The 55669-nt window shown below is 38.6% G+C and overlaps 2 protein-coding genes across 3 annotated transcripts; one reads left to right on the top strand and one right to left on the bottom strand.

The window, feature by feature from the left end:
- Window positions 1–15240: 15240 nt before the first annotated feature.
- On the bottom strand, window positions 15241–41525 carry CUTC (cutC copper transporter). 2 transcript variants are annotated; one of them, XM_045438538.1, is made up of 9 exons: window positions 41414–41525; window positions 38520–38591; window positions 35121–35180; window positions 31155–31364; window positions 30406–30441; window positions 27354–27487; window positions 18464–18491; window positions 16740–16845; window positions 15241–15744 (listed from the first exon to the last, which is right to left on the bottom strand). In XM_045438538.1, the coding sequence occupies exons 1-9, from the start codon at window positions 41472–41474 to the stop codon at window positions 15630–15632; spliced, it is 822 nt and encodes a 273-aa protein (XP_045294494.1). In that variant the 5' UTR covers window positions 41475–41525; the 3' UTR covers window positions 15241–15629. The 2 variants fall into 2 exon arrangements, with proteins under 2 accessions (XP_045294494.1, XP_045294495.1); XM_045438539.1 differs by lacking the exon at window positions 38520–38591.
- Window positions 41526–41627: 102 nt separating this feature from the next.
- LOC123576937 (cytochrome c oxidase assembly protein COX15 homolog) lies at window positions 41628–53794 on the top strand. The gene is made up of 9 exons (XM_045438533.1): window positions 41628–41864; window positions 43123–43313; window positions 45018–45140; window positions 45431–45617; window positions 47414–47581; window positions 49088–49169; window positions 50499–50653; window positions 52392–52505; window positions 53474–53794. The coding sequence occupies exons 1-9, from the start codon at window positions 41775–41777 to the stop codon at window positions 53603–53605; spliced, it is 1242 nt and encodes a 413-aa protein (XP_045294489.1). The 5' UTR covers window positions 41628–41774; the 3' UTR covers window positions 53606–53794.
- The last annotated feature ends 1875 nt before the right edge of the window (window positions 53795–55669 follow it).

Raw genomic sequence — 55669 nt, 5'->3', positions numbered from 1 at the left:
TGTTCAAATACATTTGGACAGAAATTTTCTATGTTTACCATAAACATTTTCTAGTTTCTCAATATACACATACTAAACTATTCTTATGTAATTAGATGGTATTGCCATACTTGCCACATAAATGTATAAATGCATAAATAAAACCTGGATAAAAACATGGTGCCAAGTGTTTCTAATGGATTTGTTTTGGGGGGTTTTTTTAGACTTAAAAAAATGTTTTTTCTTATTTATTTATTTATTTATTTATTTATTTATTTATTTATGTGAGTAATCTCTATACTCAGTGTGGGGCTTGAACTCACAACTCCAAGATCAAGAGTCACATGCTCTACCAACTGAGTCAGCTAGCCTCTCCTTATTCCTTATGGATTTGTGATTGTCCTCAGATTTGTTGTCTGTTTCCACTGTTAAATATCAGAATGATTACATGACATGTGTCCATTATTCCCAGTCGACATCCAACTGAAAATATTGTGTCAAAAAAAGAATGAAATCCTCATGACTGAATCCATTCCTTTGGGAGCTACTTTGACCAAAGAGGTGAAATGAGAAATTCTGATGAGAGAAACAAATAACACGAACCTGGCTCACCTAAAGTGGTGATGCTAAGGACACACTGGCAGACACTAGACAACTTGTCACACATGCTCCACGGCCAAACTCTAAGGGCTTTTCAGAAAAGTCATCGATGCCTGCAGCTGTGTTCCCTGATGACTTAGCCTGCTCAACACTAGACTTCCCATACTGGCCTCTTTGATGCCCTCCAACTAATTAGTTTAATCAGGAATAAACTCTCGCTCTCCCTAAACTGTGTGTTTGCCTCTTTTCTTGTCTCTCTTTTTTATAAATCCTGGCTTTTGCCTTTGTTGACAATAGTGTAATGACAATCTCAAGTACGAAAAAACTAGCATACAGACATCCAATTAAATGTCTGAGTTAGTCTTTGACAATGATGTCAATCCTCTTTTTTCTAGCAGATGGATATTGACTGAACATGTCTAGCAAGAGTTATGAAAGCAAATTGGCTATGCTTGGAAATGTTCATTGAGACTGAAGAGAGGGCCTAATGAGAGGTATGGTGTGAGTGGAATTATTTTCTACTTATAAAATGTAAACTCCCTGTGGTGTCTACTGCAAATAAGAGGAACAAAAAGTGACTGATAAAAATTGTAATCATGTTTTAAAACAAGCAGAATTTGTACTCATTTGTGCTTAAAACATTTTGAGTAGCCAAAAAAAGGGAGGGTGGAGGATCTAAATATTCACCAAAACAAATGCTTAGGTTTTAGGATATTTACTGACACGGATAGGGTAAACATATGATGTATTATCAAATGAAAGAAGAAGTGGGTGGGTCTGGCATGTAAAGAGTTTGGCAGTTACCATTCCATCCTAACAAGTAAAATGTTGGACAGACTGAAAAATCAACAATTCTTCTTAGATCAGTCAGAGAAGTAAGGTCACAGAGCAAACTGCTGTCCCCCAAATTGAAGAGACAGACAGGCAGACAGGCAAATGCAGAGAATCACAATTTACTGGGGTGGGGAATGCTGAACTGTAATTTACCAATTGATAGAGAGTCTTAGTGTCTGAGTCACAGAGTCACTGAGTTTTTCTTTTCTTTCTTTCCTTTTTTTTTTTTTTTTGGTTTGTTTTTTAATTTAAATCCAAGTTAGTTAACATAGAGTGTAATAACAATTTTAGGAATAGAATTTAGTGATTCATCACTTACATATAACACCCAGTGCTCATCCCAACAAGTGCCCTCCTTAATACCCATCACCCATTTAGCTCATCCCCCCACCCAAAACCACACCAGCAACCCTCGGTTTGTTCTCTGTATCTAAGTCTCTTATGGTTTGTCTTCCTCTCTGTTTTTATCTTATTTTGAGAACTTTTCTAAGTAAGTAAACAATTTATTAAGGGCTTTGCCTACAAAAGCACAACATAGACAAAGTCTTTCTGAAATGTCATTACTATAGACATCACCCAGTTGATAACTTAGAGTAGAAAATGCAGGAAAGTGACCCAGGGCTGACTTCCCACATCTGCACTTGGGCAAGTGCATGGGGGGAAGACTGTTCTAGGAGTCACATCGTGAAACTGTTGTGAAACTGTTATTCTGCCATTGTCTCTGCAAAGTCTGTTAGCCACTGAATGACAGGATGGTTTGGGCATTAGCCGTTCCTGTAAATAGAATGTTGTCTCTCAATCATTCATGTCCATACCGCCAAGGTAGCACATTAGCAACTCCAGCTCATTTTTATCAAATATTTTAATCAAATCAATAGAAAGCAGTTCTGTGAATCCCTCCAGGAAGTTGTTCATTTACTTGTGGACCCTGTTCACAAATCTGACTGGATGACTCAGTTTCTGCCTGAAGTCCAACTGAAGTCTCCATCAAGTCTGAGAGGTTCAAAAAAAAAAAAAAAAATCCAGGGGGACTCTGTGATAGGGGAGCTCCCCCCATAAACATTTTTATGAGTTTTACCTTCAGGAGCTTGAGGAGGTTCTCACAGTGAATATTGGAGAAAAATCTCATCCTGCTTCTGGCAGGCAGAGAAGAAAAGTAGCCACTTGAAATACACCAGAGCATTCTGTTTTTAACAAGATCTGCTCTCAGAAGAACTGTTTAACCAGAACTTAACCCATTGGGGTTTTCTCAGAGCCTAACCAACCTGCAGAGAGAGAAATGCCCAAATCAGCCTACTCTAGCCTTCTTGCTCCACCTAAGAGAGGAGGCTGAGAGGTACTTGCAAAGTTCACAGTCTGGAGGTACCAGATCACTAAAAGACTGAGACCTAGTCACAGGACCAGAGAATACTTCCTCTCCTCCAACATGTCACCACCATATCATTAAAGGCCAATTTCAGCAGTTCCTTTTACCCAGTACATCAAGTCCAGCTACCAAGAAAAAATTGCAAGGCATACTCAAAGGCAAAAAACACAGTTTGGAGAGATAAAGCAAACATCAGAACCAGACTCAAATATGGCAGGGAGGTGGGAATGATCAGACTAGGAACTTAAAACCACTATGATTAATATGCTAAAGGCTCTAATGGATGAACTAGACAACATACAAGAACAGATGGGCAATGTAAGCAAAGAGAAATTCTAAGAAAGAATCAAAATGCTGGAGATAAAAAAACATTGTAATGGAAAGGAAGATGGCCTTTAATGGGGTTATTAGTAGACTGGACACAGCACAGGAAAGAATCTCTGAGCTTGAGGAGATCTCTGTAGAGAATGCTACAACTGCAAAGCAATGAGAAATTAATCTGAAAAACAACAAGAGTATCTAAGAACTGTGGGACAACCACAAAAGGTGTAGTTCAAACAAGAACAGAAGTATGTAACCCAAGGGTGATCTTTCCTGGCATGCCAGAGGGGTCTGCAATCATTCCAGCACCTTGAATATTTGTATCAATGACTTACAAGCATTGACATAACTCATGCTTAATGGATATCTATTATATGTCAACCTCATGAGGTTTCTTAAATAATGAATACATTTCTATGTTAAACACTAACAGTTTTGTCTCTTTTAGTCCTTATAATAATATTAAAAACATTCTTTTAATGTTTATTTTATTTTTTGAGAGAGAGAGAGAGAGAGAGAGAGAGCAAGAGCATGAGCGGGGGAGGGGCAGAGAACGAGGGAGACAGAATCCAAACAGGCTCCAGGCTATCAGACAGAGCCTGACACAGGGCTTGGACTCACGAACCGTGAGATCATGACCTGAGCCAAAGTCAGACACTCAACCAACTGAGCCACCCAGGTGCCCCTGTCCTTATAATAATCTTATGAAGTAGGTATTTTTTATTACAATTTCACCAACTGAGGTTCAGAAGGGTTAAGAAAATAATTCTACATCCCATAATTTATGAAGAACAATGTTTCATATCTGTATAGTAAGAATGTCAGATGTCCTTCTACCCTTTTATGAGGTAGTGAACACTGGAGAAAAGATACATGCTCTGGGGAGGTCTGACTAGAAGATTTCCAAGATTTTATGATGTAATGTATATGCAATGTAAATAAAAAAAAAAATACTGTGATGATTCCCTTTACCTGAGGATGCACTGTAGAATTTCTTTAAATCAAGCTGTCCTAGTGCCCTGAAGATGTAATGTGAATATGTCAAATACGTGCAAGTTTGCAGGATGTTCCTATTCTATCAGAAGAGGTGTTCTGCGAACTCTCTCCTTTAGTGTTATCATTGATATTTAAAGACTGTACTGAAGGGGCACCTGGGTGGCTCAGTCAGTTGAGTGTCTGACTCTTGATTTCAGCTCAGGTATTGATCTCACCGGGCTCTGTGCTGAAGGTATGAAGCCTGCTTAGGATTCTCTCTCTCCCTCTCTCAATGCCCTTCCTTCTATCTCCCTCTCACTGCCCCTCCCTCTCTCTTTCCTTCTCTCTCAAAATAAATAAATAAACATTAAAAAAACCACAAAGACTGTACTAAAAAAGACATCTTGCAAGATGTGAAGGAGTCAGGAAACCTGGATTCTGGCCTTGCCTCTGCTGGTCTTATGTAAAATGATCTCTCCCAAATCTCTTCCTAACGGTCTCCAAAAATCTCAATGTATGTATACTAAATTCATTGCATAGAGATAATTCGGTTGGAGAGAATGTTTGATCAGAATGACTTGGCAAAGAATATGCTGCATCATTTCTACTTAGTAAGCAAATGTTGACTAATAAATGTCTGCATTAAGTAACTGAAAACTCTATGAAAGTTCAATGTTCAAGATAACCAAAGAGTTGTATACTTTTAGTTAATGATTACAGATAAACTTAAGAAAAGTTTTCTTTCTGGTGTAATATCTTAATATAGATTTTGAGATTTAAGTGGTAACAGAAAAAAGACTGTTTTTCCCTTCATATTTCAAAATTTCGCCTATTAGTTCATGCTCCTATAGCAAAAACTAAAAACTATAAAGTAATAAGATAATTACTACCCAATTCTCCCACCAAAGATAATGTGTACATTTTTGTATTGCTAAAACCAAAAATATTTTTAGAATAACCAGAGACCAAACAGGATGTACAGATGAGTAAATTAACACCGATTTAAAAATATTTTTCATTTATTATAAACCTACACTCCTTTTAATTAAAACCTGAAATGTAGTGAAACTCTTCTGAAAGAATTAACAAATTGCAAAAAAATAATTTAAATAATTAATGAACTCTTTGAATTAGACTTAAAGCTTCCCCCAGAAAGAGTCAACTACTAAAAAGTTTCATATAGTTTTAAAAAAAAGTATATACTTTAAAAAATAGTAAAAGTTATTGGTGGTACAGAATAATGTTCCTAGTAAACCCAAAGGATAATCTTTAACTTTTGACAAACTAGAGGGAATAGGATGAATTGTATAATGTTTTTTGGACATCAGCATACTAATATAGAAAAGAAGTAATTAATTTAGGTCTTTAATTTATATCATCCCATAAAGTATATTCTTGATAGGTCATAAAACAACAGAACAAAATGGGCTAGAAGCAAAATGTATATAGTGGAGACAAAAATACTCTTCTGAGCCTCGAAAGCAAACAAACAAACAAAAAGAAAGTGATCAGAACACAGAGAAATGCGCACATTTTTCTTTAATTTTTAAGAGAATTTTATAAAACAAATATTAGTATGAAAGCAACCAAACGGGAAGTACATCTGACAAAAAAAGAACATGGGAGCAATATAATTGGTAATTATCACATAGAAAAGCACATAGTTTTACCAGCAATTAAATACAAGTAAATTATTAAAATTTCTGGAAGTATACACAAGAAATTGTTAATAGCATCCAACTCTTGATATTGGCTCAGGTCATGATCTCACTGTTCCTGAGATTGAGCCCTGCATCCGGCTCTGCACTGAGTGTGGATCCTGCTTGGGATTCTCTCTCTCCCTCTCTCCTTACCATTCCCTGCTTGAGTGCACTCTCTCTCTCTCTCTCTCAAAATAAGTAAATAAACTTTAAATACATACATACATACATACATACATACATACATACATACATACATTCATTCATTCTATGAGGGATCAGAGCAATGCAATCCAAAGATATAATTTTTGTGCTTTTATCCAAGGATGAAACTTAGCATCTATACAGGAGTAGATGGAATGTGTATTCCTTAGGTTTCTTAAACACAACTCTTTGGTGGCAGGGTACAGAAATCCATTCAAACTAGTGTAGCTAGTTTGTCGAAAGATGCAAACTAAACAGAAAACAAGAAACAATATTTTGCTTCTACCTATTGTCTTCAGCCATGCTATATATAGCCTTCCCTGCCCTTGACCACATGTCAGGTAGATCCTATAGCTTTTTGGTTTCTTTCAGGTACTAAAAGTTCAGGCTAATCTAATTTAAATCTCACATGCATTTTTTAAAAAAACAGCTTTATTGAGTTATAAATTTTTATATAATTCATCCACTTAAAGTGTACAGTTCAATTATTTTTGGCGTATTCACAGTTGTGCAACCATTACTACAATAAATTTTGGAACATTACTATCACCCACAAAACAATCTCACTTTCATTTTAAAGCCCCTCCCATTTTCTTAGCTCAGAGACCTCAGCCACTGCTAGAAAGAAGTGTCATTCCTTTTATCTTTTTTCCTTGTTATTCAATTCCTTGTCACCTAATTTCCAGGATGTGAGGGGCAGGGATGGGAGCACTGAAGAAAAGATGCAAAGGTAATTTCACTGAGCTGGTAAAATGCCTGGCACTGAGGAGTTTCCCAGGCTATGGGACCTTTCAAGGGAAAATTGGAAAAATTCCAAGCAAACTGGGATAATGGGCCACCCTATGAGTTACTGCTATTTGTAGTTCGCTCTTGCTTGATCAATGGCTAACTATTACACTTTGTTACAGTTGCCTTCCAGGTGGTCCAACTCTTAGCTCTTCCTTGAGGCACACTGGAGACCTCCAAACTGAGATTCCTAACACAAGTTGTGGACTCTGAATGACCTCTTCCCCTCTCAAATCCTGTCTTTCAGTATAGTACACTCTTGCACTTCTTGTGGTATTGTTTGTTCACTGGATTAAGTTGGGAACAACCAGATAGCTCCATTATAATGTTAACTTCCTACTTTTATCACTGGCAAATAATCTATGGAGTGATGCTTTGGCGATATGTGGATATTCAGCTCCTACTCAACCTTTTACTTAATGGTTTTAGTATTGGTGGTCTTTAACTGATTTATGTCATTAAGGGTTGCAAAAACAGTTATTCTCTAATTCTAGAAGATCAATGATGGTGCTAATGAACATTTGGATACAACTTTTTGTGTGAACGTGTTTTCAATTCTCTTGGGTATATACAGAGGAATTGCTGTGACATATGGCAACTCTATGTTTAACATTTCAAGAACCCCCAGACCATTTTACCAAGCAGCTTCACCATTTTACATTTCCACCAGCAGTAGATGAAACTTCTAGTTGCTCCACATACTTGCAAATGCTTGGTATGGTCAGTCTTATCAGTTATAGTCATTCTAGTGGGTGTAAAGTGGTATCTCATTGGGGTTTTGATTTGCATTTCCCTAATGACTAATAATGCTGAACATCTTGTCACGTTTTTGTTGGTCAACTACATACCTTCTTTGGTGAAATCTATATACAAATCCTTTGCCCATTTTAAAACTGGATTGTCTTATCAACTGATGAGTGGATAGAGAAGATGTGGTACATACACACACACACACACACACACACACACACACACACTGGAATATTACTCAGCCATCAAAAAGAACGAAATCCTGCCATTTGCAATGACATGGATGGAGTTAGAGTGTATTATGCTAAGCAAAATAAGTCAGAGAAAGACACGTACCATATGATTTCATTCATATGTGGAATTTAGGAAACAACAGATGAACATATAAAAAGCGGGAAAAAAGAGAGAGAAGGAAGCAAACCATGAGACTCTTTAAGTTTATGTATTTTGAGAGGGGGGGAGGGGCAGAGACAGAGGGAAAGAGAATCCCAAGCAGGCTCTGTGCTGTCAGTGTGTAGCCTGATGGGGGCTAGATCCCATGAACTGTGAGATCATGACCTGAGCCAAAACCAAGAGTTGGATGCCTAACTGACTAAGCCACCCAGGCACCCCAAGAGACTTTTTTTTTTTTAATTTTTTTTTTCAACGTTTATTTATTTTTGGGACAGAGAGAGACAGAGCATGAACGGGGGAGGGGCAGAGAGAGAGGGAGACACAGAATCAGAAACAGGCTCCAGGCTCTGAGCCATCAGTCCAGAGCCTGACGCGGGGCTCGAACTCACGGACCGCGAGATCATGACCTGGCTGAAGTCGGACGCTTAACCGACTGCGCCACCCAGGCGCCCCCCCAAGAGACTTTTAATGATAGAGAACAAACTGAGGGTTTATAGAGGGAGGTGGGTGGGGGGTGGGCTAAATGGATGATGGGTATTGAGGGCACATGTTATGATGAGTACTGGGTGTTATACGTAAGTGATAAAGCACCAAATTCTACTCCTGAAACCAATATTACACTATATGTTAACTACAATTTAAATAAAAATTTAGAAGAAAATAGGATTGTCTTTTTTTAATATTTATTATTTTTTAAAATATGAAATTATCAAATTGGTTTCCATACAACACCCAGTGCTCATCCCAACAGGTGCCCTCCTCAATACCCATCACCCACCCTTCCCTCCTTCCCACCCTGCATCAACCCTCAGTTTATTCTCAGTTTTTAAGAGTCTCTTATGGTTTGGCTCTCTCCCTTTCTAACTTTTTTTTTTTTTCCTTTCCCTCCCCCATGGTCTTCTGTTAAGTTTCTCAGGATCTACATAAGAGTGAAAACATATGGTATCTGTCTTTCCCTGTATGACTTATTTCACTTAGCATAACACTCTCCAGTTCCATCCACGTTGCTACAAAAGGCCATATTTCATTCTTTCTCATTGCCAAGTAGTATTCCATTGTGTATATAAACCACAATTTCATTTTTTTTATCCATTCATCAGTTGATGGACATTTAGGCTCTTTCCATAATTTGGCTATTGTTGAAAGTGCTGCTATAAACATTGGGGTACAAGTGCCCCTATGCATCAGCACTCCTGTATCCCTTGGGTAAATTCCTAGCAGTGCTGTTGTTAGGTCATAGGATAGATCTATTTTTAATTTTTTTTTTAATGTTTATTTATTTTTGAGAGAGAGAGAGAGAGAGACAGAGTGTGAGCCGGAGAAGGTCATAGAGAGAGAGAGAGAGGGAGACACAGAATCTGAAGTGGGTTCTAGGCTCTGAGCTATCAGCACAGAGCCCAATGTGGGGCTTGAACTCACGAACAGTGAGATCAGACCTGAGCTGAAGTCGAATGCTTAACCAACTGAGCCACCCAGGTGCCCCTATTTTTAATTTTTTGAGGAAACTCCACAGTTTTCCAGAGTGGCTGCACCAGTTTGCATTCCCACCAACAGTGCAAGAGGGTTCCCATTTCTCCACATCCTCGTCAGCATCTATAGTCTCCGGATTTGCTCATTTTAGCCACTCTGACTGGTGTGAGATGGTATCTGAGTGTTGTTTTGATTTGTATTTCCCTGATGAGGAGTGACGTCGAGCATCTTTTCATGTGCCTGTTGACCATCTGGATGTCTTCTTTAGAGAAGTGTCTATTCATGTTTTCTGCTCATTTCTTCACTGGATTATTTTTTTCAGGTGTGGATTTTGGTGAGCTCTTTATAGATTTTGGATACTAGCCCTTTGTCCGATATGTCATTTGCAAATATCTTTTCCCATTCTGTCAGTTGCCTTTTAGTTTTATTGATTGTTTCCTTTGCAGTGCAGAAGGTTTTTATCTTCATGAGGTCCCAATAGTTCTTTGTTGCTTTTAATTCCCTTGCCTTTGGAGATGTGTCAAGTAAGAAATTGCTGCGGCTGAGGTCAGAGAGGTTTTTTCCTGCTTTCTCCTCTAGGGTTTTGATGGTTTCCTGTCTCATATTCAGGTCCTTCATCCATTTTGAGTTTATTTTTGTGGATGGTATAAGAAAGTGGTCTAGTTTCATTCTTCTGCATGTTGCTCTCCAGTTCTCCCAGCACCATTTGTTAAAGAGACTGTCTTTTTTCCATCGGATATTCTTTCCTGCTTTGTCAAAGATCAGGTTGGCCATACTTTTGTGGGTCCAATTCTGGAGTCTCTATTCTATTCCATTGGTGAATGTGTCTGTTTTTGTGCCAATACCATGCTGTCTTGATGATTACAGCTTTGTAGTAGAAGCTAAAGTCTGGGATTGTGATGCCTCCTGCTTTGGTCTTCTTCTTCAATACTACTTTGGTTATTCAGGATCTTTTGTGGTTCCATACAAATTTTAGGATTGTTTATTCTAGCTTCGAGAAGAATGCTGGTGCAATTTTGATTGGGATTGCATTGAAGGTGTAGATAGCTTTGGGTAGTATTGACATTTTAACAGTATTTATTCTTCCAATCCATGAACATGGAATGTTTTTTCATTTCTTTTTATCTTCTTCAGTTTCCTTCATAAGCTTTCTATAGTTTTCAGCATACAGATCTTTTACATCTTTGGTTAGGTTTATTACTAGGTATTTTATGATTCTTGGTGCAATTGTCAATGGGATCAGTTTCTTTGTCTTTCTGTTGCTTCATTATTAGTGTATAAGAATGCAACTGATTTCTGTACATTAATTTTGTATCCTACAACTTTGCTGAATTCATGTATCAGTTCTAGCAGACTTTTGGTGGAGTCTATCAGGTTTTCCATGTATAATATCATGTCATCTGCAAAAAGTGAAAGCTTGATTTCATGTTTGCCAATTTTGATGCCCTTGAGTTCCTTTTGTTGTCTGATTGCTGATGCTAGAACTTCCAACACTATGTTAAACAACAGCAGTGAGAGTGGACATCCCTGTCGTGTTCCTGATCTCAGGGGGAAAGCTCTCAGTTTTTCCCCATTGAGGATGATATTAGCTGTGGGCTTTTCATAAATGGCTTTTATAATGTTTAAGTATGTTCCTTCTATCCCGACTTTCTCAAGAGTTTTTATTAAGAAAGGATGCTGAATTTTGTCAAATGCTTTTTCTGCATTGATTGACAGGATCATATGGTTCTTTTAAATGTTGATTTATTTTTGAGAGAGAGAGAGAAAGAGAGAGAGAGACAGACAGACAGACAGACACAAAACGTGAGCAGGGGAGGGGCAGAGAGAAAGGGAGACACAGAATCTGAAGCAGGGTCCAGGCTCTGAGCTGTCAGCACAGAGCTCGACATGGGGCTCAAACTCAGGAGCTGTGAGATCATGACCTGAGCCGAAGTCGGCCACCCAACTGACTGAGCCACCCAGATTGTCTTTTTATTGTGAAGTATTCTTTCACAGTCTGGATTTTAGCCCTCTATCACGTATGATTTGCAAACATTTTCTCCCATTCTGTGGGTTGTTTTTTCACTTTCTTGATGTTATTCTTTGACACTTAAGTTTCCAATTTTGATTAAGTCCAAATTACCCATTTTTTTTCTTATGTAATTTGTGCTTTTGATGTCATATCTAAAGCTTCGCCTTTAGATAACCTGAGGTCACAGATTTACTCCTGTTTCTTTCTCAGAGTTTTAGGTCTGAGCTCTTTTATTTAGGTCTATGATCCATTTGAGTTAATTTTGGTATATGATGTAAAGGTCTTTATTTCTTTTCTAACTTACTTCTTTTTTGGATATGGATATCCAGTTGTCCTAGCACTGTTTATTATAAAGACCATTCTTTCCCCAGTGAATTGTCAATTCATCCTTGTCAAGAATCAGTGGACAACATGAGTTTACTTCTGGACTCTCAATTCTATTGCACTGAGTTTTGTATTCAACTTTATGCCTGTACCACATTATCTTAATTACCATAGCTTTGTAGTAAGTTTTAAAATATAAGTCCTTGGGGCGCCTGGGTGGTTCAGCCAGTTGGGCATCCAACTTTGGCTCAGGTCATGATATCGCAGTTCATGAGTTCGAGTCCCATGTTGGGCTCTGTGCTGCCAGCTCAGAGCCTGGACCCTGCTTCAGATTCTGTGTCTCCCTCTCTCTCTGCCCCTCTCCCATTCACACTGTCTCTCTCTCTCTCTCTCTCGAAAATAAATAAAACATTAAAATAAATAAATAAATAAATAAATAAATAAATAAATAAATAAATAAAATGTAAGTCCTCCAACATTGTTCTTCTTGTACAAGATTGACTATTCTGGGTCTCTTGTATTTACAAATAAATTTTAGGATCAGCTTGTCAATTTCTGCAAAAAACACAGTTGGGATTCTGAAAGGGATTGCATTGAATTTGGAGACCAATTGGAGAGTATTGCTATCTTAATATTGTCTTCCAATATATAAATGTGGGATTTCTTTTATTTATGCTAGGTCTGTTTAAATTTCTTTCAACAATGCTTTGTAGTTTTTAATGTGAAGTCTAGCACTTCTTTGGTTAAATTTATTCCTAAGCATTTTCTTTTTTAATGCTATTATAGATGAAATTGTTTTATTTATTTATTTATTTAGGGCCAGAGACAGCACAAGTCGGGGAGGGGCAGAGAAAGAGGGAGAGAGAGAATCCCAAGCAGGCTCCACACTGTTAGCGTGGAGCCCAGTGCAGGGTTCGAACTGACAAACCAGGAGATCGTGACCTGAACTGAAACCAAGAGTCAGACACTTAACCAACTGAGCCACCCAGGCACTCTGAAATTGTTTTCTTAACTGCATTTTAAGACTGTTAATTAACAATGTATACTGTAGTATTGCTATGCTAGTGTATAGCAATACAATTGATTTTGTATATTGATATTGTACCCTATGACCTTGCTAAACTCATTTAACTTTTTGTGTTTGTATTCCTTAGAATTTTCTATATACAAGATCATGTTGCCTAAAAATAGAAAGTGTTTTACCTCTTCTTGTCCAATCTGGATGCTTTTTATTTCTTTTTCTTGCCTAAAGCCCTCACTAGAACCTTTAGTATAGTGTTGAGTAGGAATGGTGAAAGTGGACACCTTGTCTTTTTTCTGATTTTAAGTATTAAGTATGATGTTAGCTGTGTGTTTATTTTGTGTGTAGATACTCTATCAGATTAAGGAAGTTCCCTCTATCCCAAGTTTGTTGAGTGTTTTTATTATGAGAGGATATGGGATTTTGTCAAATATTTTTTCTGTGTTGAGAAGACTGTGTGATTTTTGTAGTTTATTCTATTAATATGGTGTTTGACTTCTGGATGTTAAACCAGCATTGCATTCCTGGTATAAATCCTACTTGGTCATAGTGTGCAACTGCTTTTATGTTGCTAGATTCAGTTTACAGGACAAAGTGAAGAGTGGATCTGGAGGGGCAAACAAAAGATATCCAACACAGTTACCAAAGACAGTAATATAGTCAGGACCGCCAATCCAGTGCTCTTTTTCCACTAGCAAACTAATCCATGAGCATATAATTTGATGAGTACAGTGAGAAATATATAAAATATAAAGATGTGGTCTCTTAGCCTCAAAATACTCATAGAATTGTTCAGAAGAAACTTATACCTACAGGAATAATCAGTAAATATTTAAAAACAGGACTAAAGTGGTGAAAAATAAAATCAAGGTAGGAATTACCTTATGCTTCTTTTATATTCACATAGTGGAAGGCTAAAGTATTAGCTTTAAAACTCAATGCCTGGCTTCCTGGGAGGGCTTTTAAACTATCAAAGACTGACACTAGAAAGCTAGGCTATAAGAAAAGAACGAACACTTTACAGGTACTCACTACGTATTTGGTGCTTTAATATATTACTTAACCAGGATCCATGGTCATTATTCTTGACTTACAAACGAGGTAATTAAAGTTCAAGAAATTAACTTTCTCATGCTTAAACTGGGAACTAGGATATCCCAGGTATGTCTGGTTTGCCTAGGAGTATTGCTCTCTGTACTACAACCATATACCAGAAGCATTTTAAGTAGAAGACCTGACAGTTAGTAGGCTAGCATTCAAGTCTCATAAACATTAATTTGTTATTAAAGTTTGAGCAACTCACACTGTCTCTCACATCCCTAGTTAATCTGTATTAAAAAGAAAATAGAGGTGATAACATGGCCTGCTATTGTCTCTGGAAGATCATACAGAGAAGTCCACGCATGGGGGAGGGTGGGTCCAAAACACTAAATATGATTATATGTACATGTATATGTGATACTTACATATCTGTATCTATATTCAAAGCCAAGAATGAAAACTATTTTTTGAAATAATTATTGTCTTTGCTAGTCATCTGAACAAGCAAGAAAAGAAAAACAGGTTATTGTTGATTTTTAAATAGTGTGCCTCTCATTTTTCATAAATTATTCAGCAAATATTCTACATTGAAATTATACCTGAAGAAGTGCCTTTAAATAAAGGCAAAGCTCTTGCTACACACATTCACTAGTACCCAAATCTATGCACACTTTTCATAGAGGTTATGCTAACTAGCTTTCTGACAAAGGGCAAGCTCTTTATATTATGCTTCAGTTACTCTCCTAAAGTAGAAATAACAGCTCTATTACTAGTTTGTTATTGATATAAAATGAGCTTATTTATTTTTTTTAATGTTTATTTAGTTTTGAGAGAGGCAGAGTGGGGGAGGAGCAGAGAGAGAGGGAGACACACAATCCGAAGCAAGGCTCTAGGCTCTGAGCTGTCAGCACAAAGCCCGACATGGGACTTGAACTCACGAACTGTGAGATCATGACCTGAGCCGAAGTCGGATGCTCAACCAGCTGAGCCACACAGGCGCCCCTAAAATGAGATTATTTATGAAAGTGACAGATAAAGCTAGTGATGAACTTCACCATTTGGGGCCTGCTTACAGGAGAAGCATCTTTCATCACTAGAATCCATTCTCCCTATCTGTGGCCTCAGTTGAAAGACATAGCTATTTTGCTAACTTCTGTAACCTCCCAATTTTTACCATAGGTCTTTGTAAATTGTTAGATGAACCTTACGGTTAAGTCCTTTCTCTATCTGGGAGCAGAGGCACCCAGTAAACATTAGAGATCACTTTTGCCTTTAGAAGTCTGGAAACTTTCGTATCCTACTTCCCATGTCTGGAGATTTTCATGCTGTACCATTTTATCCTGTGTCTTTAGTGTCTTGCCCATCTAATGAGTACATCATAAGGAAAAAAAAAATGAAAGAAAAAATATTCCCTTTTATATTTGACTACAGACTGTATTTAGGATAAGAATAAAAGACTCTACCATTACAGAATGGAAATTTTTATTTTACAAACGAAAAAGCAAAATACTATTAAATTGACCCTGAAGTCACACTCTGAATTCCTATCTTACAGTTCAATTTTCCCAGTTCATCAATTAATTCCACAAAATAGACTAATTAAACCTTTGTCTGTGGAAGAAGCATAGACCACATTTAACCATGATAATGGAGATGGCTGGCAAGATTAAGCAAAGGAATTGATTGTAGCTCTGTTTGAATTCTTTGTCTTCTTGGAAACAGTCTCTATAGCCATGTGAGATTTAAAGACTGTGACTGTCCTGGCCAGAGAAGAAGGTCAAAGCTGTGTCAGAGAATTAAAAACTACTCTTCTACCTTTATCTTGTGATATCCATGTCTCTCAGAGAGGTCTGGCTAAACCAGAATATTCTTTGCAATAGCATTCAAAGTCCTTACTTGTGCCACATCTGTTACCTTTAGAGAATATTCTGAGCTAGAAAGAGAGGCTCCCATGGCAACAGAGGAATTTCTGCAACAGAAATAATAAAAGGACAGATAATTATATAACTTGTTAAATGAGCCCTCCTACTGGCATTTCATTTTATAGGCTACTTAATGGTTCAAGAAGACAGGAGGTCAAGGGCTTGGATTCTCATATTTCATAATTTTTAAAAATTAGTTATTTAAAACATCTAGTAGCCAAATCTACCTGACAGTATACTTGATTTTGTATCTAGTAATGTAGTTTTGTTTTGTTTTGATTTTTGAGAGAGAAAGCACGAGCAGGGGAGGGGCAGAGAGAGAGAATCCCAAGCAGGACCTGTGCTGTTAGTGCAGAGTCCAAGCTCATGAATCATGAGATCATGACCTGAGCTGAAATCAAGAGTTGGATGCTTAACCAACTAAGTCACCTAGGCACCCCTCTAGAAATGTAGTTCTAAGGCTCTTGCTTCTTTTATATCTCATTTTTCCCAATTCTAAACAGAAATAATCAAATACTTAACTATTCAGTTATGTGAATCTTCCAAAGTGCAATAAAAAACTCGCAATAGTTTCAATTTCTTAATAGTGGCATAATTTCAAAATAACTAAAAATAGGGAACAAAGGTGAGGGATGATTGACTAAGAATTAAAGGTAGGAGGGATAAAAATGACTATGACTCCTCCATCCTTATACCATAGTTATTAACTTCACTAAAGGAAATCACAGTTGAATGCACATACATACATATCTGACTCATTTGAAGCTTAGCTGCTGAATTAGAGTTTATTATTAACTGGTCTAAGTTTAGCAATGACTTAAATATATAAAGATTCACCTAAGTTCAGAAAAGCCTGCTTATATGAGGCAGGATAAAACCATTTGCAGTTGAAAAACTGCAAGAACGAGGTAATACTTATGTATTAATCACAACATTCCATTCATTAATCATACCATCAATAAGGTCTTCCTTACTGGAAGGAAATCAGGAAATTCAAGATTAATCCATCCCTTCTTACACGAATCAAAGAATATATTCTTACCGAAACTTCATTCCTGAATCTCTAGCAGACCGAGCAGAACAGTGAAATTCTGTAGCACCCGAACCCTCAAGGATCCTTTGTAGATTTCTGTCTGTTATGCCACCCCCTGTTGGAAAAATAAGTAATACATGAAGAAGAATAAAATTTTGTATAAAACTTAATGACTAGCAATGACTGCTTACTCTACCTGAAATTCCCATGCCAAAATTTCTCATTGACTTAAGAGTTACTCTCTCCCTACTATGCTAGAATGAGATAAGAAAGGAATGATAAAAGACAGACTATAGACTCTGGAGAACAGTTAACTAATAAGGTCACAGAACCTGTATGGTGGAATCTTATACATCTATTGGTTCATATAATGATGCTATATATTACTGACTTTAAAAAGATTGTTCTAGGGCAAGGAAAAATCTCTATCCCCACTCCCTCTCAATTAAAGCAAAATCAAATTAAAACAAAAAGTAAGGATAGGTTTGAGGAAGAAGCTACAAAAGCACAGCCTCAGAGATGTATCTGAAAGACACAAATTCTCTAACCAGTATTCAAAGAGCACATGACTTGGAAATGGGGAAAAATGCAAGGTGTTGCAGTTTATTCAATATAATATCAACTTTGTTTTTCACAGAAGCATCTGATTCTACTTTATTAAAACTGTACAATTAAGAACTTTGTAATGACTCATTTGTTTTGTTGAACAATCTCTTAAATATTTGTATACAGATAATCATATTCTGAACTAATACCAGATTAAAAATATAAAATTACTGATCTTTTTATTCTTCTTTCCTAGTATATAGTATGTATTTAATAAAGATTTTTCAATGACTGATAAATTATGTACTTGGTAACTCAAGCTATTCAAGTTGTTGAAGTAACTTGACTTTACACACTCTTTTGGACTCATCTACTTGTTTTTTCTTAGTGGTACAGTAATATCACTGAGCCCTAAGAAGTTGAAAGAACATAAGCTTATTTTAGACACGTGTAAAGATAAAATGCCATGATGCTTTTAACTTTAAAATACCTAAGGATAAAAAAAGATAACAAATGTGGCAAAATGTTAAATGTAGGAAATGAGTAAATGAGTATTCTTTATGCAATTTTCTACTTTTTTATAATTAATATGAAGAAATTAAGATTATCTTTATATCTCTTTCACTCTGATTCTAGATCCTCTTATTAATTCTTTAAAAATTGTTCACCTCTAATGATCCAGAATGTACCTAGCTGATTACATGGTTATCATCAGGAACATATGTCCCAACTGTTCTAGTAAAAGGAAGAATTCGGTGATCAGAGATTTTCAAGAACCAAGAGAGTATTATATTTGTCCAGAGATACCGCCTAAATGTTTGCTTACACCTTGTTAACAACTAGGACGTTTGGCCCTAACTCAACATAGCAGCATTGAACTTGGTGTGCCTCACCAGAGATGAACATCCATCCACATTCACAAAATTCTATACTACGGAAGATGGAGAAACCCCAATCCCAATCTACTTCCTTATTTGCTACTCTCTGAGCTAATCCCTGCTAGAATGTTCTCCTTATCTGAAGTTTTAAATTCCAGCACACATCTCTCAATCTTAAATTTTTAATCAAATTACTTATTCTCTCTGAATACCATGTATTAATACTTTCTCTCATATCATCCTGCCTCCTTTGTTCTTTCTTCACTGCACTTCAGTGTTATACTAACAAATGGATAGATAATTAAATACCTGGCATTACCACAATCCTGCCTTTTGCCTGAAAAAAGAAAAAAAACACAAATTTTAATATCTTTCTCTCAAATGAGATATAAGGCAGTGAGAACAGAAACATGAGTGAAAGTATATTAAATTTTAAAAACTACTACTAGTGTCTAACTTTCAATAGGTCATCTCTAATTCTCTGGGATCTTGGGTAAGTAAGATGTTCAGCATAGTAACTCTTTCTATTCAGAAAGGTTATTTTATTGTATTGCTTTGAAGACTTGTACTGTGATGAACACAAAGGAGACTATGCTATAAACACTGAATAATCACATCACCTTAAGAAAAGTCATTACTGAAAAATAACATTAATTCTGAGTTTTTGCTATGCAGCGGAATGGAAGTAGTTGAATTTAAACAAGATTTCAGCAGAAAACAGAGCACAGCATAATAGTAAATTACTGGGGGGAAAAAAAAAACCCTATTCAAGTCTTGTATCCTCAACTAAATTCCCTAGCTTCTTGTATCAGCTAAAAAAAAAACCATGAGTCCATTTAACTGGGTTTTAAGTAATAAAATCAGACTACATGGATTAATTTCTGATAATTCTGGAAGATAGGTATCGAAGTTTCTTTACCTTTATTCAAACTTTCATTACATTTCCTAAATAAGCTTTAGGGATATACTCAGTATCACTGAAAGTCAAAAGGATATCACCCCAAATGCAAATTTAGCAGAACTACTAGTAGCAGGTAGGTAGTGATGACAGAATAAAAATTACACATTATGTCAAGCTCACTAATTTTCTGAATAAAACCATTTAAATTGTATGGAAAATGAATTTTTTCACATATGTTTCCTGAGAGGAGACTTTAATACCAGACCAGCCAATTCTGCCACTCAAAACAATTCCAAGTCATTTGCCTCAACTGCGCAGCTTATTATATGCACACAAAGTTGGGTATATAATCTTTCTTCTATTGGGTACTAGTGAACTATTAAAAAATTCAATTAAGAACCATAAATAGGGGCGCGTGGGTGGCTCAGTCGGTTAAGCATCCAACTCTTGATTTCAGCTCAGGTGTTGACCTCACAGTTCCTGAGGTGGAGCCCTATGTCAAGTCCCCCTACTCCCTGGACTGTAAGCGAGGAGCCTGCTTGGGATTCTCTCTCCTCTCTCTCTGCCCCTCCCTCCATCCCCCTCTCAAAATAAATAAATAAACTTAAAAAAAAAAAAAAAAAGAACCACATATAGCTTAGTTTCTTTTTCCATAGAAAAAATGAAACAATTGATTAATATAGTCAATAAATACAATTAATGTTGAGAATACTTAACTTCCATATCATGTCCAGTTAGGACAAATAAGAAAACAAAACGATTGGCTTAGTGTGGGGAGGGGAAAATGGGGAGTGGAGAAAAAGGGGTAGTGCCATCCAATGTGGGAAGGACAGAAGAGAAAAGGAAAAAGAGGATATGAGAGAACAGAAAAGAGAAACCAAAAGAACGGAGTAAAGTAAAAATCAGCTAACTTCTGTAATAACAAATGTGAAGAAGGGAAGAGAAGCAGAAAGTCTCAAAAGCAATAAAGCATAAAAACAGTAAAAAGGGAAGGTAATAACAGTAGGGAAGATGATAGAGATAATCATGAGCAGAGGGAGAAACAGCCTTCCCTTTACTTTTAAGACAAGTTATACTTTAATGAGCTCTAAGTAACCAGCAGTGTAAAGTTAAGCATTCAGTACGATTGGTGAGGGTCTTTATGTAATAGCCACAAACTCTAAAACAGCTCCAAAGAGCTAGATATAAGAGTTATCTTGTGAAAAAAATTCCAAAAAAATTTTTTGAGAGAGAGGGCACAAGTGAGCGAGGGGCAGAGAGAGACAGAGAGAGAGAGAGAGACAAAGAGAAAATCCCAGGGGTGGCAGAGAGAGACAGCGAGGGAGAGGGTGAAAGAGAGAGAAGCGGGGCTCACCTGAAGCAGGGCTCGTGCTCACCCAAGTGAGACTCACCAACCATGAGATCATGACCTGAGCTGAAGTCAGATGTTCAACTGACTGAGCAACCCAGGCACCCAAAGCATTCCAAATTCTTTTAGTTAAAAAATGGTATGCTTGATCTGCACATTGAATGCAATCCCAATCAAAATTGCACCAGCATTCTTCTCAAAGCTAGAACAAACAATCCTAAAATTTGTATGGAACCACAAAAGACCCCAAAGAGCCAAAGTAATGTTGAAAAAGAAAACCAAAGTGGGAGGCATAACAATCCCCAATTTTAGCCTCTACTACAAAGCTGTAATCACCAAGACAGTATGGTATTGGCACAAAAACAGACACATAGACCAATGGAATAGAATAGAGAACCCAGAATTGGACCCACAAATGTATGGTGAACTAATCTTTGACAAAGCAGGAAAGAGTATCCAATGGAAAAAAGACAGTCTCTTTAAGTAAATGGTGCTGGGAGAACTGGACAGCAACACGCAGAAGAATGAAACTAGATCACTTTCTTACACCATACACAAAAATAAACCCAAAATGGATGAAAGACTTAAATGTGAGACAGGAAACCATCAAAACCCTAGAGGAGAAAACAGGCAGCAATTTTCTTTGGCCTCAACCACAGCAATTTCTTACTCAACATGTCTCCAGAGGCAAGAGAATTAAAAGCAAAAATGACCTATTGGGACCTCATCAAGAGAAAAAGTTTCTGCACTGCAAAGGAAACAACAAAACTAAAAGGCAACCAATGGAATGGGAAAAGATATTTGCAAATGACATATCAGATAAAGGGTTAATATCCAAAATTTATAAAGAATTTACCAAACTCAACACCCGAAAAACAACCCAGTGAAGAAATGGGCAAAAGACATGAATAGACACTTTTCCAAAGAAGACATCCAGATGACCAACAGACACATGAAAAGATGTTCAACATCACTCATCATCCGGGAAATATAAATCAAAACCACACTGAGATACCACCTCACACCAGTCAGAGTGGCTAATATTAACAACTCAGGAAACAATAGATGCTGGTGCGGATGTGGAGAAATGGGGAACCCTCTTGCACTGTTGGTGGGAATGCAAACTGGTGCAGCCACTCTGGAAAAGTGTGGAGGTTCCTCAAAAAATTAAAAATAGAACTACCCTACGACCCAGCAATAGCACTACTAGGAATTTATCCAAAGGATACAGGAGTGCTGATTCATAGGGGCACATGTACCCCAATGTTTATAGCAGCACTTTGAACAATAGCCAAATTTTGGAAAGAGCCTAAATGTCCATCAACTGATGAATGGATAAAGAAGATGTGGTTTATATATACAATGGAATACTACTTGGCAATGAGAAAGAATGAAATCCCATCATTTGTATCAACATGGATGGAACTGGAGGGTATTATGTTAAATGAAGTCAGTCAGAGAAAGACAGATATCATATGTTTTTCCTCACATGTGGAACTTGAGAAACTTAACAGAAGACCATGCGGGAAGGGCAGGGGAAAAAAACTGTTACCAACAGAGAGGGAAGGAGGCAAACCAGAAGAGACTCTTAAATACAGAGAACAAACTGAGGGTTGATGCTGGGCTGGGGTGGGGGAGAGGGGAAAATGGGTGATGGGCATTGAGGAGGGCACTTGTTGGGATGAGTACTGGATGCTGTATGTAAGCAATGAATCATGGGAATCTACCCCCCGAACCAAGAGCACACTGTACACACTACATGGTAGCCAATTTGTCAATAAATTATGTATTTTTAAAAATATTAAAAAGAAAAAAATGATATGCTAGAGGTGTCTGGGCGGCTCAGCCAGTTAAGTGTCCGACTCTTGATTTTGGCTCAGGTCATGATCTCATGGTTCATGAGATTGAGCCCCGCCTCAGGCTCCGTGTGGTCAGTGGAGCCTGCTTGGGATCCTCTTTCCCTCTCTCTGCCCCTCCCCTGCTCGCACTGTCTCTCTCTCTGTTTCTCAAAATAAATAAATAAACTTAAAAAATTATATGCTGGTGCAGAAAGGGAAACAGAGACTGTTAAATTAGTTAATGACAATACAATAAGGTGCAAAAAAAAAAAAAATCTCTTTTGCAGATATGAGTCAACAACAACTTGTGCTCTATAAAGAGGAAATTAGAACCCCCCAGACTAGTATTTAAGTATCAGGGCCTCAGTAAAATAATCAAAAGTGACCTCCAAGTCCAGCTTCTGGCATATATGTCACTGAAAAAGCATATAATTTTTCATGACATCTGAATTATATGTCATTTTGGAAAGACAGCTCCAAAGTTACCAAAAAAGCTTATATGTATACATACTGTGAAATCTGTAGACTGACATTTTGTAGATTTTTCAGAGAACCTCCTTCTGATCAACTTTTTTTTTTTAATTTTTGATTTTAGAGAGAAAGAGCACGTGAGCAGAGAAGAGGGGCAGAAGGAGAGAGAGAAAATCCCTAGCAGGCTCCATGCTCAGCATAGAGCCCAACCTGGGGCTGAATCCCATGGCCCTGGGATCATGACCTGAACCAAAATCAAGAGTTGGATGCTAAAATGATTGAGCCACCCAGGCGCCCCCTCTTCTGATAAATTTTTTAAACCCTGATCAAATTGATCTATCATGAAAGCGTTTATCAATGTCACTTTACTAACTCATCCATCTATCCAACAAATACTTATTTAAGTGCCTACCATGTTATCAGGCACTGTTCTGGATATAGAGAATATTATGGTTGAAATGACCCAGCATATGCCACTGTGGCATAAAAATAATTTTGAGTTGAAAGCACTTGAGTTCCTGAAATTCTTTATCTGCCCTAAAAGCAGAGGCTCCCAAAAGAATTCAAAAAGAACTCAATGGTCAAAATTCTCCTCTGGGAGCAATTCATCAGCACCATACCTAAACAAGACATTGTCATTAAACTTTCATATCTTCAATCTATTCTCATTAGGGTCCACCTATTTATCTTTACAAAAAGTCTTTCCTCCCACCCCACAAATGCTTTTCCTCCTTCCACTTCTAAATTCCTAAGTGCCCCTCCCTCTACCTCCTCTTCACCTATTAAGATGGTATGTAAGACCCAAATTCTAAGCACCTCCTTTAGTCACATTTCTTTGTGAACTCCAATATATATACATAAGTGATTAAAATCTTTTTTCCTCCTGCTAATCTGTGTTTTGTCAGTTTAATTCACAGGCCCTCAAACATAAAACCTAAGAAGGCAGATAAATAGTTTTTCCTCCCTGACACAGTAAACAAGATAATGTTCCTACTCTTGTGGAGCTTTCATGTTCAAGGAAGACAGACAACATATAGGTATATTTATGTAATAAAATTTCAGGTAGCTGTAAGTACAATGAAAAAACCATAAAGCAAGGTAATGAAACAGAATAAAAGGGGGATGGGGCTATCGCACAGAATTTAATAATTGTTAAGAGAAATAAGTGGAACAAGGCCATTTAGTATTCTCAAATGTGCAAAAGCATCCATAAACAAAATGTTTACTATCTAGAAAGCTGAAACGATTCTAGGAAAAAAAGTCATTTAAAAAAATGTTTATTTTTGAGAGAGAGAGAGAGAGCGGGAGTGGGGCAGAGAGAGAGAGGGAGACAGTGGGAGACAGAGGGAGCAGGCTCTGCACTGATGGCAGAGAGTCTGATGCAGGGCTTGAACTTACAAACCATGAGATCAGGACCCCAGCTGAAGTCAGATGTTTAACCGACTGTGTCATCCAGTCACCCCCCCCCCCCAAAAAGTCACATTTAACTGTTTCTTCCAAGTGAAAGCTTTTCAAAACATGGACAAATTAAATGAATTCTGCCACTTTGGGGAGGGGGGTTTCCATAAGATTACTGAGAACTGTATGCTTACCTAAAGCTATCAAAGTGATTTAACAACATAAAGCACTTACTAAGTATCAGACTTTGTGCTATTATATGATGTAATCCACAACTATTCTAGGAGGTAGGAGGTAGGTGCTATTAAAATGCTAATGTTGTAGATGAAGAAACTGAAGTTTAGAATGGTTAGGTAGTTTGCCCAGGCTTACTGTTAATAAATGGCAAAGCTAGGATTTAAACACAGACTTTCTAATCCCCAAACCTAGGCTTTAACCAGTATACTATACTGCTAGATAACTGCTTCAAAAAGTAAAGTTAGCGTTATCTCACTTATATGTGAAATCTAAAAAAAAGTCCAATACATAGAAACAGAGAGTAGAACATTGCTATCTAGTGAGGAGGTGGGGAAAACAGGGAGATGCTGGTCAAAGGGTACAAAGTTGCAATTATGCAGGATGAGCAAATCTACAGATCTAATGCACAATGAGACTATAGTGAATATTTCATTGAATTCTAAAAATTTGCTAAGAGAGTAATATTTCAGGTGCTCCCACCACACACATACACACACACACAATGTAACTAGATGAGATGCATATGTTAATTAGCTTGACTGTAACTATTTCACTATATATATATTAATATTGAAATATCATGTATACCCTAAATACATGGAATTTTTCTTTTATAAAAAAGAAGTAAAGTTAGCATATGAGAATATTTAACTCAATGCTTCCTGCCAACCAATGATTAAACTACAAATTACATTCGCAACACAGTGATAATGAAATGTAAGACATGACTATGGCAATTATATCTACATTATTCTCTACTCCACAGTGAGAAAAAATTTAAAAATGAATTCAATTCTTCTATTTTAAAACCCTTCAGACTTTCCCACTGCCCCAACGATAAAATACACACTCCTCAACAGTTTTCAAGGCTCTGGACAGCATTCTTCTCTTTACATCCAATATTCTGGTTTCTTCAATATCTTAGTAAGTTATTCTTTCCTGGTCTTTGTATACACTATTTCTTCTGTATGAAGCATTCACCTATTCTCCTTACCTGCTTTTACACAGATAACTTGTAATCATTGCTCAAATGAATGTGTGTGTGACTCTTCTTCTGGGAGCTAACTACTGCCAACTCCATGCCCAAAACTGGGGTTAATTCCTCTCAAATGTGCCCCTTTGCACCTTTAAAAATTAAAAAAAAAAAAAAAAAAAAAAAAGAGTGGGTGGGCACCTGGGTGACTCAGTCAGTCAAATGTCTGCTTCTTAGGGGCGCCTGGGTGGCGCAGTCGGTTAAGCGTCCGACTTCAGCCAGGTCACGATCTCGCGGTCCGTGAGTTCGAGCCCCGCGTCAGGCTCTGGGCTGATGGCTCGGAGCCTGGAGCCTGTTTCCGATTCTGTGTCTCCCTCTCTCTCTGCCCCTCCCCCGTTCATGCTCTGTCTCTCTCTGTCCCAAAAATAAATAAAAAAACGTTGAAAAAAAAATTAAAAAAAAAAAAAAATGTCTGCTTCTTAAATTTTTTTTTTTAATATTTATTTTAGAGAGAGAGAGAGAGAGAGTCAGAGACAGAGACAGAGTGCAAGCGGGGGAGGGGCAGAGAGAGAGGGAGACACAGAATCCGAAGCAGGCTCCAGGCTCCGAGCTGTCAAAACAGAGCCTGATGTGGGGCTCAAACCCACCACCTGTGAGATCATGACTTGGGCCAAAGTCAGAAGCTTACTTGACTGAGCCACTCAGGCACCCCCAAATGTCTGACTCTTGATTTCAGCTTAGGTCACGATCTCACAGTTGCGAGACTGAAGTTGGGCATGGAGCCTGCTTAAGATTCTCTCTCTCCCTCTCCCTCTGCCCACTCCCTGCTCTGCCCATGCTCTTTCCCTCTTTCAAAAAAATATTATTTTTTTAAGTAAACTCTACCCCCAACGTGGGGCTTGAACTCGCTATCCCGATTGAGTGGCATGCTCTACCAAGCCAGCCAGGTGCCACTTAGTACCTTTTTTTATAGCACTCTATTACAATTGCTTGTTCTATTAAAAGTGCCTGTTGTGCCACAAACTCCAAGGGCAGTGACTACACACACACACACACACACACACACACAGGTCACCACCACAGTACAAATGCCCTGCAATTAATATATACTTAATAAATACTTGTAAAATCAGTAAGTTCCAGTCTAGCAAAGTCACATCAGATCCTTAGATGAAATTTCTGAAAATTATTTTCATGGCTATAAGAAAGTAAACATAATTAGATTTCTATACAGAACACCAAAAAAATATTAGTAACAGGAGAAGTAATGATAATAAACTAACATGTAGTAAGATCTATTATATGTCAAGCACTATGCTAAGGCTCTTACATATCTTCTCTCTACCAATCATCAGAACAACCCTATAAAGGAAGTATTAAACTTTTCTCAATTGCACACATAAAGGAACAGAGGATGAATAATCTACTCAACATTACAAATCAAATAAGTATCTGAGTCTTAAATCCAGAACTCTCTTGTCTCAAAGTCCATACTCACTAACTCAAAATGGCTCTGGACTGGTGTCAGAAAAACAGACATACCACAATTACAAATTTGCCTGCTCTATAAATGATGCTAACTCATCATGGAAATTCATACAAGGGTAAAACATATTTCCTCCTATCCTGATAGATAGGGGGAGGTGAAAGAAGAATATAATTTTAGGTTTAGAATTCATTTCCACGTGATAATTATTTCAAATTTTTTATGGGATCCCCTGAGTATACATAGGCTGACGGTGAGATGATGTGGCTTAAAACAATGTAATGCTAATGGCAGAGAAAAGATAAAATTGGCTGTGGTTATCCAAGTTAGATCAAAACCTTAAGCACTGGTTACAATTTGACTTCAAGAGTCTTAAACACTAAAATGCTCATGTGAAAGAAATAAGAATTATATAAATATATTTCTGCCTGCTTGCTTTTCTGTATAGGGTAATCATGAAGTCAGTAATAGCTTCATAACCTAGCTGAACAACAGATCAGGAGCAAGCACAACAGAGTTAGGAAGAAAGGAAACAAACTGTGTGTACCTGATCTATGAGTCGCTTTATTAGGGGTAGCCCTTCTAGTGCCGAACTGTCACATCCACTGGTCAATACTCGTTCAAATCCCAGGGTTAAGAGGGTCTCTAGAGCTGCCACTGGATCATGAACCATGTCAAAGGCTGAAATAAATAAAACTGATTTGAATTTTGAACACATATCCTCTAATATAGTGCTTTCCAAAATGTACTATACACACAGAGGTGTGCTGGACCTAGCCTATATTGGCAAGCCAGAGCCAACTGTTAAATATTCAGGAGTTCTGCAAGCATGATTATTATCCACCGACAGCCTGAAGTCAGTCAAGGTGGGAGAATTTAAACCACAGAACTCAACAAATACTATGTACCAGGGCTCTCTTCATCCAAGAACTAGTTTACCAGCACACCACAGTCTGCATACCATCATGGTATGCGTGAACATTTTAGATGGTACCCACCTGAACAGATTTATTTACTTAAACACAGATTAAGAGCGAAACATTTCCATTTTTCATGAGGTATAAAAGTTTCTCTTTAAATTCACTTAAGGGGTGCCTGGGTGGCTCAGTCAGTTAAGCATCTGACTTCAGCTCAGGTCATGATCTCACCGTTTTGAGTTTGAGCCCTGCTTCAGGCTCTGTGCTGACAGCTTAGAGCCTGGAGCCTGCTTCAGATTCTGTGTCTCCCTCTCTCTCTGCCACCCCCCGCATTTGCACTATGTCTCAAAAATAAATAAACATTGAAAAAAATTTTTTTAATTCACTTAAGATTTTATTTAATGAAAATTATTACATACATTTGCACAGGTAGCACTCAAATCACTCTAAATGTGATAGGCAAGTGACTCAAATTTGGAAAACTGCTCTAAGGCTTCAGACAAACTGGACAAACCTCACTTGAGACAAATATTACACTATTTCCTAAAAAGGCCTTGGTTCACATTCTCATTATTGATTAATATTTTGTACTATTCCATTTACTCCAAATACTTATGGCTCATAGTACAACAATTGTTCACAACAGACTATATAAACTCGTAATTCCATTCTACTTTCTAAGAGACTTCTCTCCTCCTCAGGGAGGAAAGTGGCACTAGGAACCTCAAAAATAAAAACTTCTGCTTTGGTTCTAAGCACTGTTACATGATTTGGAAGTTCTAATCCATGGCAGATTAAGGTTAGACCCCTTTACATTACCTGTTAGCGTATGCAGGCAGCTAAATGTACCACAGAGGTTTTTCCTTTTTTTGTAGCAGCACCTCACCAGTGATTACACTATCATACTATCTCATTAAATGCATGAGTGAAAACAATGTAGAACTTACAACAATGCAAAATTTTGAAAATATAAAAATATTTTTGTTAAATGTATTGAAGGGAAGGAAATCTGAAATGATTTTCTTAGTTTTAGAAGAGAAAAATACATTCTATATGACACATGTACTTTTTAAATTATTTAGCATGTCAAATTTTAAACTATATATTTTTCAGATAAATGTTTACTGATTAAAATTACTTTTCATATTTACAAACTTTTTTTTGGCTACTCTCAAGGTGCTGGATTTTAAACATACTAACATCTAGGGGCGCCTGGGTGGCGCAGTCGGTTAAGCGTCCGACTTCAGCCAGGTCACGATCTCGCGGTCCGTGAGTTCGAGCCCCGCGTCGGGCTCTGGGCTGATGGCTCAGAGCCTGGAGCCTGTTTCCGATTCTGTGTCTCCCTCTCTCTCTGCCCCTCCCCCGTTCATGCTCTGTCTCTCTCTGTCCCAAAAATAAATAAACGTTGAAAAAAAAAAATTAAAAAAAATAAAATAAAATAAACATACTAACATCTTTTAGTTATTGCTAGTTTATGAGAAGCATTGCTAAACAGCAAGTCAAGAAAACAGTTTTCTGGTGGTATAATCCATTTCAAAAAGCAACAAGAATAACAAATGCTTTATCTCTAGTTTCTGTAAATAGATGCAAATGACAGGGCCCACTCTTATCCTGATCTTTGAATGCTTACTCGAAACGGCAGAAAACATTCAACAATTTCTCATGCATATATCATCAAGTAAAAAAAAAGTTTTGACTGGAGACTTCTTTCTTTTCATATATAACGGAGCGCCCTCTGCAGGCAAAATTGACTTGTTCCGTTTTACTGAGGTTTAACAAAAGTGTACGGAAATTAGGACTACCTGATTTATAGATAAGAAGTATTTTTTATATGAAACTATCAGATAATTTTAGAAACCATTCTGATGTAGACAAGCTATCAATAACGCACTTTTGTACACAACAGTGAGCATCTGTTCATTGACTATCCAGCATCTACTTCTTCTTTCCTCCTTCCTAATAGTAACCAATTCTTATGCAGATATCCACCCCTTTCCCCACCTCTGCCCATGAATCTTATATTCATCTGGGAAAGCTGGTCACATCACTAGTTCCTAGAATGGTCTTGTCTGGCTTAAGCCAGGCAGTACATTTCATTTCACTGGCCACAGCACTTTATTCTTTTTTTTTTTAATTTTTTTTTTTTAACATTTATTCATTTTTGAGACAGAGAGAGACAGAGCATGAACGGGGGAGGGGCAGAGAGAGAGGGAGACACAGAATCGGAAGCAGGCTCCAGGCTCCGAGCCATCAGCCCAGAGCCCGACGCGGGGCTCGAACTCACGGACTGCGAGATCGTGACCTGAGCTGAAGTTGGACGTTTAACCGACTGAGCCACCCAGGCGCCCCACAGCACTTTATTCCTTTGGGGGTTGCACATGATCTAAGGCATCTAATAAAAAATGAATCTCAGGATTCTTGCTTGGAATGCTGTGACAAGTACATACACTTGTAGACAATTCCCACTCTCTCCCTCTATTATATCCCACCACACCAGCATTTACTTTTAACAAGTTTTCATAACTAAGTTTCAAATTGTGCATCTCTAAATTTATAACAGTTATAAAGAAACCAACTGGTAACACTGTAACACTTTATGTGTTCCATAAAAAAGTTATGGCATTTGGTAAAATTAGAAAACTGACACCATTCAAAAGAACTTCTAAAATGGAAATGACTCACCTCGGTGGAAAGTGACTGGCAGAGGACGGCATATAGCTACAAAAATAAAGTCAAATAACAATATAAATGAAGAGATCGTCACTGGTTGGTGTATATAGAATTTTCCATGTTAGATGGGACTTTTTTATTTTATACTGTCCTCTTCTAAGAAGCAAAGACAGTGAACTAAGATAATAAAACGGCAGCCTTCCAAATTCAGAATTCTTATGTTTCCATTAATCTCTGATTTTCATTAAAAGAAAAAAATGGTCATCCATTCTTTAGCCAGACTAAATAAAAATTATGCAATCTGGTTATTTATAAAGGCAGCATTACATCTATTACTTTTACCCCTCTGAGAATCTTCAAGAAATACTTTGGCCTAGAATTATAAGTAGTATGCTTCTGTCCTCTACACATCTCCCCATCTTCAACAACTGCAATAGCCTTTGAAGTGTTTGGTGCAGTGATTAAAGGAATCGAGGCAAACTTCCCTTAAACCTTCCAGGAACAGCAGCAGAACTTGATCTATAACAACTGAGGAGTCAGTAGGACTAGAACATATACCTAGATCTGCCCCAGACATCTAGATAACTATTTAAAATAGGTCAGTATAAGTGCCTGCAGGTGTGACTGAAAAGTCAGTTTTGCAATTGCGTTGTTTTCTTTTTTTACTTGCAGTGACACACAATGTTATGTTAGTTTCAATATCAGAAGTATTCAATGCAATCATCATTAGAGGCTTTTTGGTCTCAGATACAAATTCTTACCCACAAGGGACATGCACAACTCTTTGTCAATGTGTCCATCTTCAGTCAATGCTCCAAATACCAAACCATCAGCACCATAAAGCTTGGCAAGACGAATGTCAGCCTTCATCACCTCAACTTCACGATCTGAATATAAAAAGTCACCTCCACGCGGCCGAATCATCACAAAAACTGGAATCTGGACACACTGCTTCACTACCTGAAGGACACCTAAAAGAATATAGAGAGCAGACTAATTAAAATTCAAATGTGAACTAACATCTCTAGGAAGTCAATAAAATTTATTAGCTCTTGTGTATCACTTCTATAAGAAAAGGAAGCAATGACTGAGGCAACCAGAGATAGATCTAAAGGGAATGACAACCCTAAATTAAAAAATGTGCATATAATAGAAGTTAAATAAGAAAACCAAGGGTAAAAAAGAGCAATTTAGAAAACAGAAAAAATTTACTGAATTTTTAAAAGCACTTGTCAGTTGACTAAAGAAAAATCATTTTGCTGGTATGTAACATTGGAAAGTGAAGTAACAGGCTCAATATTCTGCCAGTGTATTCCATAAAATCCAATGTTTCCTTTCTAATTGATTACAGCTTTGTTTAGAACCTACTATAGAGATGTTTACATAGTTCTAAAGTTTATGATCCTTTAGGAACAAAGAAATTAATTAAAGCCTTTTTTTTAAAGAGTTATGTAAAAGGAAGCAAAGTTCTACTTATTTGTGATTTTATATAGAGATCTATGAACAAAAACACCTAAATATGACATAATTCATGACTAATTCAGAAACCTCAATAGTATATATCTTCCATGACTGGTGTTAGTTATATCTCGATAAACCCATCTTAAGCTGAAAAGATCTTAAATCCAAATGCCTTCATTACAGCTAACCTACTGAACATCATAGCTTAGCCTAGGCTACCATAAACACGCTCACAACACTTATATTAGCCTACTGTTGGGCAAAATCATCCAATGGAAAGCCTATTTTATAATACAGTGTTGAATATCTCATGTAATTTATTTAATACAGTACTGAAAGTGAAAAACAGAATGGTTACATAGGTACAGAATGGTTTAAGTCTATTGGTTGTTTACCCTCGTGATCGCATGGCTGACTGGGAGCTGTGGCTGCCCAGCATCATATGAGAGTACCATACCACAAATGGCTAGCCTAGGAGAAGTTCAGAATTCAAAGTACAGTTTCTACTGAATGCATATTACTTTCACACCATTGCAAACTCAAAAAATCATAAGCCAAACCATCATCTGTTGGGAACCGTTTGTATAATTTCTGTGACAAGCACCATTGTGTTTATGAACTTACTTCTTTTTCCTTGCTAAAAGATCCCCAATTTTGCATGGAATAGCAATATGCCCAGCATATTGGCAAGGCAATGAATCATGATTACGATTGCAAAGAACAGATTGCATTCAAATTTAGAGATGGTCTGGGGATTTCACAGAATGGCCAGGGAATGCCCTCCCTTAGTGAGAAGATTTCAAAGGTCTACAGCACATATAAACCTTTATACTAAATAATGCTATCTCAACCTCAGAGTAACATAGAAGAGTCAAAAATCCATACAGGGACTTCTGCTTTTGACCAAGACAGAGTAACAGGAACTGGATTTATCCTCCTACCTATAATAACCAAAAAACATATATGAATATGAAAAATATATGAAACAATGGTTTGAAATACATTGTATGTCAAGCAACAAAGAACAATGATGCCTGAAAGATGGGAAACAAACGAGATAAGCTCTTTATTTGATCCAAATTACTACCTTGAGGGTTTTCTAGGCTGCAGTATAGAAAGGGGGAACCCAGGTGGAGGTCAGAGAATTCTCTGAGTTGAAGAGACAAAACTGAGAGTCCAGGGAGACCAAATGACTAGAGTTCACAGGAGAAAGTACCAGTGGGAAGAGAAAGAGAAATCTGGAGATTTGAAGAGAATCCCCTTCTAATATTCAGCTCAGTAGTGATGAGTGCATATATGCAAGGAAACTATACAAGGGCCAGGGGAAAAAAAATCCACTGAAAAGAATTAGAAAGAAATAGTGCCTGTCATTCACACCTGGTGCACCAAAAATAACACCTATTCCCAACAGGCATATAGGAAAAGTTGAAGATTCATGGGGCACTGGATAGAGAACACAGAAGGTTCTTGCTTTTGGTAGTGGGGAATAATTAACTCTAGACTGACCACTGCTCCAGACCTGCTTAACAAACTTTAAAGCCAGGACCCAAAAAGAACAAACTGTTTCCAAATAACGTAACTGCTTGAGAATGTTTATAGGAATGCAAACATATCCAGGATCCAACAAAATAAAATTAATGTCTGGAAGCCAATAAAAAATTATCAGGCAGGAACACAAGATGCATCATGAGATGATAAACCAATCAAATGAAACCAACCTAGAACTCGTATAGATGTTAGAATTAGCAGCCAAGTCATTAAAACAGCTACTATAACTTTACTCCAAATGTTCAAAAGAGTTCAGAAACAACACACTTGATATAATAGCCTCAAATTAAACTTCTAGAAACGAAAACTATAATGTGTGAGATGAAAAACACACAGTGTGGGATTAATGTCAGATTAGACATTGCAGGGAAAAGATTAGTAAACTTGAAAACAAACCAATAGGATCTATGCAAAATGAAACACAGAGAAAAAGGAGATTAAAAAGAAAAAAAGAGAGGGGCGCCTGGGTGGCTCAGTTGGTTAAGTGCCTGACTTTGGCTCAGGTCATGATCTCACGGTTCAGGAGTTCAAGCCCCATGTCAGGCTGTTTGCTGACAGCCTGCTTCTGATTCTGTGTCTCCCTCTCTCTCTGCTCCTCTCCCACTCACGCTTTCTCTCTGTCTCAAAAAAACAAAACAAAACAAAACAAACCCAACATAGTTCATCAGTGAGTTGTGGGACAACTTCAAGCAGCCTAAAACGAGTATGTGACATCTTTGAAGGAGGGGGTAGAGTATATTGAATGCTGAAAATTTTCTAAATGTGATGAAAACTATAAATGCATAGGTCCAAGAAACATGAAGAAAACTATAGTCAGGTACATTGTTATCACATTGCTGAAAGCCAGAAATAAAAAAATTTTAAAGCAACCACAAAAAAGAGACATTATACGAAAAACCAAAAGCAAAAGCAAAACCAAAAACAAACAAACAAAAAACCACACCAAAAATCCACAAGGTATGGATGATAGCAGATTTCATACGAAAGACAACACCAGCAAGAAGACAGTGGAGAAATATCTTTAAAGTACTGAAAGAAAAAAAAAAAAAGTCAACCTAGAATTCTACACCCAGCAAAAATATCTTTCAAAAATGGAGAAAGATGTTTTGAGACATACAAAAGCTGAAAGAATTCATCACCAGCATACTTGTAATACAAAAAATTGTTAAAAGAATTACTTCAGACCGAAAGAGAATGAGATCAGATGGAAACACAGACCCACACAAAGGAATGAAGAACACGAGAAATAGTAACTACACTGATTGTTTTCTCTTTTACTCTCTTTAAGAGATAATTGACTTTTTAAACAAAAAGTAGTGTGGAGTGTATGTATTTTTAACATAGGTAGAAGATAGCAGTAAGATGGATGTATGACAACACCAAAAAGACCAGGAGGGAAGAAATGAAGACAAAAGTCAATATGCTAAGGATGCCAGGATGGAAAGAGAAAAGAAAAAAAACCCTGGCCCTTGATATTACTGCAGAGCAACTAAACCAATATTAACAGTAACTACCTATCTCTCAACTTTTTGATGTACTGTATGAGGATCACATCTTTGATAGATTTATTCATAAGCATAAGCATTTCTAACTGATACAATATCCACAGCATAGTTAACACATTAGTAACATTAGTAAAAGATCTCAATAAAACATATTACCCATTGTCTCCGGGCTCTATAAACTCCTCTTAGAAAATATGAAAACCAGACACTTACCCATGCTGGGTGTGGTTCCTCCTTCCAGTAAGCCAGAACATAATTCAATCCGACCAGCACCTATGATAATAATAATAAAAAAAGCATTGCTCAATACAATAAACTTTAAAAATTAAAAATTAAGAACAGTTTTAAGAAGCATTGCTCAAAAATTATCGTTCAAAATAAACATTATGAAACAGTAAACTTAACACTTTTTTCTAAAATATAGCAAAGATTCTTAGAAACTGAGAGAAATCAAATTATAAAACCAGAATAACACTCTATTTTTAAACCCAACTATATTCTGCAACCCATATTGTGTTACTGATAGTCAAATTTAAGAGTTAATTCAAGTTAAGCTAGATCTCCTGAAAATTTGTATTAGAAGGTTGCCTCTCCATGAATAGGGATGTAACTTACAATAAATAAGTTTCTGGACTGATCACAGTGGAACACTGACTCTCCGTTGATATTAATCTTTTCGAAGAGTGTCTAAGCTTTAAAAAAGTATAAGATAATTTTAAGTAGCTTAAATCAAGATAATTTCAAGAATAAGAGAATGCTGAAAGCAAATCAACTATCGGACTACAGCATCATGTCAAAAGAGTCTCAGGATCCAACTTGAAAAGGCTCATACCAGCCAAACAGGGGACACTTTGAGCATCAGTAAGAATAACCATAATGGAGTAAAACACATCAAATATGTCTAAATCTAGATTCATATTGATAAAACAATTCACTGGGGGATAGAAAATAAACTCATTACCCAAAAATCAGTAAACAGAAAAAGAGCAAGCATTAATCCTGCCTTTCTTATAGAAACTGAACCCCAATATAACCAAACAGTTGATGAAGGAAAGTTCTTTATAGAAGCATACTTCTTTTTTTTTTTTTTTTAAATTTTTTTTTCAATGTTTATTTATTTTGGGGACAGAGAGAGAGCATGAACGGGGGAGGGGCAGAGAGAGAGGGAGACACAGAATCGGAAACAGGCTCCAGGCTCTGAGCCATCAGCCCAGAGCCTGACGCGGGGCTTGAACTCCCGGACCGCGAGATCGTGACCTGGCTGAAGTCGGACGCTTAACCGACTGCGCCACCCAGGCGCCCCTATAGAAGCATACTTCTAATAAGTGAAAAGTAAATAAATGTTAGAATTACTATAGTACCATTTTTCAAACCCTACTAACATAGGCACTGCTAAAATCATTAAGTGAAAAGCTGAAAGAAAACCTTATGAAGGATGGATCAGGCTAACAATATCTGAATCCACTGCAGGCAAAAAGCCCACAGCTTGTTTTTGTTATGGCCTAGAAGTTAAAAATGTTTGTGTATGTGTTTTTCAAAAAATAAAAATCTTTACTGACACACAATTCACATACCATACAATTCACCCATTTAAAGTGTGCAATATATGGGGCGCCTGGGTGGCTCAGTCGGTTAAGGGTCCGACTTCAGCTCAGGTCATGATCTCGCGGTCCGTGAGTTCGAGCCCCGCATTGGGCTCTGTGCTGACAGCTCAGAGCCTGGAGCTTGTTTCCGATTCTGTGTCTCCCTCTCTCTCTGACCCTCCCCCGTTCATGCTCTCTCTCTGTCTCAAAAATAAATAAACATTAAAAAAATTAAAAAAAGAAATAAAATAAAATAAAGTGTGCAATATAATATTTTTTAGTATACTTCTAGAGTTTGGCAGCCATCAACACAATTTTGGAACATGTTCATTACCCCAAAAAGAAACCTCATACCCTTTAGCAGTTACCTCCCCTTCTCCCATGCCCCCAAACCTTAGGCAACCACTAATCTACTTTCTTTCTCCAAAATTTGACCAATGTGGAAAATGCATATAGGTGGAATCATACAGCATGTGGTATTTTGTGACTTTTTTCCACTTAATGTTTTTCCACTTGCAATGTTAGAATAATTTCAAGATTCATCTATGTTGTAGCATGTATCAGCATTTCACTCTTCGTTATTGCCAAATTAAGAATGGTTTTTACGGGGCGCCTGGGTGGCGCAGTCGGTTAAGCGTCCGACTTCAGCCAGGTCACGATCTCGCGGTCCGTGAGTTCGAGCCCCGCGTCAGGCTCTGGGCTGATGGCTCAGAGCCTGGAGCCTGTTTCCGATTCTGTGTCTCCCTCTCTCTCTGCCCCTCCCCCGTTCATGCTCTGTCTCTCTCTGTCCCAAAAATAAATAAACGTTGAAAAAAAAAAAATTAAAAAAAAAAAAAAAAAAAAAGAATGGTTTTTACATTTTCAGAGGATTATGTATATAAAAAAAAAAAAAAAGAATATTCAACCAAGACCAAATGCGGCCAGCAAAGCTGAAAATATATACTATGCTGCTCTTTACAAAAAGTATCCTGATTCCCATATAGATGAAAGATTGGGCACTTGCTGAAAATAGTAGATGCTGAGTGATGGGTATGTGGGGATTCATTATACTGTTCTACTTTTGTATATGTTTAAAATTTTCCATAATAAAATGTTTTTAAAAATTTCTGATCCTAAGATGATGGGAATTTTTTTTTTTTTTTTTTTTTTGCATTTACTTATTTTGAGAGAGAGAGAGAGAACGTGTGCACACATATGCATGAGTGGAGGACAGGGAGAAAGAGGGAGAGAGACAGTCCCAAGCAGGCTCCATGCTGCCAGTGCAGAGCCCCACGTGGGGCTAGATCTCACTACCACAAGATCACGACCTGAACAGATATCAAGAGCTGGATGCTTAAACAACTGAGCCATCCAGGCACCCCCCAGGGATTATGGGAATTTCTATGCTTCCCATTAAAGCAGGTTCAGAACACAAAAGAAACTTTGAGGTAAAAATAATGTTAAAAAAAGATAATGATAGGGGCGCCTGGGTGACTCAGTCGGTTAAGCTTCCGACTTCGGCTCAGGTCATGATCTCTTGGTTCATGAGTTTGAGCCTCACATCTGGCTCTGTGCTGACAGTTCAGACCCTGGAGCCTGCTTCAGATTCTGTGTCTCCCTCTCTCTCAGCTCCTCCCCTGCTTGTGCTCTGTCTCTGTCTCTCTCTCAAAAATAAATCAATATTTTTAAAAATTTTAAAAAAGAGATAATGATAAAAGTCTCGATGATGAAAATGGAAGCAAATCTCTTAAATCATCTTTAAATCAAGAGTTTGAAAAAAAAAAAATGAAGTCTTTGCTAAGTTCAATTACAAAAAAAATGAAGTTGGTGAGTAAGCACTACTGTAGACACTTGACTCAAAATGTGATCTACTGGAGGAGTAAGATTAGAAGATGATAATTTTCCAGTATGTTTTCCAGTCGGTTGGCTGTTTTCAAAAAGATTACTAGGATCCTTAGTAATCACAACGGCTCCCAAGATCAGTTCAACAGGATTCATTTTCAGATTCTTACAGGGACTGCCAACTGTCATTCATTCTCTTTTGTCTTACCTCCTCTTTCTGCATTTACAGCTGACTCTACTGAATCAACACACACTTCCATGAGAAATCCATTTGCTGCTCCTAAAATACATGGAGAACAATGTAATTTCATGATGGTACTATCCATCCAGACCAATCTACCACCGTTATTTTATATTTTGCTGCCAAAATACAATGTCCAATGCCCAAATCCAATAATCCAAGTAGGTAAGTATACTAGAGACCATGAGTGCAATAAAATAGCATACTGATTTTTTTTTTTTTTTAATTTTAAACGTTTATTTATATTTGAGAGAGGGGAGGGGGCAGACACAGAATCCGAAGCAGGTTCCAGGCTTTGAGCTGTCAGCACAGAGTCTGACACGGGGCTCAAACCCACAAACCGTGAGATCATGACCTGAGCCAAAATGGGTCGCTCAACTGACTGAGCCACCCAGGTGCCCCAACAGCATACTGATTATTAAACTGATGTCTCCAAACTGTGAAATAAGTATACAAACATGTGTATAAGAAATTACACTGAGGAAAACACACCCTGAATGCCAAATTAATTTTCCTAAAGCACAGACCTCATCATCACATTCTAAGTTAGATTGTTTTTGATGTTTCTCAGCATTTTCAGAATATGTTTAAACGTTTTTATAAAGATCATGTTTAAGAAAAAGGATGGACTTCAAATTTTGGCCCTACTACTCATCTGTGTGACCCTAGACAAGTTACTTAGCCTAAGTTTTCTATGAAGCAAAATAGGCTTTAGTACCTACCTCAGAGTAGTGAGCACTAAATAATTCATGTAAACTGGAGAGCACTCACTGTGTGTTCAAAAACAGTTATCATTAATAAACTACATACTCTTTCTTCTATATACCTCCAGTTCCCCCCAATTCCCATCCTTGCTCTTGATTATGGCCATCTCTTCAATCCACAAAGCCGTGCCAGCTCCACTGTTGAATGGTAAAATCTTCCAAGACTCACATTAAATCACATTTCCATATTTCCCCTCTCTCAAAGTAGGAAATTGTATCTCCCTCTTTTGAACTCATATAACTCTTCATAGATTATGTGTTCCTTTTTAAAAACTAACTGTACCTTTTTAAAACACTAATTACTTTCTACCTCTTATTATTATGTATATAGATAAGTGTCTGTTCACTCTTCGTTGACTTAAAGTTCCTAAATAAAGTCTTTATGTGAGAAATCTTTATCATCACCCATAGCAAGCACAGTGTCCACCCTGGTATACAACAGTCATGCAAAGATTTACCAGAGGCTGAATAATTATAAATTCATAAATTTCAATCATGTATTTACACTACAAGTGTGATGAAAATAAAGTTTTGAGTTTTTCTGTAAGTGAAGCACATTGTTTTTGTTTACAATTCAGAATATTAAATGTATACTTCATGCAATAAGACCTGAAAGAATGTGCACCACATACTAATAATGGTTACTACTAGGTAGCAGATTTGGAATTACTTTTACTTTCCTCTTTTTTACTTTTCTATGTTGCTTTTTTTTTCCTACCCAATATTGCTTTTATCGTTTTAAAAAAGGCTATTTAATTTGAAAAACCAAAATCTATCATCTGCTTACATCAAATTGCAAAGGTCTCACGTATGTAAAAGAAGACAATCAGTCTCAAACTGTGAAAGAGTTAAGTGCCACACTATGTTCTTAACCAATAGCACTGCATTCATTCCAAGAATTTCCTGATAGCCACCGAGACCAGCCGTCACATCAATCTGACTGGACAATGCAGCTGGGGTACCATCTGCCTCCCAGGAGAAAGAATGTTGGCCAGGAGTTGGTGGAGGCGCACACACAAGGCTATGACAGCTGTCCAGGAACAAAGTTATTTGTGGGAATCAAAGACATTTGTTTGGAGCAGCAGTTCTCAAAGTGTGGTAGTCCAGTTACCTCTGGGGGCCTTTAAGACCCTCTCAGAGTCTGTGCAGTGAAAAGTATTTTCATAATAATGCTAAGACTTTATTTGCCTTGTTCACTCTCATTCTCTCACAAATGGAGTGGAATTTTCAAGAGGCTACCTGACATGTCAGACTGAAAGCAGAAGCGGGTACAGCAATTCCATTAATCCAGATCTTCAAGAGATTTGCAAAAATATAAAATACTGGCATTCTATTTGTTAGGAAGATATTTTTCACACACGCACACAGATGTCATTGGTGTTAACATGTAGTGGGTTTCCAGTTAATTAGCATTTTAAAATGTTTCCATTTCGAATACGGTCCATACGGATAGATTTAACCTATATAAATGAGAGGTCTCTAAGGTTCTCGATAACTTTCAGGAGGGGAAAGGGGTCCTGAGATCAAAAAGCTTGAGAACTGCTGGTCTGGAGGAACCGAGAGTTCACGAGGCGGAGGATCTGCCAAATTCCCCAGTACCTGCTACGCCACCCTGCCTGGCGCAGCAGCAAGAACTCGGGACGTGGGGCAGCCACAAGCTCGGGCGCTTGGCAGCGGTGCGGCTTTGGGGACAGTCCTCACCCCCGCCGCAGCAGCTACAGGTTACTAAGAGGTCACCACGGTGAGGCGCTGTGTTCAGCGCTCGACAGCTAACAGTCCCAGCGCTGCCACGGGGTGGGGACTCGCAGCCTCGCGTGGCGACGGGAAACGTGGGGCTGAAAGAAGTTAACCAACTTGAACACGGTCGCACACTAGACGCGCCGGGATGCAAACCCACACATCTGGTTCCGGAGCCGCGTCACTCTCGCTACAAGCCCCTTCTCAGGCCCTCAGCTTCTACATGTTTAAAGCCAGAACGACAGAACTTGCCGCGCTGAGGGATGTGAGAAGCCGGGGAAAGGACTCCGAGAGAACTCCCGTAGGCCCGCCCCTGACAGCGAAAGCGGCCGACCGCCCCCTCCCCGCCCCCTTCTGTACCGGACTTCCCGGACGGTATGCGCGCCCGTTTCCGCTCCGAGGAGGTCCCCTGCCTCTTCATGCTCGACGCGTCCCTCCCTCGTGCGTCTTCGGTTTCTACTCAGGGTCTGGGTTCCGGCGCGCGCGCCCAACGAAGCGCGGCCTGATGGCTGCGCGCACCCCGGCGCGTCTCCGACACCCAGACCCAGCAGCCCCCGCGAAAGACGAGTGTCTGGCGCAGTCGCAGTCACTACTCGCCCCTGTCTTCTGAGAAGGAGGGGCTCGCGCTGCATGACCCGGATGTGTTTTTCCATTCGGCGGCGGTGAAAGGAGACCACAGAGTGCTGGGTGGTGGAGGTGGCTTCTTTACACTGTCTTCAGTATGCAGCGATTACTCTTTCCGCGCCTGAAGTCCTTGATGGGGAACCCGTGCCTACGGCTCCTGGGTCCTAGGGCGGCGCCTAGAACGCAGGTACCGCACCGCAGCCGACTCAATCGCGGAATCGGACATGGGGAGAAAGAGTCAGGAGAAAAATAATAGATAATTCGACATCACATTGACGTAGTTCCTTAGAATTCACAACGCATTTCTTTGTGCCCAAAGTCCCTGAGTTAAAGATCTGGATTTGCCACTTACTGGCTGTGTGATATCAGCCAAGTTAGGTAACCTTTCTGTCCCTTAGTTTCTTCGTCTGTAAAATGGGAATTGCAATACCTACTTCATAAGTTTCTGGGGAGGATTGAATAATTTCCTATACAGCAAGCACTTAGCACATAGTAAAAGCTCAGTAATTTTTACCTATATATTTGAGGTTTGCTAAAAGCCCTCAGGTAGTCAGGTATGGAACTATAATCCCATTCTACAGAGAAGGAAATTGAGGCTTAATTTAAGTTGTCTAAAGTTAGGAAACAGAACACGAACCTTTGGACTCAGGGACAGAATCAGAAGAGGGTGTTTATTTGCTCAACAAATAACTATTGAGTGATTATTATGTGTTAGGAAAGATAAATACCAAAAGTCTCCCACCCTAGAGGAAGGCACAGTAATTCATTTGTCAAATGAATTCGCTTGTAATTCATTTGTCAAATCTTTATTAAGATCTTGTTATGTAAGGGAATGTGTTAGAAATGAAATTTGCAGGAGGGAAAGCACCAGACCGACCAGATACTGCTGTCCCACACTCCTAGCTTAGTGGTTGGTAGAGACAAATGAACCTGAAGTACATTGCAATGTGTTAAGGGCTGAGATAGGGGAGGTACAGTGTAGTGTGAGAACGACTTGTTGCAGACCTGGCAGAGTCTAGGAACACTTCCCAGAGGAGGTGACAACTAAACTAAGATCTATAGTTGATGTTACCAATCAGACAACAAGGAGCGTCCCAGTCAGAGAAGTCATGTTTAAATTCCCACAGGAGAAAGAAAATCCATACTTAGGTGTGGAGTTAAGTCTGGGGGAAGCATGCTGAGACTAGAAGGTTCATGTGGTATGGGGATGGATTGGAGTGAGGCAAGACTAGAGGCAGGAAAACCAGGTGCGGGGGTGGCGGGGGGTGAAGGGGGATGTGGATGCAGTGATTTGGATAGGAGATGATGATTTACTAGAGCAGAAGCGGTGGAGATGTGACTGTACAGGGTACTCCACTCTAGACAGAGTGGGATTGTGTATGAGAGTAGTGGACTGAGGCCTTTCCCTCTGTCTCCAGTTGTAATTTGTCTGTCTTGATCCTTAGTGTGGTTGCAGCTGTGGGATCAGGCACCTCTTAAGGCCAGGGCAATACAGCACCATCTCTGAAGTAGCTTTGCAGTCTGGAAGGGGTACAGTGTCCCTTCCCTCAAAAGCTGCTGAGCGGGTGGTGGGCCGATGGCTCCTGGTCTGCAGTGGAACAGTGGCTGGAGCAGTTATTCTTGGTGGAATGACTAGGTGAGTAATTTGCTCATAGCGAGAGTCAGCTATTTGGGTCATCAGTAGAAACATGGAATGACTAAGGGGGAAGAGTCCTTAGGAATCATCTAGTCTAGCTCCCTCATTTTATATATGTAGAGGGACATGTCGGATGACTTGCCCTGCTATAGAACAATCCAGAGTTTTATTATTAGGAGCCCTTCATAAAGACTTGTTTAGGTCTTAACTGTTTTGATATGCATTGTTTTTATGTATTTTCCCTCTACATACAGTTTTCAAATTTGTCTCAAAAAATTTTTTGTATAGTTTGTTTGAATTAAATCCACATAAGTTCCATGTATCACAATTGGTTCATATGCCTCTTAGGTCTCTTTAAATCTATAAAGAGATTTTATAGATTTAGATTCTTCTCCCTTCCTCCCCCATTCTTTGTAGTTTTTTTTTTTTTTCTTTGTTTGGTTTTTTTTTTTGCTATTAAAGAAACCCAACTGATGTGTCATATGGAGTTTCCCACAGTCTGGATTTTGCTGATTGCATACTTGTGGTGGTGTTTAACATGTTCCCTTATCCCCTGTATTCCTGTAAATGGGTTGTTGCTTGATAAGATTCAGGATGGGAGCAGGGGGCAAAATCCCTCATAGGTGATTACAACATTCATAAATATCTGGTGTCTATTAGAGATACCAACAGCCATTGATTATCATTGCCTAGATCCATGGTTTCATTACAGTTGCAAAATTCTAATAATTTATTAGCTCAACTCTAAAGAGGAACTTTCTCTCATCAACAGTTTGGTTATCCTAAGGTACTGTTTGTACAGTTTGTATAGGAAAGGCAGGATAAATAAATTCCCTTTATTTACCAATTCTGAAAATAATAAATTGGTTCCCAAGCATCCTCCAAAGGTGATCAATAAAGTGTTTGGTTTTTTACATATTATGAGCTCATCAGTTTAAATGTGTTTGATGTTTCAATCCATTGCTTTGATGGTGTGCTCAGATTGTTCCATCTTTAGTCAATGGGAGCCTCTTCAAATTGTCTCCAGGGTTGTTTTGTTTTTTTTTTTTTTTGACAGGGTACTAGTAACCTTTAATTCTTTGCTTTCTGGATATGATGTTCCAGGTTCATCTTCTACATTTCTTGCCTCTGACCTAAAATCAGCCTTTTACCTTAGGAATCCTTGCTCCTTTTGGTGAAAATACCTTCTGGTGTTAATACAGTATGTGTTGCTCAGATTTCCTCCGCATTCCCTGTACCCTTATTTCAAAATATCATATGTTGTATAGGCCGTTATGGGAAACTGCAACACATTTGAATTTTATTAGCTTTAAATTCACTCAAGAATCTAAACTGTTTTATATCTAACAAATCTCTTTTCCCTGTGTAAATAATGTCTCCTACCCATGTAGGGCACATTTCTTGGGTGTAAGGGTTGATATTACCTGTTAAGGAATGTTAGTGAAAGAAAGAGGTAAAGAGAGTTGAATGAAAGGATTGAGAGAATAAGGAGTCAAGAAATGTGTACCTGATGGCAGCTCTTTCTGGTGAAATTTTAAGCAGTAAGAAGAAAGCAAGGTGTCAAAAAAGGATATAGTGAAATGTTGTGTTTACCTTTAGAGGGGTTAAGTTCAGATCCCCGTTTCTGTTAACTGTTCATGAGAAATCCAGCATTGCATGGGCACCCGTGCATGTGTGCACACACCATTTCTTTCCTATCTTAAGGTTGACAGAGTCTGGCCTCTCAATGGTAGACTGGAATTTAATAAAGGAGATGAAGCCACCTACACACCAAGAGGAATGGGAAGCAGAATTCCAAAAATATCAGCAATTTCCAGAATTTAAAATGTAAGTATTATAGAAAATCAGGTAAATGCCCCACTAGGCCTTCTCAATCTTTTGCGTATTTCAGCATTTCAGAATGGTTAGATTCCATTATTGATATCTGCTCCAGTTATGTTTAGTGAGCTTTCTACTCTAAACCTCCAGTTCCAGAGTGATCCTGGGGTCACGGATGAGGAAGAAGGCAGACCTTTCATTTCAAGCTTCAAAACTGAGAATGCTCCTGCATTCTCTCGGTAAATAACAATCAGATGGATGTTTCCTCTTTCTTCTTTTTTGACTTCCCTTCCTCCCAGCTTGAATCATGATATGACACTGGCCGAATTCAAGTTCATCTGGTACATGGAGTACTCACATCGAATGTGGGGTCGCCTTGTGGGCCTCACATACATCCTGCCTGCTGCCTATTTTTGGAGAAAGGGCTGGCTCAGCCGTGGCATGAAAGGACGTGTTCTTGCCCTGTGTGGGCTAGTCTGCTTCCAGGTGAGATTTATTCAAGTTTGGGAAACCAGAGATGCTTCCAGGAGCTTCCTGGTTGGTATTGTTTTTAAGGAAAGAATCTGAGTCTGTATTACAGAGTGGGTAAGAGGATGAATTTTAGTGTTACAAGTGTGGCCCAGCTCTGCCACTTAGTAGGGCAAGTTGTCTACCTTCGGTAGGCTATGCTTTCCTTACCTGTAAATAGGGATAATAATAGTGCCTACTGGTTGACTTATGTGACTATTAAATGAGATAGATCATGCATATACAATACTTAGTTTAGTTCCTGGAATTAGTAAGCACTCAGTAAATATATTTTTGTGTCACAAGAGTTTCTTTCCTGTCATGGATCTCTTCCTGGGTTCTTTTCTCCTCCCCTTTTCTCACTTGTCTGCTCTATGGCTTTTCTGTGCTAGAATGGCTAAAGAAGCAAATTTGAAAGCTCCCACAGTTAAGGGTTTGGTGAGACTGAGACTGAGAGCCAAGAAAAGGAATATGAGAGACGGTACTTATGAGTATTTGGGTCATGATTCTACGCCCTCAGAGAGAGTCTTAGAGCTCAAAGAAACATCAGAATTTGATCAGGAAGAAGCTAATTGGTTAATTTGACTCTGAAGTAGTAAGAATATGAACCAATTAGAAAGAATTAAAGAGGGAGATGGAAGAGACAAAATAGAGGCAATAGAAACAGGTAAAGAGACATTAGTAAATGTCCCTAAGACCTAGGGAAGGGTTGGTAAAACAAAATGAAAGTTTATTTTAGAATGAAAAAAAAAAAACCCACTAAAGATCGACTCCAAGGGCGGTAGAAATTTGAAGATGTTACATGGGGTTATGGGAAGAAGAAAGTGGGGCTGGCAAATCACACTTTACACTCCTTTTCTTCCAATGTCCTATGCAGATGAAATCAAGATAATTAGACCATCCAGGGTCATCACTAAGGATAAAGACATGCCCCAGAAGATTTCCTGAGGAGAGCTATGTAGAAGAGGTGGGAGAATCCCACCTCTTGACATGCTTCTATTGACTTGGGAGAGTGGGGGTGAAAGGGCTATATCTTATCTGATAGAAATGAAACTGACAGTTGTTTGGTTAATTGAAAAAGTTAAGCAGAGAATCAGAATAATACATACCTTGCATTTTTAAGCTTAAGCCTGTACTTTGATTACTTTTTTTTTTTTTAAATGAAGAGCTAAGACCTGTTCTTTAAGTCCTCTGATTGGAATTTAACTTCAGATCTCTTACATCCTCATAAACTATTATTTCATTTCATTTTCCTTAAAGAAGAGTGGGAACTTAGACATTTGCAAAGCAATCTGCTGGCAAAGCCTTACAAATTTTTTACTCCCCTCTACCCAAAACTTTTATAATTGTCTATTCCTACTAACTTGACAATGATTGTTATTAAGCAGTTATCTTTATCAAAGCTTTTCCAAAGCATATGATCTAGTTTGTATAGAGAAAACTCTCTTTTTATTCTTATATTTCACTGGTTTAAATAATATTAAATTCTAGCAAGTATTTCTAAGGTTTTGCCCATAGATACACTTTTTGGTACTTTTCTGTATTTGGCTTATACTTGAATAAAATGTTAACCTAAGCAGTGGTTAAGTATTTGTGGTGCTATGTGTGAAAATGTGGATAGGTTACGACTCCTGGGATACTGGGGATATGGGAAGATATGGAAAGGAGAGGTCAGGTAGGGAGTACTGATAATTGATAACTCGCTTTCTCAGATAGTAAAGTTGAATAGACAGATCCAGCTGTGTGTTATTTGCCCCTTCTGTTTTTGATTCTAGGGTCTGTTAGGATGGTATATGGTGAAAAGTGGATTAGAAGAAAAACCAGACTCCCATGACATCCCTCGGGTCAGTCAGTACCGCCTTGCTGCCCACCTGGGATCAGCCCTTGTTCTTTATTGTGCCAGCTTGTGGACTTCACTCTCACTGCTGCTCCCTCAGCACAAGGTAAAAGTCAGTCTATGCTGTTAGTACATCTACACAGATGCTGACAGGGTCACAGGAACAGAAATTCTGCTTCTTCTGGGAAGTTATAAATCAAAATGCACACATTCCCTAAGTAACATCTACCGATTTACCAGAAATTAGATATAATCAAATATGACAGAAGCATTGAACTTTGAGATTCTAGAAAGCTTTGGAACTGCAAAGGAAAATGTGTCATTACTCTTTTGAGCTGGAACAACTCATTCAAAGGAAAATTAGTACAGGAGCCGAATATTCTGTTTGCACTGCCTGTTGGGAACAGTGAAAACATGAATTTTAGAAAAGGTAGGAAGGGGTTGCAACAAGAGCCTTACTTGTGACTCCCAGAGGGATGGAGGAAGGCCAGAATGGAAGCTGTTTCTGAACCTTTGATGGTGTACAGGAGCCATGGGGGCTGTTTATTCTTTAGTTGGGGACCTATCATTCATCAAATCTGACAATATAGTGATCTTGTCTGAAATATTTTCTTTGTATGCTGATCAAAGGAAAACACTAGTTTTTCTAAAAATGACTATTATTTTTGGTATTAAAGTCATGGTTGGCCTGGATAACCTGTCCATGTAATGAAGTTTGAGATGACAAAGGACTTTTAGGTAGAATTATCCAGTAGGTACTTGGAATAAGTAGCCTCAATCCCAACAAGGAGAGGAGTTGTAGACTTGGCAGTCATCCCCACAGGGAAGCCAGATGGGGTCAAAACATTGGTGCAGTAGACAATCCACATGCTTAGATTATAGAACATTTCCATCATCACAGAAAGTTCCATTGGACAGTACTGATAGATTGTCCTACGTTATCTTTCTAATGATATCTCACTCTTCATGTACTAGATTATAGACCATTTAAGGACAGTAGTCTGACTTAACTCCTTAACTCCTTTGTATCTTTATGGTAACCTGTTTATAAAGTTCTTAATAAATATTTGTTGCTTCACTGATTAGTATCAGAAGTTGGCTACAGTAAAAATAAAATCAAATTTTTATATTAACAAAACACTAAATGGAAGAGTCTCTACTTTAGGCATTTTGATTCTGACTATATTTGCAAAGCACTAAATATCATACATAAACAACATGAAAATCTAGTCCTCTATCTTAAGCCACATCATTTCAAACATGGTGAAGCATTTTTCCCTTGCAATGGGAAATGCAATGCAAATCATTTTTGAACAGATATGTAATGAGTATTTACACACTGAGCACTGGGCTAGGATTACTTCACCAAGCAAGACAGATGTCAGTTCCTGCCTTCACAAAACTTACAGGATAGCAAGGAAGACATAGTAAATGTATAAACATCGTAAAATATGATGCATATTTGAACAGAATATCTGCTGGGAATGCTCAACCTATTTAGGGAGTCAGAGAAAATGAGGCTTCAGACTGTCACTTGACTTTGGCCTTGGAGATCTTTGCTGCCTCCCGTGGTTCTTGCAGTACAGTTTATCTGAATGCTTTTCTTCTTTAGTTGCCTGAAACTCGTCAGCTTCTGTGGTTGAGGCGATGTGCTCATGGAACAGCAGGCCTAGTGTTCCTTACAGCTCTCTCAGGTAGGACTCTTCTCATCCAACGGGCTCTAGACAAACTCCAGGGGGGAGTTTGTCCTTTCCTCTTGCACCTTCCTATTTCCCTTTCACACCTGCCTCTCTCACACCCACCATCTTCACCCTCTGTTTTCTGTTCCTTCCTCCCTTCCAAAAACCCTGCTTTCCGGTCAGTTGAACAAAAATATTGAGCATTTATCTGGATCCAGACTGCCTAGGTTCAAATCCTGGCTTTACCACCTATGAACTCTGTGACCTTGGGCAAGCTGTATAACCTCTCTGGGCCTTAGTGACCTCATTTGTAAAATGAAGATGATGGTGTACTATAAGTAATAGATGTGAAGTGCTTAGAACAGTACCTGTCATGTAGCAACCATTTAAACTTAAATAATTAAAATTAAATAAAATCTAAAATTTAGTTCCTTAGTCACACTAGCCACATTTCAAGTGCTCAATAGCCACACGTGTCTAGCAACTATTTTGGATGGCAGATAGAGAATATTTCCATCATCACAGAAAGTTCTGTTGAGTAGCAGTGCTGTAAATAAAACCATCAAACCAGTTATTTGTGCCCCCTCTCCTTTTTGGTGGAAGAACATGAATTCTGACTTCATAAATGCTATTTATAAAAAAACAAAGTCTCTTTTATCATAAATAATGGATCAGTCATCTGTTAATTCATGGATATTTTACATGTTTATCCAGGATTTAGTTTGTAAAATTTTTTTCACTTCTGTGTTCACTCAGCCAACATTTTTTTGAGCACTTGGGGAAGACAGGCAATAAACAGTGAAAATATATGGCAGATGGTGTTCAGTGCTATGAAGAAAAAAATAAAGCAGGATAAGGGGATAGAGGTGAGGTTGGGGAAGTGCTGTCTTATATAGGATCATTGAGGGGATCTCTTTGATAAGGTGATATTGAGTGGAGACCTGAGGAAATGAAGGAGTATATTACGCAGGTATCTGGGGGAAAAGCATTTGCCGAATAGATCTGGTTCATAGTGGGATAAGGAGGGCATCAAAATCACTAACAGGATGTTTCTATCGAATATGCCTTGTTCCAGAGCTTCTAGTTCTCTCCTTTAAGGGAGGCATGCCAGAATCTTGGGGTGGGAGCAGGTGAGGATGCAGTTTGTGGGTTGTTGTTTTTTTTTTAATTCCCGTGGTGATTAGGATGTATATTCTCTGTTTAGAAACCCTTCTGTAGATCTTTTTGTTCTCTGATTATTCCTTTTTGTCTGTCTCTGGGATAATAAACTTTTTCTATGCCAAAACTAGTATTTGATCTCCTCTGTATCTCATTTTAATAAATACTATTTGCCTTGGAATATAGGGGCCTTTGTGGCAGGGCTGGATGCTGGGCTTGTTTACAATTCCTTCCCGAAGATGGGAGAATCTTGGATCCCAGAGGATCTCTTTACCTTCTCCCCCATCCTGAGGAATGTTTTTGAGAATCCCACCATGGTGCAGTTTGATCACCGGATTCTGGTAAGTCTGGCTGCTGGTTACTGGCTACTGAGCACAGGGAGCCTCTCACAGCCTTTGGGGTGTCTGAGGCACTGATGGCAGCACTAAGAGAGGGTAGAACAGAGTGGGCACTAGATTTCCTTTTCTTTTTGGGAGAAATTTAGCACCAGTTCTCTGATGTGATGTTTTTGTCCTAATTACCCACACCACTTTCAGCCAAATTCTGGCTTTTGGGATACTGCCATCTTCTTAAAGTTGGAATATGCCTTTTGCCATCTGGCAAAGGATAACTTCCCTCAATCCTGCACACACATAGGAGAGTCATTTTAGTGGAAATGAGGCCAAGTAGAGAAGAGAGGGCAAAGATAGGCTGCTGAACATATAACTATCAGAGCTGAACCAAAACTCCAGGGAGCTAAAATGTTTGTCATCTTATTTAAGCTGATATTTATTAAGGGCCTGCTCTGAGTCATGTTAAGATTGGCTTGGTAGCTGGGCGTGATACGTTGGAGCCAGGAAAGACTGGCAGCAAGGAGGCCAGCAAGAAGCAGAGGTGCCATTGCAGTATTGCAGGTGAGAGTGGTGGGGCTCTAGGCTGTGTGGGGGAGCAGAACTTGAAGAGAACAGTGGATCACAAACAGGCTCTAAGGAGAAGATTGGCTGTAGTAACGATGGTAAAGAAGATCCCAAAGTTTATTCTGTGGCATGCTTAAAACACACCCAGAAATAGGACTACTGGAATGAGTGTTGGGCTGGAGATGAAGGATGTCATCAGATTGAGGTGTGCTGGGTATGAGGTGATTGGAGCACACCCAAAGACAGAGGTCCAGAGGACTCAGACCCCCAAGGGCAACACTGGCACTTGGGCCAGTTACCTTGTGTGGGCTCAGGCCTCTTTGCCAACATTTTGTAATAAGTAGAGTCTAGTTGAAATTGTCATCCTGGAAAGCTCTGAAAAGGAAAAGTGAAATAGATGTAAAAAGTTATAGACGAACATTCTCCTTGACATCATGGAGTGGGAAAGGAGAGCCTATTGCCAATCCTTTACTGAAGTGCGGCGGGAAGGAAAATGATACTTTCACTTGTTTTTAGCACTAGCTGCCAGCACCACTACCTTCTCTACTCACAGCCCAGGAGAATAACCCTCATGTGCTGGGGTCAGACCCACTTTAAAAATACAGGATTAGTGGGGCACCTGGTTGGCCCAGTCGGTTGAGCGTCTGACTGCGGCTCAGGTCATGATCTCACAGTTGATGGGTTTGAGCCCTGCATCGGGCTCTGTGCTGACAACTTGGAGCTAGGAGCCTGCTTTGGGTTCTGTGTCTCCCTTTCTCTCTGATCCTCCCCTGCTGATGCTCTCTCTCTCAAAAATAAACATTAAAAAAAAAAAAAGAAAGAAACCCCAGGATTTGAGAGGAGATAAAATTAGGCATAAGGATGCAAAGAATGACTTAAAAAGTGAGGGCTACCCCTGAGGGGCGCACCCATGTTGGAATTTGGAAAGGATCACTGAGAAGAGAGAGTAAGAGTGTCTAGAGTGATAGGTGCCGTGGGGAACATGAACATTTAAGTGGCAAGCAGAACATGGAGGAGACTGAGGAGTAATCACAGGTGGAGCCACAGGTCGTTCTCTGCCTGGTATAAGAAAGTGTTTAATGGTGACTCACTGGTTCCAGAGAAGATACGTGTAAGATGAGCAGAAATCAGGAGGGTGGGACATTTCTTCCTGGCACTTGGTGAGATACCTTCCTTTCTGCAGGGAATCACTTCAGTTACAGCCGTGACAGTGCTCTACTTCCTCTCCCGGAGAATTCCCCTTCCTCGAAGGACCAAAATGGCAGCAGTGACTCTGCTAGCTTTGGCATATACACAGGTATAAACCACTTCTTTTTGGTCTGAGGGATCTCCAAAACTAAGTTAAAAAAGGAAGGTGACAGGCTAGGAGAAAATGATTTCAATATTTGTAATAGACTAAAAGATTAATAACCGGAAAATAAAATGAGGATATGAGTATACATAGTTCTCATAAGAGGAACAATGAATGACCAAGAAATATGAAAAGCTGTTTAGCCTCATTCATGATCCGAGAGAAGCATCATGGATCAGAGAGGAGCAAATTAAAATAATGCATGCCACTTTGTGCCTGTTAGATTGGGGCAAAAAAAATTTTTTAAGATTATCAGGTATTGGCATGGGCATAGGAAAATGGATACCTTCATATATTCTTGGTGAGAGCATGAGTTGGTATAGTTTTTTCCAGAGGGCAGTTTGGCATTATCTTTTAAAATGTTAAATGTATAATCTTTTGGTCCAGAAAAGTGACTTCTTAGTTCCTGCCCTAGAAACATTCCAGTGCACAGAGAGCTGTGTACAAAGAAACTCATGGTAAAATTGCTGTGATAGTAAAAAGCTGGAAACAACCTAAATATACAAGTATGGCACACCCATACTGTGGAATACTGTGTAGCAGTTTAAAATAGTAAGATCTCAAGACGCATGTTGTTAAGTGGAAAAAAGCAAGTAGCAGAACAATCCAATTTTTAAAAGTACAGGAGTATGTTTTTCTGTAAACATCTATGAAAAAGTGTAAGTGTGTAGAAACTGATAAACTACCTTGGCAGGGGGGAGCTGGGCTAGGGTGAAGGATAATTAAAGAGAATATTAGGTTTATTTTGTTTGAATTTCCTTTGTTGTGAGTATATTTACTTGTGAAAATTCTTAAATATATATTTTTAGTGTTCTGATGGGAGAATGTGGAAATTTATGTATCTGGTTGTCTATGCCCAGTCATTTGAAGTTGTGGCTCCTGCTTTTCTTACTGCATTCTTTCCTCTGTCACAGGTGGGCTTGGGCATTAGCACTCTGCTAATGTACGTTCCAACTCCTTTGGCTGCCACTCACCAGTCAGGCTCCCTGGCTCTGCTTAGTGTTGCCCTTTGGCTCATGAATGAACTCCGAAGAGTCCCAAAATAATTCCGAGGATCAGCTTCCTATAACTGAAAGTGCATTTGAGAGCTCATCAGAGAGCACAAGAACTTGGGAGTTTTCTAAAAGGATGTCCTTGGCATACCAAGTGGTTTCCAAACTGGTCAAGTTATTTAAAATTCTTTTGCCTGTTTTGGGGTGTCTGGGTGACTTAGTAAAGCTCTGACTTCAGCTTGAGTCATGATCTCATGGTTTGTGGGTTCAAGCTCTGCACTGGGGTCTCTGCTGTCAGCGCAGAGCCCACTTTGGATCCTCTGTCTCCCTCTCTCTGCCCCTCCTCTGCTCACATGCATGTGTGCTCTCTCTCAAAAATAAACAAACATTAAAAAAGTAAAATTCTTTGCCTGTTTTTAACAAAGTCACTGGATCAAGAGTGTCATTAAGTATATTTAACTAAATATTCCTTTTTAAAATCTTTATAAATTTAGGGGCACCTGAGTGGCTGAGTTGGTTAAGCGTCCAACTTTGGCTAAGGTCATGATCTCTAGATTCGTGGGATCAACCCCTGTATCGGGCTCTGTGCTGACATCTTAGAGCCTGGAGCCTGCTTCAGATTCTATCTCCCTCTCTCTCTGCCTCTCCTGTGCTTGCACCCTGTCTCTTTCTCAAAAATAAACATTAAAAAAAACTTTATAAATTTAGTTTTTTTGTTGAAAACCAAATTTAACGTAGAGCAATGTCTGCCTTTGTTCCTTTTTAGTAGGCTGTCTAGATTTCTTTTTTTTTTTTTTTTTCAACGTTTATTTATTTTTTGGGGGACAGAGAGAGACAGAGCATGAACGGGGGAGGGGCAGAGAGAGAGGGAGACACAGAATCGGAAACAGGCTCCAGGCTCTGAGCCATCAGCCCAGAGCCCGACGCGGGGCTTGAACTCACGGACCGCGAGATCGTACCTGGCTGAAGTCGGACGCTTAACCGACTGCGCCACCCAGGCGCCCCTGTCTAGGTTTCTTAATGTTAGCAAGCTCTTGATTCGACATGCATGAGCTCTTGTCTCCTTGACCCCGAGTCCTGAATTATGCCTAAGGAGAAATTCCTTATGATCTCCACTTCCATCAGGTGAAGATTCAAAGGGAAGGACTTGGCATACCTTAAGTAGCCAGACAGCCTTCAGCGAGAAATAAGTGTCTTCTAGTATCCTGATTTTCAAAAAGGGGGAAGGGTAGATTTTGACAAGTTTAATGTCTATATGTAACAAAATGGCTTAGAAGTACTTAGAAAAGGAAATAATCACTAGTAACCCACTTAGATTCGTCAAGCACTAACCTCGTTCTTTTGATTGCTATAACATTGCTAGGTCACATGGAGTAGATAGTATGAATCAGTTCCTGAGAGAGGTTCGTAACAGCCTCATGGATAAGAAAAGTATGGCCTTGATGGTATACGTAGTACTTGGACATCTATTAAGATATGTGAACAAATTTTTGATTAACAAATTATAATTCTGGTCTATCTTGACATGTCATAGGGCTCTTATTCAGTTTTATTTTTTAAATCGGTGATTTGGATGAAGGCATCAGAAAGATCAGACCTGAGGATGGAACAACCCAACATTGCTAATATAATAGATGAACGTCACAACTCAAAACAATTCCAGAGTGGCACCATCAAGATACAATGAAGTATTATAAATGTAACATCCTCATTTAAATTAAATAGGTTGTATAAGTTCGGGATAGAGAAACCTGGCATCCTATCATTTCATATAAAGAAGGCAGGGATTTCAGTTGGCCATCGGCTCAACTTGCACCAAAAGTGTAATGACACTGATAAAAATTAGTGGTGTTTCAGATTTCATCAATGGAAGTGTCACAGCTGCACTCAGAATACTTCAGTTGCAGGTGCTGTGTTTCGCTATTGGTACCCCATTTAAGGAGGGCACTGATTACTAAGTATGTCTCCAGAGGAAGGGACCAGGATGGTGAGGAGTCCAGAACTCACACCACACAGGGAATACTTGAAGGAAGTAGGGGCATTGAACTGTAGAACATTCAGACAGAGCAGAGCTGGGAACAATGGCTAGAAGGTGCAGAAAGCTAGTTTTTAGTTTTG

The sequence above is a fragment of the Leopardus geoffroyi genome, chromosome D2, assembly GCF_018350155.1.
Source record: "Leopardus geoffroyi isolate Oge1 chromosome D2, O.geoffroyi_Oge1_pat1.0, whole genome shotgun sequence".
Taxonomy (NCBI): domain Eukaryota; kingdom Metazoa; phylum Chordata; class Mammalia; order Carnivora; family Felidae; genus Leopardus; species Leopardus geoffroyi.
The sequence above is the reverse complement of the archived record's forward strand: the minus strand, read 5'-3'. Positions and strand labels throughout refer to the sequence as shown.

Excerpts from the sequence above, each read along its gene's own strand:
- LOC123576937 (XM_045438533.1), top strand. The coding sequence starts at position 41,775 with ATGCAGCGATTACTCTTTCCGCGCCTGAAGTCCTTGATGGGGAACCCG. Across the intron at positions 41,865-43,122 it reads GGGCGGCGCCTAGAACGCAG|TGTGGTTGCAGCTGTGGGAT; the intron begins GTACCGCACCGC and ends CTTGATCCTTAG. Across the intron at positions 52,506-53,473 it reads TAGCTTTGGCATATACACAG|GTGGGCTTGGGCATTAGCAC; the intron begins GTATAAACCACT and ends CCTCTGTCACAG.
- CUTC (XM_045438538.1), bottom strand. The coding sequence starts at position 41,474 with ATGAAGAGGCAGGGGACCTCCTCGGAGCGGAAACGGGCGCGCATACCG. Across the intron at positions 30,442-31,154 it reads GTTGTGCATGTCCCTTGTGG|CTATATGCCGTCCTCTGCCA; the intron begins GTAAGAATTTGT and ends TTATTTTTGTAG. Across the intron at positions 18,492-27,353 it reads TAAAGCGACTCATAGATCAG|GCAAAAGGCAGGATTGTGGT; the intron begins GTACACACAGTT and ends TTCTTTTTTCAG.